Source organism: Rhamphochromis sp. 'chilingali', assembly GCF_963969265.1.
Source record: "Rhamphochromis sp. 'chilingali' genome assembly, chromosome: 22".
Lineage (NCBI taxonomy): Eukaryota > Metazoa > Chordata > Actinopteri > Cichliformes > Cichlidae > Rhamphochromis > Rhamphochromis sp. 'chilingali'.
The window spans coordinates 28720676-28776550 of NC_137950.1; the positions used below are offsets into that span (position 1 = coordinate 28720676).

General features: G+C 39.1%; 5 protein-coding genes across 15 annotated transcripts; all 5 read right to left on the bottom strand.

Moving 5' to 3' along the window:
• Positions 1-353: 353 nt before the first annotated feature.
• Positions 354-4959, bottom strand: LOC308390319 (uncharacterized protein). 4 transcript variants are annotated; one of them, XM_080872203.1, is made up of 3 exons: positions 4681-4959; positions 4156-4289; positions 354-2679 (listed from the first exon to the last, which is right to left on the bottom strand). In XM_080872203.1, exons 2-3 carry the CDS (start codon positions 4256-4258, stop codon positions 1331-1333), a joined length of 1452 nt encoding a protein of 483 aa, XP_080728329.1. In that variant the 5' UTR covers positions 4259-4289; positions 4681-4959; the 3' UTR covers positions 354-1330. The 4 variants fall into 4 exon arrangements, with proteins under 4 accessions (XP_080728329.1, XP_080728327.1, XP_080728328.1 ...); XM_080872201.1 differs by having other exon boundaries at positions 4533-4959; XM_080872202.1 differs by having other exon boundaries at positions 4156-4440; positions 4533-4959.
• A 751-nt stretch (positions 4960-5710) lies between these two features.
• LOC308390317 (uncharacterized protein) lies at positions 5711-15698 on the bottom strand. 6 transcript variants are annotated; one of them, XM_080872197.1, is made up of 6 exons: positions 15478-15698; positions 12977-13082; positions 10961-12055; positions 9028-10509; positions 7750-7834; positions 7337-7476 (listed from the first exon to the last, which is right to left on the bottom strand). In XM_080872197.1, the coding sequence occupies exons 3-5, from the start codon at positions 11946-11948 to the stop codon at positions 7776-7778; spliced, it is 2529 nt and encodes an 842-aa protein (XP_080728323.1). In that variant the 5' UTR covers positions 11949-12055; positions 12977-13082; positions 15478-15698; the 3' UTR covers positions 7337-7476; positions 7750-7775. The 6 variants fall into 6 exon arrangements, 3 of the variants coding, with proteins under 3 accessions (XP_080728322.1, XP_080728323.1, XP_080728324.1); XR_013970426.1 differs by lacking the exon at positions 7750-7834 and having other exon boundaries at positions 7339-7476; positions 9028-9182; positions 9991-10509; XR_013970427.1 differs by having other exon boundaries at positions 7413-7476; positions 7750-7968.
• A 6679-nt stretch (positions 15699-22377) lies between these two features.
• Positions 22378-29105, bottom strand: LOC308390318 (uncharacterized protein). Its single transcript, XM_080872199.1, has 3 exons — positions 28846-29105; positions 27321-27594; positions 22378-25908 (listed from the first exon to the last, which is right to left on the bottom strand). Exons 2-3 carry the CDS (start codon positions 27580-27582, stop codon positions 24302-24304), a joined length of 1869 nt encoding a protein of 622 aa, XP_080728325.1. The 5' UTR covers positions 27583-27594; positions 28846-29105; the 3' UTR covers positions 22378-24301.
• Positions 29106-30159: 1054 nt separating this feature from the next.
• On the bottom strand, positions 30160-41665 carry LOC308391074 (uncharacterized protein). Of its 2 annotated transcripts, none has more exons than XM_080873515.1 (5): positions 41430-41665; positions 40267-40409; positions 37905-39326; positions 35573-36265; positions 30160-30349 (listed from the first exon to the last, which is right to left on the bottom strand). In XM_080873515.1, the coding sequence occupies exons 2-5, from the start codon at positions 40373-40375 to the stop codon at positions 30309-30311; spliced, it is 2265 nt and encodes a 754-aa protein (XP_080729641.1). In that variant the 5' UTR covers positions 40376-40409; positions 41430-41665; the 3' UTR covers positions 30160-30308. The 2 variants fall into 2 exon arrangements, with proteins under 2 accessions (XP_080729641.1, XP_080729640.1); XM_080873514.1 differs by lacking the exon at positions 30160-30349 and adding an exon at positions 32193-34542.
• A 4175-nt stretch (positions 41666-45840) lies between these two features.
• On the bottom strand, positions 45841-55053 carry LOC308390724 (uncharacterized protein). Of its 2 annotated transcripts, XM_080872988.1 has the most exons (5): positions 54710-54849; positions 53911-54091; positions 53090-53176; positions 50132-50271; positions 45841-49695 (listed from the first exon to the last, which is right to left on the bottom strand). In XM_080872988.1, exons 3-5 carry the CDS (start codon positions 53143-53145, stop codon positions 48245-48247), a joined length of 1647 nt encoding a protein of 548 aa, XP_080729114.1. In that variant the 5' UTR covers positions 53146-53176; positions 53911-54091; positions 54710-54849; the 3' UTR covers positions 45841-48244. The 2 variants fall into 2 exon arrangements, with proteins under 2 accessions (XP_080729114.1, XP_080729113.1); XM_080872987.1 differs by lacking the exon at positions 53911-54091 and having other exon boundaries at positions 45843-49695; positions 54710-55053.
• Positions 55054-55875: the final 822 nt, after the last annotated feature.

Here is a 55875-nt window from a genome sequence, read left to right on the forward strand (position 1 = left end):
AAGTTAAGTATTTCTTGTGAAGTTTTCAAGCCGTTAGAGAGAGTCAAGTTCTGTCATTTCATTCTTACCCATAGCTGTTTTTTTTTCTAAACAGACACTGATCCCACAAGAGGAGGAATTTAACTGCAAACGCTCTCAGACGTATCAGTCCTGCTTTTCCCGGATCAGTGTTCATAGTTTAGTCTGTGGTGTCAATCCTTAAGCCTCTTTTATCAATATAATCATTCCTGTGCACTTTTCAGGGTCCAGGTCATTACAACCTTTTTATCATCAATCAAATAAAAATGACACATCATCTGGATTAATAGAAAGAAAGAAAAACCCAAAGAAAACTATTAAAAATATTTTATTTATCATGCACAGACTGCTGGACAATAGAGGGCACTAAAACACTGTGCTCCCTGAGCCACACCAAAGTTTGAAGTGTCAATGTGGTAAACCAAATCTGGTTTAGTGTGGGGAAATTCCTGACAAGTTGCAGCAATCAAATTGAAATTCACAGGGAACAAATTTAAAAACTAACAGACAGAAAAAATGACACTGTTACAAAATACGAACACAACAGCCTCATAATGACAGATTTAACCTTCTAAGACCTGAACTCTTCCATGGCATGCTTTTTTGATTTCTCTTTGATATTTGGGCTGATTGGGACCCGATGAATGTAAAAACAGAGGATTACCAGATTATGTTTTTTACCTGATTTTTGTTTCTTAGAAAAATAAGAGCCACATATGAGGATATTCATTTTTAGAGCAAAATTGAGTATAAATACAAAATGTGATGTCCACATATGTGGACGCCAGGTCCTAGGAGGTGAAAGAAAAAAAGCTATATACGTTAATGTGAAAACATATTCCTGATGTTGGACTAAGATGATACAGATGATTACTATTTGCAATTATCAGAGGGACAAAAGCTATGGATTGTTTAATATACATTTTCCATCTTGTGATCAGATTACTGTACAGTACAATCTCTGTTGTCTCTTCACATTTTCTTGTCTCGATGCATGCTCAGTCATCCAGGTATGTAAATCTCAAAAGGTTGATTGTGATCATCTGGACAAAACTTTTCATCACTCATCCAAGTGACTTCTTCAGTATTTTGGGATTCACAGTGGTGCTAGTTTCGGTCATTGTGCAAATGCACTGTTTATAAGGTTGGGGAAACCTGCAGCCAGCTGAGACTGGAGAAGTCACTTGGATGAGTGACGAAATGTTGCTCCCACTGAAAACGCTACGTCCAGATGAATAGAATCAACTTTTGGGGATTTGCATTTCCCTCTTAGGATAAATCCTTTCCCACTAACCCCACAACATGAAAGTAATTATTCTCCTGTGTGTGCTCTCATGTGCCTCTTTAAATCCCCTAATTGTAAAAATCTTTTATTACAAATGTCACAGCCAAATGGTTTGTCTCCTGTGTGAATTATCATATGCCTGTTAAGATTTTTGTTATAATTAAACCGTTTACCACAAAGATCACAAGCATACGGGCTCAGCCCTGTGTGGATGCTCCTGTGTCTCTTCAGAACACCTTGTTGTGAAAACCTTTTACTACAAAATTCACAGCTGAATGGTTTCTCTCCTGTGTGGATTCTTTTGTGTGTCTTCAGATTGCCCACTCGATTAAATCTTTTACCACAAATGTCGCAACCAAATGGCTTCTCACCCGTGTGAACACTCAGATGTGTCTTGAAATGAATCCTCTGAGTAAATCTTTTACCACAAACATTACAATCGAAAGGCTTCTCTCCCGTATGGACACTTCTGTGTCTCTTCAGATCCCCCAGTTGTAAAAATCTTTTACTACACACACCACAACTAAAAGGTTTTTCGCCTGTGTGGATTCTCATGTGCCTATCCAGACTATACTGCTGTCTAAATCTAGTTTCACAAATGCTACAAGTAAACGGTTTTTCCCCTGTGTGGACTCTCATGTGAGTCTTAAGATTTGCATTTTGATTGAATCTTTGTCCACAAACACTGCAGCCAAATGGTTTCTCTCCACCGTGGACTTTTGTCTGCGATTCAACACTTTCCTTCACTCTATTAACCAAATGGCTGGAAGTTTTTTTTCCTGAATGATGTGTTGAATAATGTCTCTGAAGATACCCTTTGTACTGAAAGCGTTTACCACACTCAGAGCAGCTGAGCGGTTGTTTGGCAGAGATATGTCCCACATTATCACTCTTTACACCTGAGTCATGTTTCATGCTCTCCTTCCAATCACTACTTTCACTTTCAGGTCCAGACAAAGGCTCTTGCCAATCATCATCATCCTCATCAACAGTGACTTCATTCTCGAAATAGTCTGAAGCTTTTCCATCAGTATTTGGTTGTAAAAGACTGTTTAGATATGAAGTATTGGTAGGTTCTGGTCCTCCACAGAGCTCTCCACCAGGTTCTCCTTTTATCTGCTTGTGTGAGCAGCTGGCTGGAGTCGGTGTGTCTTTGTTATCTTCAGCTGGTTCTTGGTGAAGCTCTAAGACTTGAGGTTTCTCTTCCTCATCTTCAGTCTTCAAAGTAACAGCACCCAGACCATTAAGCTGCTCTCCTTCCTGACCAGTCCATAGTTCCTCCTGCTCCTCCTTTATGTGGATGTGGCCTATGTCCTGCTGGTCCAGACTGGGGATCGAGGGAACCTCTTCTTTAACTGGCAACATCTGCTGGACATCTGCAGAAAACACACATTACAGGTGCATCACAGGAAGCTGGGAGCTATGCATTTTTAGTTCGAGAATTCTAGTTCTAAGTCAGGGATGTCAAACTTACGGCCAATGGACCACATCCAGCCCACGATACAATTATATCTGGCCCGCAAGATAATTTCATATGTCAATTATTAATTTTCTTTATCGTGTGAAAAAAACATTTAAATGCAGAAGTTCTTTATTGACAGAAAGCTGAGTGTCACAGGTCTGGGCTACTTAGGATAAAAGTGGGCTGTATGTGGCCCCTGATATAAAATACGTTTGACATCCCTGTTCTACGGTATTACACATCAAGACATAACAAAAACAAAAAATCATCTGCTCTCTACAAGGTTCTAAAATCATTTAAGCACAGCCTTCTAACATATGACACAATGTCATTATTTACTGAACAAAAACTAAGCCAAACTGCAGAAGCAGTGTGTTTAAGCTGTGTGTGGAAAAACTAGCTACATCCTATATGATTCAACAGCTTGTAGAAACAATGTTAGCACAAAAACAGTAAAGTACAGTGGTCCCTCGTTTATCGCGGTAGTTACGTTCTAAAAAATAACCCGTGATATGTGAAATCTGCGAAGTAGCCAACTTTCTTTTTTACAATTAGTATAGATCTTTTAAGGCTGTAAAACCCCTCACTACACGCTTTATACACTTTTCTCAGGCAGGCATGAACATGTTCACACTTTTCTCTCTTGTTTAAACACTCTCAAAGTTCAAACCTTCGTAGAAAAATAAGTCCAGTATTATAGAATGAAACCAAAGGCACCCGCGGCTGCCTTTGACGGTGAAAAACATTTTGTCTACATTGTTGTGTTTTTGATCGAAGACTTTGACAAGCCGAATGCATTCTGTACGGTACAGGAGACACGGTACGAGATTGATTGACAATGGTCTAGAGCCAATCAGGACGCAGAACACAATGCGCTGTACACATTTAGTAATGATCAGTTACTACCGACTGCATTACTGCATTTTGTGCAATTTCCTTACACTATTTTTCTAGTATATCTAATTCACATTTTCTTTCTGAGCCTAGTGCTGTGAATTTCCCCAGAGTAGCATTAATAAAATCTTTATTTATCTATAACTATGCATTCTCTTCAGTGAGAAGTGGTCGAGAACATAAACCAAAGCACATCGTCTCACACACTGTGTTAGTGCACTAAGTAAAGAAATTACTCACACTGGACTCACACAGCTAATCCTGGCTCATAAATTTCAGTTTCATGGACCATAAAGACAAGCTCCAAGTGTTTCTGGAGCTTTACCTTCTTTACTAACTTCAGATTTTATCCTCTTGTCCATGAACCTCTGAAGTGGTTACCAAATACCTGAATACAGCATCATTACACACTAATTGTTGTGTTTTATAATTTAGTTTCTGCTGTTTGATCAAGAGAATGAGTTACATGTTAATGAAACAAATGAACGTCACCCACCTGCCTGTGCTTCTGCCAAACCTGATGTAGCTGATGCAGATACAAGGGGACACAACCTGAGACCTTTGGGGTCGTCCGGTTGGAGGATCTTTAATCGAGACATTGAAACTCCACTTGTGATTTTCAGGTGCAAGCTGCAATGACACAAATGAGCCACCCGAACATTTACTCATTCATTCTCAGGCAGTAGAGGGGCTCAATTACCAATCAGAAGTTCGATGGATATATCCATGACTCCTCCGGTCTGTGCACCAAACTATTAACTCTGTGTTATTCTTGGTGCATCTGTCAAAGTGCAAATGTTAGATTAAACTGAGATGATCTGGCAAGAGTTGCAAAACGTTATGAATTCACTGTATCACTGTTACTGCCAATACCTTAGAGCAGCTCTGGGTCCTTTGACAGGTTAACTTTTAAAAATTAAATTCTAGTCCAGGTAGCAGGTCTATATTTTTGTGTAAAAGCCCTCTTGTGCTGGCCGTATCCATGACCGTGTGGCTGCTGACTCTACTGGGAATAAAGTACCTATCCAGCAGAAAACAAGTGAGTCCTCTTCAGCTATGTCCCGGTGGAGGAGGTGACCCCAACGTGTATTTCTTTTCCTCCTTCATGTTTTTGCTCGTTTGGCGGCGATAGCTGACGCCCGGTTTTATTTATTGTGCTAAATTAGAAATGTTACCGTCTCAGTGTCTCAAAACCTCGTTATACCATAAAAACGATTCTAATTATTATTCGGCACCGCAGGCTTCCCTGGTGAGAGGATGAAAACTCGTCTGGAAGCTCCGCACAGTCTCAGGACGGACAGCTTCCTGCCCGTCAGTCCAACATTTTTTTTGTTCCCCTTTACAACACGGTATAATAGAAGGTTCCTAGAGCCGTTTTTTTCCTGACGCAAAAAGATTCCTGAGGAATGAACGAAGAAATAATTGTTAAAGTTTAAAAAGTAAAATTAACCTCCAGTTCCGATTCATGCAAAACAGTCTTTGTGGCGAAAGAAATCCTAAGAAGTCATTTTAGTTTGAGGACAACATACAGCCAGATCAGGTTCACTGTTTTTCATTTATTTTCTGTTTTGTGTCTTATCTACTTTAAATATAAGCTGAACAAAATATATTAAATAAATAGTTAACTGATGAATAGTTTTCCAATTTCAGGCTGTTTGACATCATTACAAAGAAATGTTACGTCAGTATCTTTGGCTGGCCATCGGGCAACTGTGTTTGTCTCTTGCTTTAACTCTTTATCATTATTTGAACCCTCATGCAAAAAGCCATTTCAGAATCACAAACATTTAATTTGTTGGGTTATGACCGATGGTCCCTTCAAGTGTATAATATTTAAATATTGCACCTGGAGCTAATATGAATAGTTTTATTTATTATTGTACAAATAAAACATAATTTGACATTTTTATTGCAGTTTAATCTTGAAGCCAGTAAAAATTTTTAAAAAAGCAATGTATGACTCCACCCATGAAACTCAGATTATATTGAGTGTACATCTCATCAAATGTGACCTTTACCGAATTCACTTTCATAATGAAAAGTTTTTATCTTTGCTAATCAAACGGCATTGTGGATGGATGACTGAATTTTCCTTAGGAAAATTCCTAAGCAAGTGAAGTAATCTTTGTCTGCACAGCAGTCATCAAAACAGGGTGAAATTCTCTAAATACTAAAGAGTAGTGCTTCCTTTATTACCTCCTTTATCTTTATAAACTGGACCATCCTTTATGCTTCATCATCTGAAACATATATCATGGGAGACAAGTGACAATCTTTTAAAAATATATATTTATGTTTTGTACTGTGGAAAAAATATGTTCTAATTATGAAATATGCTTCAGTTACATCCATGTCCTTCACAGTATGATATAATTAACCTTTGACCTTGAGGAAACATTAGTTCTCTAACTTTGGTCTCAGGTTGAGAAAGGTGAGCAAAGGTCCTAACGCACCTCGTGAAGAAACAGACACTGGCAACTAAAACATCAACTGTAGCAGTAAGTAAACCTGTAACACTGTCAGACCAGAACTGGTTTAATGGTCCAAGTTCATAACTGATCAGGACAAATACGAACAGTTGAGAACATTTTATTATTTTGTGAACATTCAAACTTCCTCCAAAAGTTGCAATTTAAAAGACAATCATGTAGCTAAAAATTAAACTGAGTCTTTTCTTCTTCATTTAATTTTCAATGACAGAAAGACGATCTGCTTCCAGAACCTCCAATAACGACAGGTGGTCAGTTTTCTGAAAACCACTGAAAGAAGATTATACTTAAGCATTTCCAAACTGGTTCCCTCGGCAGAATTAGTGTAATATTGCATATTTAAGACTAGTTCCAAATAATGTCATGAAATTATATGATGTGATTAACACTAGAACCATAGTGGGGAGGAGGCAGATTGAACTGGTACCTGCTTCACCATGCCTACACCATTTTTAAAATACCAAAGGATCAAAATAAACCCCATTTGGTGGCTCTAGTGGTAAGTGTGAGAGTGTTTTCGAACTCATGATGAAAGCAAATTTGGACACAATAACAACTTAAGATTAAAAAAAAGAAAAATAATTTAGATGCAAGTTATGTGCTAACATAAAAATTCATCATTACTGACATTAATGACTTTCTATAGCACACTGAATCTCCTCTTGTGCAAATCTTTTACTGCAAGCACTACCATTTGAGTGCTTTTGGTTCTTGGTGTGCTTTAAAATTTGTATTTTGGTTAAACTCTCATCCACATAAACCAAACAGCTTGAAGCCCTTTCACCTACATGACTTGTCATCTTGAGTTGAGCAAACTCGAAAGCAGGAAAAGGATTTTTTTGGGCAGTGTTACATCCCAGACTCAGGAGCCCTGATCTCCTGCTAACCATTTTCTTCGGTTTCAGGTTCAGAATCTGACAATGGTTCCTGCCAGTCACCAACATCATCATCATCTTCATATTTATCATCAATACTGACAGTTCCAGCATTATGTGGCTGTAAATGACTTTTGAGATCTGTGTTTTTGCCTGGTTCTGGTCCCCCACAGTCCTCCCCATCTGTTTTCTGTTCAGCTGGGACACTGGGTGGAGGCTTTGTGTCAATATTGTCTTGATGAAGCTGTGAGAACTTGGATTTCTCCTCCTCCTCATCTTCACTCGTAACAGGAACGGCAGTAAATGGGTACATGGTGATTTTAACCTCCTCCATCAAATATAACTTCTTGTCTTCGCAACCAGCCAGAAGTTCCTTCTGCTCCTCCTTTACATGGAGGGGCTCTGGATCCTGGTCCTCTTGGATACAGGGAGTCTCTTCTGTGTGCCCGACATCTGCAGGAAAAACAACCAAACAACAACCAAATATTGACTAATTCAAGAAGTTTGGAAATAACTGGTAAAATCATAATTCAATTCTGATTTTATCACCCTGTGAAAACAAGTTTCAATATGCATATTTTAATGTACACTTCTATTCAGTTTATATTATATTATTTATATAGTGTCAAACAGTCACCTTAAGGCACATCATACTGTAAGGTAAAGACTCGGCAATGACAGAGAAAATGCCAACAATCAGACAACCTCCTATGAGCAAGAACTTACCATCAGTGGGAAGGAAAAACTCCCTTTTAACAGGAAGAAACTTCTGGCAGAACCAGGCTCAGGGAGGGGCGGCCATCTGCCGCAACTGGTTGGGTCAAAATGTTTTTCAGAATGCTGCTTAGGCCCAGTCTTTCAGAAAATAATAGCTGACACACCCTTCAGCACATCCATCTACTGTTCTATTAAGCCTCATGAGAAATGATCTCTGTGGAAGGGAACCTGTCAAGAAGCTATTGTTAATGAAGGGAAACAGGGAGAGGCTGAGGTATCAACATTTACACAAGAACTGGACTGAAAATTAGTGGCAACAGGTCTGATGGACGGAATTCGAATTTGATCAAATCATCAGCAGAAAATACAGAGGCGGTCAGGAGAGAGGTACAATGGTGAGAGTCTAGAGCCATCTGTAAAACACGGTGAAGCTTCTGTCTATGGTTTGGAGCTGCATTACAGCCATTACCCAGACCTCAACACCACTGGAGCGCTGTGGGATCATCCCGGCAGAACAGAGCAAAAGCCAGAAACATGCAAAGAAGCTTTGACTGTTCTTTGCCTGAAGAACTATTCCTGAAGACTACTTAAAGAAATTACAGAAAGCTGCCTCAGAGAGTTCAAGCTGTGTTAAAGAATAAAGATGGTCACGCCAAGTACTGACTTTCAAGCCTGTAAGAATTGTTCAAACTCTGGTTTTGTCTCATATTTTCATGTATGTTCGCAGATATTTCAATAAGCCCCTGCACACATGTTCAATTTTTCTAGCAAAGTATAAAGAAATTGACTTCTGCACAGTACTGGACATGAAATACATTTCTTTTTTTCCCTAAGAAATCTAGCTTCCCACATCTAACACAATTTAATATGATGGTATTTGCATGTTTCATATTTTAGTATGTATATCAAGGAATAAATATTTACAATTACAATTTAAATGTGACCTCAAAATTCAGAATTTACTCAGTGGCCACCTATGCTCCACGACATGAGTAAAAGCGTTTTTTAAAGCACTTTGTCAACCAGTGGCATCATGTCCATGTAGCAGGTCTTGGCAGTGCAAATGTTATGCAGTTCTCTCAGAAGCCTGACTGCAATATGCAAAAGTTTAAAAATTCGTGAAATGTAAGAATTTTGGAACGGTTCCTCAATTCTCATCTCCAGTTAGAGCTAATATTGGAAAAAATCCATATGACACCCAAACATACTGGAGACAGTGCTATTACAAAGTGATTTAATATACTTGATGTACAGTAAAAATTGTTTACACAAATGTGTGTCACTTACCTACACTTCTTTTCATCTGCACCATTTCAGACGTGGCTGGTACCAGTTTTGGGGACTTTGAACCCACGGCGGTGGCTTCCACCAGGCGAACGCTCTTTTCTCCAGTGTGGACGCTCATGTGCCTCTTCAAAATCCCAGATTGTGTAAACCTTTTACTGCAAACATTACAACCGAATGGTTTCTCTCCTGTGTGGACTCTCATGTGTGCTGTAAGATTTCTCTTACACTTAAATGTTTTATTACACTTATCACAAACAAACGGCCTCTCTCCTGTGTGGATGCTTGCATGTCTCTTTAAAATAGCTTGCTCTAAAAATCGTTTACCACAAACGTCACAGCTATATGGTTTCTCTCCTGTGTGGATTCTGATGTGCGTCCTAAGATTTCTATTACAATTAAAGCTTTTGCCGCAAACATCACAAATGAACGGTTTTTCTCCGGTGTGGACTCTCATGTGTCTCTTAAAATGGTTCCTTTGCCTAAATTTTTTACCACAGACAATACAGCTGAAAGGTTTCAAACCAGTGTGGACGGCCTTGTGCCGGTTAAGATCGCCGAGCTGTGCAAACCGTTTACTACAATCACTGCAACCAAAGGGTTTCTCTCCTGTATGGATTCGCATGTGTCTATCGATGGTATACTGATGTCGAAAGCTTTTTCCGCAAACGTTACAACTAAATGGTTTTTCTCCGGTGTGGATTCTCATGTGTGCCTTCAGATTTCTTTTACTGGTACATTTTTGTCCACAGAGATCACAGTTCAGTGGGTTCGCTTCTCTTTGATTTCTGGCCTGTGATGCAGTTTTTTGCTTTCCTCTAAAACACGCACTATTAACCAAACAGTTCGAAGCCTTTTTTGCTGAACGGCGTGCCACATGCCTCTGAAGAGACTGCTTGTAAACAAACTGTTTATCACACTCAGAGCAGGTAAATTTCTTTTTGGCGGTTTTACGGTCCACATTACCTTTTACTACTGACTCAAGTGATTTCTTCTTCTTTAAACCCTTCTCATTGTTTTCAGTCCCACATCCACAATCTGACAAAGGCACCTGCCATTCGTCACCATCAATACTGACATCGGTCTCATAGGATTCTAAAACAATTCCATCAGTTTTTGGTTGTAAATTAATATTTAAATCCAGGTTCTTGTCTGCTTCTGGTAATCCACAGTTATCAGTTTCTGTTTTTATCTGTTTTGCTGAGCTACTGGTTGGAGGCTCTCCCTCTGTGTTGTTTTCAGATAATCTCTGATGAAGTTCTGAGGACTGTGACTTCTCTTCATCGTCTTCAGTTTTCACAGGAACAGCTGTGATTAGGACCTTGGTGATGTCAGCCTCTTCCTGCCCATCCAGCAGTTCCTCCTGTTCCTCTTTAATACAGAGGATGTCTGGATCCTGTTGGTCATGACTAGGGCTGCAGGAAACCTCTCCTTCAACCTGCAAGACCTGGACATCTGCAAGATGTCCAGGTCTTGCCGCTGTAGCTGAAACACACACACAGTTATGGAAACATATGACACAAATCCTATTAAAGTTTTTAATATTACACAAATGATTTTGGAATCTAATACAAATTTTAAAATGAAAAAAAAAAAACAACAACACAGAAAACCAAGTGTTTTCCACTGAAAACAATTGGCATTGTTACATATTAAATATCCATCCATCCATCCATTCGCTTCCGCATATCCTTTTCAGGGTCGCGGGGGGCGCTGGAGCCTATCCCAGCTGTCATAGGGCGAGAGGCGGGGTACACCCTGGACAGGTCGCCAGTCTGTCGCAGGGCTAACACACAGGGACAGACAACCATTCACACTCACATTCACTCGCACATTCACACCTAGTGACAATTTAGATTAATCAATTAACCTATCCCCACAAGCACATATTAAATATTTGTTGTATATTATAGACAGACTGATGTATGTCACTTACCTAGATCTTTTGTGTCTTGTGTCTGAACCAGCTGTGATGTGGGCCATGCAGATATGGCACCAGCCAATCGGAGATCTCTGGTTTGATCTGGCTGAAGACTCTTATTTCCTGTGTGGACGCTCATGTGTCTCTTTAAAATTCCTGGCTGTGAAAAGCTTTTTTTACAAACATCACAGCCGAACGGTCTCTCTCCTGTGTGGACTCTCATGTGTGTCTTCAGATTTCTCTTACAGTTAAATCTCTTACAACAAACATCACAACCAAATGGTTTCTCTCCTGTATGGACTCTCATATGTCTCTTGAAATGAATCCTCTGTCTAAATTTCTTATTGCAAATGCTACAGCTGAACGGTTTCTCTCCTGTGTGCACATTCTGGTGTCTCTTCAGAGACCCTGGATGGGAAAATCGTTTATTACAAACATCACAGCCAAACGGTTGCTCTCCTGTGTGGACTCTCATGTGTCGGTTTAGATTATACTGATTTCTAAAACTTCGTTCACAAATCTTACAACTAAATGGTTTCTCTCCTGTGTGAACTCTAATGTGCGTCTTAAGATTTGAGTCTCTCTTAAATTTCTGTCCACAGAAATCACAGCTGAATGGTTTCTCTTCTGTGTTTTCTGTCATCTGTGAATCTACAGTGTCACTGTCTTCAGGTCCAGAATTGGACAAAGCCTCCTGCCAACCATCATCAATGCAAACTTCAGTCTCATAAGAGTCTAAAGGCTTTCCATCAGTACTTGGATGTAGATGACTGTAAACATCTGGGTACCTGGTTGATTCTGGTCCTCCAACAGTTTCTGTTTTTATCTGTTTGGCTGAGCTGCTGTTTCGAGGCTCTGCCTCTATGCTGGCTTCAGCTGGTCCCTGATGAAGTTGTGAGAACAGAGGTTTCTCTTCATCACCCTCACTCATCACAGCAGTGATTGGGACCTTGGTAATTTCAGTGTCCCCTAACCCATTTAGCTGCTCTGCCTCCTGAGTCATCAAGAGCTCCTCCTGTTACTTCTTTATGTGAAGGAGGTCTGAGTCCTGCTGGTCCAGATTAGGGATGCTGGGAACTTCATTTTCAATCTGCAACATCTGCTGAACATCTGCAGGAAGCATTAAAACACATCTGTACATTATGCTCAACTGTCACTTTGCGTAGTTGCAAAGAGCCATACCAAATTTGTAATTTCTTTAGTATTTTTTTTTAATGTAATTTGAAATTGATTTGTGATTTTGGAGGACATTGGGGAATGACTTTGATATCCATAAAACAGACACCGACACTGTGCTGGTTAGAGCTCGGCCGATGGAGTATTTATAACACCAATACAAATATTTGGCAACTTAAAAAAAAAATCAGATGTTTTATTTTCTTCAGACACATGATATCAAAACAGCTTTTCCTAACACTTATTATGCGTAGTTATTCATCTACTCTGTTCAGATCAGCTGGTTGCTGTGTTTTTGGTGTTCCAAACATGTGCATTGCAAACAGGGAAGATGCTTTTACTTTACTTTATTTATATAGCACATTTAATAACAATAAAATGTTGGACAAAGTGCTGTACAAAGATTAAAAAATAATTTATTTATTTATTTAAAAAAAATGCAGACTGCCCTCTGGTGGACTGTCTGTGCAACAGCAACACTTATAAAGTGTTTGAACTGTGTTCCTCCTGTCTCTTCTTTACTTGTTCAACTTTCAAGGATCATTTGATTTATCAGCCATTGTCAGTCTGTTTGGCTGGCAAATAGCTAATATCAGCTGATATTATCAGGCCATTGATAAGTTTTAGTAGTAATCAGGCAGTCTCACTTTGTGATTTACATTTAAAATAAGAGTTTTAACAACTCAAAAAATTCTGATGAATAATGAAAAGCTTTTCAAAAAAAGAATAAACAAATCTACTGTATAAAATGATTAGTGACAAGTATACATTATTAATTATCACTTCACTCTTTAATAATGCTTAATTAACACTTAACTAAGTGTTAATCAGTCATGTTATTATGGTGTCACTCACCCAGATCTCTCCTGACTTTTGCCGACTCAGACCTGAAGCGTGTGTGGTCATCAGGATGAAGGCTCTTTATTCGAGGCATCCCCACTGCAGAGCCCCTCACAGCTGGCTGAAATTATGATTGCACAAATCTCAATAATAAGTTGGTTACTCAATGCAATTACTTATGCAATAATACTAAGTGCAATAATCCTTTCTGTCATCGTTGTATTTTTACTCAGTTGTATATAGTATTTGTATTTGTATTCTATTTTTATCTTATTGTATATTTATTTTATTCTACTGTATATAGTATTTTATTTTATTCTATTCTGTACAGTTGTGTACTGTATTTATTCTTATTGTATTCTAATTTTTGCCTCATAACTTTTGCACTGTCCACTTCCTGCTGTGACAAAACAAATTTCCCACGTGTGGGACTAATAAAGGTTATCTTATCTTATCTTATCTTAATATAACCACTAAGAAACCTATGTGTACATGTAGATAAATTGTCACTTGGACAAGAAACAGTGATCGTAAAAAAAATTACACGATTTTTTTTAAGTGCCAATCCTGTATATATGGAAATATTTTATGTGCAAAAACAAACAGCTGTTTGCTTTTAAGTGTTAAAAGTGTCAAGTAAGATTTATTAAATACATGCAATAAAACACAGACAAGCTCATTCATTTTTATTTTTCTGTGAAACCTCAAAAGAAATAGTTTCACTTTAAAGTTGCCTACAATGTGTTTACGTTCCCTTTTTTAATCTTTTGAAAAGAACCCAATGTGAAAAATGTTTTGAAATAGGACAGTTCACAAGTTTCTTAAGTTGAGTGGAAAATGGTAGAAACAGAACCATTCTCATGCTGAATGGCATGAAGTTAATGAAACTGAATAATTCGTGCAGAGATGTTTGTCACTAGTCTAATAATGGATACCTTTACAAGTCTTAAACATCATAAATCAGGTACTTTTTACACGTGAGATCAAATCTGTCTGTGTGCAGCTCATGAACTAAAATCAGTTCAGCTGAGACTGAAGAAGTCACTTGGATGAGTGACGAAACGTTTCTCAAACAAAACGCTACGTCCAGATGAACAGAATCAACTTTTGGAGATGCTCTCTGCAGAGTTTTCAAATACTAATGAGCAATAAGAATAAATAGAAAGATTTTCAGCAGGACTTTTGTGTAACTTGCTTATCATTTTCACATTTAGCACAAAACATTGATGCCAGATGACCCAGCGTGCAGCCTCAGATCCTCAGGGCCAGCCCTCCTATCGGGTCCAAAATCTAAAGGTGACCTCGACTTTGAAAGAACCTGCTGAGCAGATAAGGCTCACAGAATCAGTAATCTCCTTTAAATTACGTCTGTAATTCTCATTCTCACCCAAAGCACTTTGTAAAGTTAATTTCTAGTGTTTCTGCGTATGGTAAATGGCCTGCATTTGTATAGCGCTTTACTAGTCCCTAAGGACCCCAAAGCGCTTCACACTACATTCAGTCATTCACCCATTCATTCACACACTGGTGATGGCAGCTACATTGTAGCCACAGCTGCCCTGGGGTGCACTGACAGAGGCAGACACTGGCGCCACCGGGCCCTCTGACCACCACCAGTAGGCAAACGTGGGGTTAGCATCTTGCCCAAGGATATTTGGCAGCCAGGAGGCAGCCTGGGATCAAACCACCGACCTTCTGATTAGTGGCTGACCTGCTCTGCCACTTGAGCTACAGCCACCCCGTATATAAAGTGTGAGGTTACTGGCTTGTGATTTGCATTCATATGGTGCATATGAATGCAATGGCAGCATTTCTGTGATTAAACCTTTAATTTTCACTCTTCAATAAACAGCCGGTTATCTGTGCAAAAGGACAGAGTGAAATAAAACGCCCTGAACTGCCCTAATATCCTCTAAGACTTTGTTTCGGCTCAAACACAGGACCGAGTTTAAGCCTGGGTCCAGATCATGTGTTAGTCATAAAACACACCAACTGTGTTTGGAGTCCCTTAAGAACAAATAACGAGGATAAATTCCAAAAAAAAAAACTTTTTCTTGTGCCAAAAAGTGATCGAATGGCAAAAACTGATTTCCAAAGTTTCTGTATGCTTTCTTTAAGTGTAACATCTTCACGTATATTGGTAAATAGACTTCGGTGAATATGGTTTACAAAGCGGTTATATGTTAAAAAAAAAACAAACTGATTTTCAAGTATCTTTATAACTTTATAACTCGGGGTTATTGTACTTACATTATAACCAATCCGGTACTCTTTTGTCAACTTGAAATATGTTTACAGAACTATTGTTATATTTGTTGTCATTTCTGCTGTCCTCTTGGTCAGATGACGTTTTTTGACATTTTAATGTCAATGAGACTTTTTTTTAACTGGATAAATAAAGGATATACCAGAAATCATCTTTTTACAGACGATCATTTTTAGGCACAACACCGGTCCATACAGGTAAAATCGGGACGCCTGTTTGCTGTCAGATATTCGCAGGAAGGGTCATTTACCTGTACAGGAGGAGGAAACAGGCAGCATCAGCCCGCCCGTCTTCCGCGGGGTCCTCCCGGGCGAGTTTCATTTCTGATCTCCGTGTTTTCGCTCCTTTACTTTACGATCCTCCTTTCCTCTGATTGTAACTTCTCAAACCTCTAAAACACAAGATACGTGACACGGAAATGAGGAGAAATCCCTCTACAAGCGAAACACAACACACGGCTAGTCTGTCCGACCTTTGTTTTGTTCCCCTCCGAAACACAGTGCACCTAGTAGACGGTTCCTACCCCCGTCATCACCCGCAGTAATTTACTGAACAGTAATGCATTCAGCTGACAAAAATATTCCTGTTGTTATTAGTCAATCAGATATTTTCCCCAGAAATCCTAAAATGTATTTAAATATAGTAAATAGAAAATAAAAAAATCAATGCCTGCTCTTTTTTTCTTCGACTTTCTTTGATAATTTTCTTATAATTTTGAACAGTTTTTATGCATTATGCTTCAATGTGGTCAAATACTGAAAATAATATTCATATTTTTTTAAGAAAGAAAAGAAAAGAAAAGAAAAGAAAAGAAAAGAAAAGAAAAGAAAAGAAAAGAACAACACGTATGTCTCCCTATATAGGCCACTTCATTAGGTACACCTTGTTAGTACTGGGTTGGGCAAACTTGATGGAAACATTTTTATAATTTTGAGTGCAGTGCTCAATATCATGTTCACCAGTCAGAGTTTTTCAAACCTTGTGACATGGTGTATGTCATGTCGGGAGCAGCCATCAGAAGATAGGAACCCTGTGGTCATGAGGTGATGGACATGCTCAGTAACAACACTCAGGTAGGTGACATTTGACTCCCAGCTGTTACTAAGAAGCCAAACAATCACCTTCAAGATCCCTTAAACTGCTTTTCTTTATTCTGTTGCTCAGGTTCATCTGCAGCGGGTCATTTTGACCATGTCTACATGCCTAAATGCAGTGAGTTGCTGCTTTATGACTGGTTAATTAAATATTTGCTTTAATGAGCAGCAGAACAGGTGAACCTAACAAAGTGGCCGGTCAGTTTGCTAGTGAACGAAACACTTAGAGATCAGTGGTTCCCAAGCTTTTTTGCTAGCCCCCCATTTATGTTTACAATAAAATCTGCTTTCTTTCAGTTCAGTTCAGTTCAGTTCATTTTTATTTCAAACATTTCAAACATGTGCCTTCACAATCATTACAAAATATCATTCCATTATTTGTTTGAAAAGGAGTAGGCTGAAGTATTTACTTATTTGTCCCTACCCCCTCAAGTTTTACCTCTCATTCATTTAATTTTTTTTTGTCTTAAATTAAACAAACAACATATGAAACATATGAAGTAAAACAAAACATAACATACATAAATCAAAAACAAGAAATTAGCAAGCCCCACCACAGTATAGTTTCTTTCATATGAAAAATACAGAATGTGTATATTTGCAGATACACAAGTTATGGAAAAACAACAAACCAAAAAAAAAAAAAAAAAAAAGAACCACAACACCATTACCAGCAACATTACCGTCCTGGGTTAACCCCGTTTTCTTCATTCTTATACTTATTTAAAATTAGGTTTTTATATTTTACTTTAAACTGTTTTATGTTTTGACTGTCTTTTATTTCTTCTGTTAGACTGTTCCATAATTTAACTCCTGCAATTGAGATTGACATAGTTCTTAAAGTTGTTCTAGCACTTTGTATTTTTAAATTCCATTTCCCTCTTAAGTTATACCCACCTTCTCTTTCTATGAACAATTTACAGATTTCTTTGGGAAGCAATTTATTTCTTACTTTATACATTATTTGCGCTGTTTTAAGCTTCACCAAGTCTTGGAATTTAATAGCTTGCATTTTGACAAAGAGTGCATTTGTATGGTCCCTGTACCCTACATTATTTATTAATCTAATGGCCCTTTTCTGTATTATAGTTATTGTTTGTGTGTTACTTTTGTATGTGTTTCCCCAGACCTCTACACAGTAGCTCATATATGGCAGTAGTAAAGCACAGTATAAAATGTGCAGTGCTTTCTGATCCAACATATGCTTTGCTTTCCCCAGGACGGCAATGCCCCGTGCCAATTTCCCCCGAACATAAGTAATGTGTGGCTTCCAACAGAGCTTGTGGTCAATGATCACCCCAAGAAATTTTATTTCATTTACTCTTTCTAAATATACATTGTCAACACATATTTCTACTTCGATGTTTTTCTTTTGGTTTCCAAACAACATAAATTTGGTTTTATCTAGATTCAATGATAATTTATTTATATCAAACCACTTCTTTAATATCATTAATTCCTGTGTGATCATCCCCAAAACCTGTGGCAACTCCACACCTGAACACAGTATATTTGTGTCATCTGCAAATATTACAAACTTTAAAATCTCCGATACTCTGCAGATATCATTTAAGTACATAATAAACATTTTTGGACCCAGTACTGAACCTTGAGGTACTCCACAAGCTATATCCATCAAATTAGATTTATATTCATTTATTTGTACATATTGTTGCCTATTCCCTACATAGCTTTTTAACCATTCCAAAACCACTCCCCTAAACCCGTACTTTTCCAGTTTTTTTAATAGAATTTCATGATTAACAGTATCAAACGCCTTCTTTAGATCTAAGAAAACTCCGAGCGCATACCTCTTATTATCCATACATTCCGTTATCTTTTCCATTAAATCTATCAGTGCCAAAGCTGTTGATCTGTTGCTTCTGAACCCATACTGACTATCTGTCATTAATTCATATTTTTCCACAAAACTATCAAATCTTTTTATGAAGAGTTTTTCCAGTATCTTAGAGAACTGGGAGAGTATTGACACTGGTCTATAGTTTGTAAAATGATGTCTTTCACCGGTTTTGTAAATGGGAATAACTTTAGCAACTTTCATTTTTTGTGGAAAAACTCCTTTTTGAAACGACAAGTTGAATATATATTTTAATGGTTTTACGATACCATCAATAACTGTCTTTACCGTTACCATATCAATATCATTCCAGTCTGTACTGGTTTTGTTCTTAAGTCCTCTAACCATGTCATAAATCTCTTTCTCTTCCACTGCTCTTAAAAACATTGAGCTACTATTCCTTTCAATATTTTCACCAGTGTCCCTTTCTATTCCATCAACCTTTATTTCTTCTGCCAGTTTTGGCCCTATGTTTACGAAGAATTCATTAAAGCCATTTACTATCTCCTCCATGTTATTAATACTTCTTGTCCCTTCTATAAAGTACCCAGGGTAATCATTATTCCTTGATTCATTTTTGATTATTCTGTTTAATACATTCCATATATCTCTTGTGTTATCTTTATTGTGTTCTAACCTTTTAATGTAATACTCTCTTTTACAGGATCTCATTATATTAGTTAATTTATTTTTGTAAGTTTTATACTTCATTTCAGTTTCTATTGTTCTCTTTTTTATGAATTCTCGATATAGGCTATTCTTTTTTTTGCTGGCATTTTGTAGTCCTTTTGTCATCCATGGTCTTCCTGCATAGTTGTGTTTCCTATTGATTTCAATTACTGGGCAGTTTTTATCAAGTAATGTGTTAAATGTTCTTAAAAATCCTTCGTAAGCTTTATTAACTTCTGTTTGTTCATACACAATATTCCAATCTTGCTTTAAAAGTTCATTTCTAAGACAATTTAAGGTCTTCTCTGTTCTTATTCTTTTGTAAATAATCTTATGTCCATCGTTGTTCACTTTATAATGGCATTTATAAGATGCAAAGACTGGTAAATGGTCACTTATATCATTGATTAACAGCCCACTTTTTATCTTTCCTTCTATTATATTTGTAAATATATTATCTAATAGAGTTGCACAATGAGATGTTATTCTGGTCGGTCTTGTTATCAGTGGAAATAAACCGATGCTGTACATGGAGTCAATAAATTCTTCTGTACTCTTATTATGATTTGGATTCAATAAGTCAATATTAAAGTCCCCACAAATAAACATTCTTTTCTGATTTATATTTGTAAATAAGTCCTCCATATTATCCTTAAATATCTCAATCTTAGATCCTGGTGTTCTATATATACAACTGACAATTAGGTTTTTCCTTTTTTCTATAATTATTTCCACTGATAAACATTCCATCACTCCATCAATAACAGTTGTCATTCTTCCCATTCTTTTGTACTTTAGGTTTTTATCAATGTAAAGTGCCACCCCACCTCCTTTCTTGTTGATCCTGTCTACATGAAGGAATTCATATCCATTTATTTTAAAGTCTTCTTCTTTTCCAGGAGTTATCCAGGTCTCCGATATGGCTATCACATTGAATGGCTGTTCAAACTGTGTTATGTAGTCTTTGATGGATTGAAAGTTTGCATATAAGCTTTGACTATTAAAGTGAACCATTGTTATACCCTGTTCTACCTTGAATTCCTTTTTAAGTTGCTCATTTGTATAATAATTGCATTCATTTGTCTTATTGTTAAAGAAATTACAATCAGGATCTATGTTGCTGTCATACATCAATGTCTTATTTTCAATATCTATATGAGTTGTTAGTTGAAAATTGTCAGACATCTGCGTTGGTTGTGCACTTGGACGGTCACATCATATTTAGCACTGCTTTGCATTTATCAGTTATATTTTTCTAGTTCAGTCATCTCTTTGATGACTAGAACCTTAGCCTGCTCTGGTGTTCCATTTAACTTAATGAATATTTTACAGTCTGACGTCCAAGTTGACTGTATTTTCTTCTGTTTTCTTAATATTCTTGCTTGTCTTGCAATGTCTGCATTTTTCTTGATTAGGTGTTCATTTAAATAAACATTTGTACCTTTTAGCTTTCTTCCTTGCTTGAGCAGTTCTTTTTTCTGTTTTCTATTAACAAAACGAATGATAATGGCAGGTATTTGATTTTTTCTCGGAAGAGGATGGCATCCCTCAATATTTTTACTGTCCATTTCTATACCTTTGCTTTTAAAGAAGGCCATTACCTGCTCTTCCAAAGAGCGTAGCTCTTGCTCGGGTGGCTCCCCTCTCTCTGATGCTGCTACCCGTGCGTATGTCTGATGCTTGGTTTCCAGTCCTGTCACTATCACATCATTTACTCTTGAATATTGTTCCAGATCTGACACCCGTCCTTCCAGCATAGCAATCTTCTTGTCCTTTTCCTCGCTCTGCCTTCTTAGTTCTTTAATATCATCCATTAAATTGAGTATCAGTTTTTGTTGTTTGGAAATTGTTGTTATTTCTTCAGACATAAAGTTTAGGGATTTCTTTATGTCCTCCAGTTCCTCCTCATTAACGTTGCTCCTCTTAGGCGGCATCTTAACAGCGTTAAGGCCCACTGGTTGCGAAGCACCCTTGAGGATTGCCGAAACCCGGCCTGTCCTGGCAATTAACCTCACTGGTTAATTGCCTTCAACTCCTGGGTTTGCTTTTTTAGGTGGCATTTTGAAAATGATGAGATTGGTATTTCCTTGTGATGGCCCGTTGAAGTCACTGTTGATTTACTTGCTGGTGCCTTGCTAGAGGATCCTGGGCCTAGTGGCTGCTGGAGGATCCTGGGCCTGGTGGCTGCTGGAGGATCCTGGGCCTGGTGGCTGCTGGAAGAGCCTGGGCCTGGTGGCTGCTGGAAGAGCCTGGGCCTGGTGGCTGCTGGAGGATCCTGGGCCTGGTGGCTGCTGGAAGAGCCTGGGCCTGGTGGCTGCTGGAAGAGCCTGGGCCTGGTGGCTGCTGCAGGATCCTGGGCCTAGTGGCTGCTGCAGGATCCTGGGCCTGGTGGCTGCTGGAAGAGCCTGGGCCTGGTGGCTGCTGGAAGAGCCTGGGCCTGGTGGCTGCTGGAAGAGCCTGGGCTCTTCCATTTGCGCAATGTCTCTAAAATTAGAAATATCCTGTATTAGAGTGAATAACTAGCTCATGCATTTATAATTTCTAGGCTGGACTGCTGTAAATCATTATTATCAGGAAGTCCTAAAAACTCCCTTAAAAGCCTTCAGTAAATCCAAAATGCTGCAGCCAGAGTCCTGACAGGGACGAGAAAGAGAGAGCATATTTCTCCTATATTGCCTCCCCATTATTGGCTCCCTGTTAAATCCAGAATTGAATTCAAAATCCTGCTCCTCACATACAAGGTCTTAAATAATCAGGCCCCATCTTATCTTAATGACCTTGTAGTACCATATCACCCCACTAGAGCACTTCGCTCTCGCTCTGCAGGCCTACTTGTTGTTCCTAGAGTATTTAAAAGTAGAATGGGAGGCAGAGCCTTCAGTTTTCAGGCCCCTCTTCTGTGGAACCAGCTTCCAGTTTGGATTCAGGAGACGGACCCTATCTCTACTTTTAAGATTAGGATTCAAACTTTCCTTTTTGCCTTGCTTGACCCTGAATCCTACCTTAGTTATGCTGCAATATTTCTTCTACAGTCATCTTTCTCACTCACTATGTGTTAATAGACCTCTCTGCATTAAATCACACTTGTTATTAATCTCTGTCTCTCTTCCACAGTATGTCTTTATCCTGTTTTCCTTCTCTCATCCCAACTGGTAGCATCAGATGCCCCCTCCCTGAGCCTGGTTCTGCCGGAGGTTTCTTCCTGTTAAAAGGGAGTTTTTCCTTCCCACTGTCGACAAACTGCTTTCTCATAGGGGTCATATGAATGTTGGCTTTTCTCTGTATGTCTTATTGTAGGGTCTACGTTACAATATAAAGCGCCTTGAGGTGACTGTTCTTGTGATTTGGTGCTGTGTAAAACAAACAGAATTGAAGTCCCCAGACCTGAGTGCATCTTTGATGAAAATGGTATTGACACTGAAGTGGCTTTCAAAAGTCCAAATAATAATAAAAAAAAGCAGCACCATGAACGAGTACTATACACAGGTAATATAATATAATATTTTATTTATTTATTTATGTAGTTGGTTTCATCCAAGGAAAGGAAACGGACAAAGAACAGTGTCATAGATTCTGCTGCCTCTCTTTTACTGTAAAAATCCAACAGCACTGCCATCCTACATTTGTCTATCTACCTCTATGACCTGAAGTTCTCATACTGTCATCAGATTTCAGCAAGAAACAAACAAGTCAAACTTGAGCAAAAAAAGCAAAAGAAAAATGAGATTTAAAAAAAACTAAATAGATATGTAACAAAGTAAAACCTATTCTAATCATGCAGATTTTATGAACAGCAGAGTGGTAAATGTTTTTCTCTAAAAGGCATGAGGTGTTCCTTTTAGACACTCCAAAAATTTTAAATTAAAATCCAGACTGCTTTTGAAATTGCTGGTTTGCAGCTTTTTCAAATGATCTTCTATGTTTCTCTGAAAATCTGGAACGTCTGTCTACAAGAGGCTTTTCTAGAAGTCACTGCTGCAGTGGTTCACTTACATTTTCTAACCTGGTCTCTGATTGACTTCTCTGTGTTTTCAGTGTGGAGAAATAATAAATGTTGAGGTGGAAAGCTGAAACCAAATAAAAGACTTTGAGTCTCCAAAGTATTTTTTATATTATTTAATGAACCTTTGAAACGGGATCAGATAGAAACCGAACAAGGTCTGTGAAGGCCTGATAACAAAGGCCAAAGTAAGAGAAACCCTCAGCGTTTAAAGCACAATGTCTGCAATTCATCATCAAACAAAACTTTAGCGATTTACTCAAGCAAACCACAGAAGAATCTCCTCCTTCTCCCTAGAAGCGCACACAGGGAGAGCATGTTTCACAGCTCCTGTGTGCATACACAAGTCAGATGACTGCTACACATAGAACAAAGAAGACTATCACATATCAGCAATTTATATGTGTAAACATTATACATCAGTGATCATCTTGTGTTCTTCTGCTACAGGAGTGTTTGTGTCTTATATTAATTAGATGTGTTTATATAGCTGTGACTTGATTAATATCAGAGTACATTTTATGAATGCAAATGTTTGCCTTCAACTGCATGCAATTAACTTTCTGTATTTCATATTTTATATCACTTTTCTACATTTCTTAGACAGTCAGCAGTCACTTTGCATCACATTTTGTTTAAAGTCGTATGCTTAAAATCACAACTGAAAAAAAAGCTCTTCATTGTGCTCTGCTCTGCTCCTCAACCCCCATACAGAGCTTTTATTTTCATGAACGGTGTTTCCAAACATGTCCTGTTGCTTTTAAAGTGACAGCTGCATAAATCAAAGTCATATTTGCTATTTTTTCTAAGCAAACCAGGCAGAAAGTTTCCAACAAAGCGAACATTTATCTGGACATCTGGACATGGTGAAATCAGGCGAGGCCAATTTGACATTGTTATGTTAGTCACTGATTCGACATTAAATTTAATGTTAATAGAGCTTCTTTGCCATTATTAATGCTGAGAACTAACAGCCTTACGGTGAGCTCACACTGTGCTTTGCTACAGGTCCAAGCACATTTCAGTTGTTCTGAACATCTCAGCTCGAGCACATTGAAGTTAGCTGATCACCCAGTGTGAGTACACTCTTAGTGTATTCATGTTAACCTATAGCTAGAGGTTTCTAGTATGATTTAATAAAGGCTCTGGTCATTAAGTCTCTAAAGTTAACACTGAAAATAAATACTATATGTATTTCCAGATCAGTTCCCACTATAGCTTTGCTTTGAACAATGTTGCATATTTAACATATGTAACTGTCATACAGTAAACACAGATTTGGTCATAGTAAAAATTTCCAATTAAAAAACCCCCCAACAAATTTTCATTAATCTTTCATCACAACCAGAGGGTGGTATTTAACATGATCACAACAAAACGATTTCCCTCAGGTATGTCTTGAAATGTTTTTTACATTTTAATCTTTCACCATATTAAGAACAACTGAATGTTCTTATGTGTGGATACTCTGGTGTCTTGTTAGATCCTCTACTCGTAAATATCTTTTCTTACAAACGTCACAACCAAATGGTTTCTTTCCTGCGTGAATTAGCATGTGTCTCTTCAGTATTCCTAGCTGTGCAAACTGATTGCCACAAACTTCACAAACAAATGGTTTGTCTCCTGTGTGGACTTTCATGTGTGTCTCATAATTCCTCTTATTGTTAAATCTTCTATTGCAAATGTCACAACCAAATGGTCTCTCTGCCATGTGAACTTTCATGTGCCTCCTTAAAATTCCCATCTGTGAAAATCTTTTACTACAAACATCGCAACCAAACGGTTTCTCTCCTGTATGGACTCTGGTGTGCATCTCAAGATTTCGCCTAGTGTTAAATCTTTTACCACAAACATCACAACCAAAAGGTCTCTCCCCTGAATGGACATTCATGTGTCTCTCGAAATACTTTTTCTGGGTAAAATTTATATCACAAATACTACAGTTAAATGGTTTGTCCACTGAATGCACAGTCTCATGTCTTTTGAGATCACCTAGTTGTGAAAATCTTTTATGACACACTCCACAACCAAACGGTTTCTCCCCCGTGTGGAGTGCTTTGTGCATCTTCAGATTTCCCTCTTGGTGAAATCTTTTGCCACAAAAATCACAACCAAATGGTTTCTCTCCTGTGTGGAGTCTTTTGTGCATCTTCAGATTTCCCTCTTGGTTAAACCGTTTCCCACAAGACTCACAACTAAATGGTTTCTCTCCCGTGTGAATTCTCATGTGCGTCTTGAAATTTAAACTCTGTGTGAATCTTTTGTCACAAACACTGCACGTGAAAAGCTTCTCTCCAGTGTGGATTCTCATGTGTGTCTTAAGATAATACTGATCTCTAAATTTTTTTTCACAAACATCACAGCTAAACGGTTTCTCTCCTGTGTGGCCTCTCATGTGTCTATTAAAGTTGTAGAGATCTCTAAATTTTTTTTTACAAACATTGCAGCCAAACGGTTTCTCTCCTGTGGGGACTGTCATGTGTGACTCTGCATTTTGCTTCACCCATTTCTTACTAACCAAACAGCTGGTAGACCCTTCTGCTGACTCCCTTCTCATATCACTTTTTACTCCTGACTCATCAGTACCGCTCTCCTTCCAGCCACTGTCACTGTCTTCTGTTTCAAGTTCAGAATCCGACCAATGTTCCTGCCAGTCATCATCGTCGTCTTCATCATCGTCATCATCAATACTGACTTCAGTTTCATAAGAGTCTGAAGCCTTTCCATCAGCCCTCGAGTGTATATGAGTGTTCAGATCTGCGTTCCAGGCTGTTTCTGCTGCTTCACAGTCTTCTGCATCAGTTTCTGTTTTTATCTGCTTAGCTGAGCTGCTGGTTGGAGGCTCTGCCTGGAAGAACTTGGGTTTTTCTTCATCATCTTCACTCTTTATGGAAACAGCAGTTAATGGGAACCTGGTGATGTTATCCTCTTCTGGCCTATTAAGCTGTTCTCCCTCACAACCAGGTAGGATTTCCTCCTGTTCCTCCTTAATGTGGAGGAGGTCATCATGGCATGAGCTCCAAGGAACCTCTTCTTTAATCACCAAGATCTGCTGGACATCTGCAGGGAGCAATAAAGACACAAGCACAGCTGTGACTGTGTACTGACACATTTTCTTGGACCGCTTATTAATATTTAGAGCAATATAAATATTTTTTGCAACTTTTCTTGGAAACTGAGTAAAATTAATAATTGTGTAATTATGTTCATCTCACCTTTATTGCGTCATCAAAACACTGACAAGGGCTTTAAAAAAATGAAAGACTATGTAGATCAAGTTATACATTTCCATAAAATGTGTAAGATATTTAGATTATAACATTTGATCTGAAGATATCCGCAGACTTCAAATATTAGCCTTTCAATTGAGTAACAAAAAATAAATACAATTGAAAAAAAGGACTATTAAGCTCAGAACAGATATCTTTTCATATTCATGTATGGGTGGGATTTGACCAGGAGACAGATCAAATGAAATGATTGAAAACATATAAAGAGCTAATACAAGTCTTATCAGAACTACTGTTCAAAGAGTTAATCATGAAGATATTTACATCAATACGAGAAAGCTTTTGGTTGTAGGGTGTGTCATAAAAGATTTTCACAACTAGGTGATCTCAAAAGACATGAGACTGTGCATGCATGGAGGGTTTCACCCCAAGTACAATACCTAGAGACAGTACGCTAAGCGGAAGAAAGGAGGCCGGGGACTGGTCAGTGTCAGTACCACAGTCCAGGATGAGACAAGTCCAGGATGAGACAAGTACATAAGGTGGCGAGAAGATGGCCACAACACCTCAAACAGCAAAAACCCAAGAAAGAGGAGGAAGAGGAGGCACCATCACGGAAGGACAGGTCCCTACACGGTATGTACCACCAGCAGATAGAGGAAGTGGCTAACATCCAGAAATTCTACCAGTGGCTGGGCAAAGTTGGACTGAAAGACAGCACAGAGACACTAATGATGGCAGCACAGGAACAGCGTTTAGCGGTTGTTTTTAAGAAGCAGTATAAATGTAAACCACTGTCCTTTTCAACATCACCTAGTAGCTTTGAACTGAGTGTGTTTGAGCTAGGGCGCTCTCACACAGTGCTCTGTGCTGTGGTTTACAGACCCCTCAAATACAATAAGGACTTCTTAAATGACTTTTCTGATCTGTTGGCTGAAATTATGCCAAAATATGATCATGTCCTTATTGTTGGGGACTTCAATATTCGCATGTGCTGCCCTGACAAGCAAATGGCAAAGGAATTTTTAAATCTTACTGACTCTTTTTTAAATCCCAGGAACAACATCCGAGATCTCCAGCAGCAAAGATTATGCGCAGGACCCTCAAGCTCCCAGGCCTCTGGTAGAGAACCCGAGCTTGAAGGATAAAGACCTCCAACAGACGTGGGAGCGGAATTTTATTTTAATTTTTTTTACTGCAAAAATAATGTTTGCAAGATCAAATGAGCCAAATTCCTGATACCTGCAAGCTGTGAAGCAGCAGCAGCAGAAGAAGAAGACAAGCCTGGAGGCTCTCCCTCGTTTTTCTCTTCAGCTGGGCTCTGATTACTCTGTGAGAACTGGGGTCCGTCTTCATCATCTTCACTCTTCACAGCAACATCAGTGACTGAGAACCTGATGTAGTCAGCTTCGTCCGAGTCATTGAGCAGATCCTCCTGTTCCTCCTTAATATTGCCGAGGTCCAGACTCATGCTCCAGGGAACTTCTTCCTCAGACTGCAACATCTGCAGGAAACACTGAAACACACATGCACACTGTGTATTCAAACAGGTCCTCAGTGCATAAATTGCAGCTATAACGATTTGAAACTGTAATTACACAATTAATTACACAAATATCTGTATCTCAAAATTATTTTAAAAAAGGGTTGTTTTTTTTTGCCACTGCACACATTTTTGCCATCTGAGAATGACTGTAAGTATTTACCGTCGCCTGCTGGAAGCCAAACCTGTCCAGCTCTGATTCTTGCTGACTGCGATGACTCTCACAAAGATTGTTGAAAGGTTTCAATTAACTGTCATGAAATTCATGAAAGCAGGCAGATTGCCAGCATGTTGGAATCAGTCAGAGTCAACTCACCCACTCTGTCAATAAGGAAACACTCAAACCTGAGTTTCTAAGGTCTGTGTCAGGTATGTCGACTTTCAGAGGTCAGCGATTTCTCAGCAGTGAGCACACAGAGCGGCATTCATGTTTCGTTCTTTCTTTAGTTTCTCCATAACAGAAAGATGCCTTACTTTATACATTAATAAGCACTGTTACATAACATATATCTGTGAATGCAGCTATTCACCAGTCTGTCTTAGTACGTGAAAGTTACAGTATGTTAGAGTTGGTTAAACTAATATGCAGAGTACTCAGTACAATCAAACACAACAATACGATTGGTTTAACATGCCAGAATTAAACCCTTCATCCACTCAGCACTATTTGATTAGCTGTGACACTTAACCTCAGTATTAAATATAAGATGTCGCCAAAATGCAACAGCACAGAACGGACTCACAGAAAATCTCAGTGAAGGCGGAAAACTGGATCATCTCTTCAGCAGGACATTACAGGGTAATAAATTTCACTTTATGTATGTTTCTATTTATTATTTATAAAACTGGTAACGAGGTGATAATGCATGCATTAAACAACATATTGCAGACATGTTGGGCTGCTTCTTTCTGCAGCTTCACCTCAGCAGAGCCACTTCCGCCCTCACACTAATATCTGACTTCTCTTTCACACCCGGACTGCATAACGTTTTTCACTGAGGTCGAAGGGAACGATTAATAAAATTGGTAGGACATTATTATTACTATTATTATTTGGCTTAATCGACCACGCCCACAGACTTCTCCTCAGGATTTCCCGAGTGCCACGTCTCCTCCTTACGTTATGTCTCTGAGCACATGTGCTGCCTGCTGCAGGTTTTCGCTCGTGCACATGAGCAGCTACCAAAGAACAAACTGCATCCACACACAGACAGAATAAATTACCTGTGCAGCAGACCCGGACAGCTTCAGCGTCACTCTGACCTCGGTCCGTCTTCACTGACGCCCACCTGGGCGAGCCGCTTCCGGCGGATGCCTCTCCAGGTTTGTGTTTGTGACGCTCCAAAACTTTGCTCCGTGTTAATCAATCACGAGGATTTTCCTGCATCTATCTGCAGCATCGATCCCGCAGCAAGAAGGCCAACTACATGACAGCAAGTCCCGCTTTTATTTTCTTCCCTCCTGCAACACAGTCCAGACAACAGACTGTTCCTACGCCCGTGCTATGTCATCATAGAAGATGACCAGCATTATGACGGTGGAAGTATAAAAATAGTCAGTATTAGAATCATATTAATCTGCCAAGTCACGATGACTCATTAAAGCCCACACTCCTACTGTATTTGGTGATGCACTGGATTATTTTAGATACTGCTGGATAGTTTCACATATAAAAAAATATGGTACTATTTAAATTTGTTCATTCATATCTTTTAAATCTAAACTAGCAACTAAACGTTTGTACTAAATGTTAGGTGCAGTATTTTAACATGGAAATACATAACATCAAGCACATAAAAACCCGACTGAGACAAAAATAGAGAGGTGAGTCTGAGATGGTTTGAGCATGCACAGAGGAGGGATAGTAAAGAAAGGATGTTAAAGATGGAGCTGCCAGGCAGGAGGAAAAGAGGAAGACCTCAAATAAGATTCATGGATGTGGTGAAGGAGGACATGCAGAGAGTTGGTGCGACAGGTAGATGATCGACCATGGAAACCCTAAAGATCCTAAAGGAAACGGCCAAAAAAGAAAACATAAAAAGTGAACTTAAATATAATACTTAATTAAATTTACTTGGTTACTTTCCAATACTGTATTCCTTTTTCTTTTGTATTTTATTTTGTTGATAACCAACAATGTTACTCAAAGGGACAAGCAAAGCATCATTGTGCACATAGTAAAAAAGAAACAGAAAAAATGCTGAATAAAGCTTTGGACAATACGATATAACAGACTATGTTTGTGTCACCTCCTGAAAAGAAACCCACAAAAGAAAGAAAAAACATACACAAACAAGTTTATCTCACTCCAGTCTCAACTTTAGTCAAACCAACTGCAAAAAATATGTAACCACGCATTCACCGTATCATCATCATAGACAATTTCAGGAGTTTCTGGTTATTGCATAGTAACGATTACTAAGCAGTATGTTTTTCTTTGCAAACAGGACATGGGATGCATGAATTCAAATTGTATTAATCAAATGAATTCTTTTGATTTCAGTGTACTGGTTCGAACCACAGGGTTGAGTAGGTGACCTGTGTACTTTATCATCTTGATAGCAAGTAACAGTTGTTAATGGGATGGCTCAGAGGTGGACTGGCAGTGTTGCCTCACAGCAACAAGATTCCTGTTGAGATCCTAGCAGAAGTTTACACGTTCTTCCTGTCCCTGGAGTCTCCTTCAGCTACTCCAGCTTTCTCCCAAACACATGCACATCAGGAACATCTGTGATTGTAAATTAGCCAAAAAAATATTTAAATAAAGCCTCAAAAGTGTACAGTAAATCATGATATATACTACGTTCAACTGATGCAGGCTACAAAACTGTACTGTGTAGACAATCCTAACCAAAGCAGTGATTTGCTTTTGCAAATGTGTTACCCATTTATACTGTTAAATATTGGTTTCAAATTTTCTTTCACTATGGTACCTGTTATTGACAAGAGGACAACTTAAGTGTGCAGGTTTCACTATACAGTGCTGTGTCAAAGTATTTGCCATCTTCCTGATTGTTTAAAGAATAAAATAAAATAGATTATAATAGAATAGAATAGTTTTTTTTTCACTGCTGATCCCCAGACCCTAACTACTACTCATTACTGCCCTCAGTTAATGATTCAAGAAAAAGAAAGAGACTGGGCAAAATGGCATTCATGGGGCAGCTCCAAGGAGAAAACCACCGCTGACCAAAAGGAACCCGAAATTCTAGATAAAGTCTGGACTTAAATCACATACGCTCTGGTGTGATCTTAAACAGGTCATGATGGAAAACCCTGCACCGTTGCTGCCAGTGGTGGCACAATCAGTTATCAGGTTAAGGAGCCAATTACCTTTTCACATAGGGTCAGGTTTGGATAGCTTTTTTCCTTAATAAATAAAATCATAATTTAAAAAAAAATGCATTTTGTATTTACAATTGTTATCTAGGTCTAGTATTAAAAGTTGCTTAATAATCTGAAACATCTAAGTGTAACAAATATGGAAAAAAGTAAGAAATCAGGAAGGCGGCAGCACTGCACATTATGCAATTTCACGAATCTGGTTGCTAGGGCAACTTGGCTAATAGACAACTTCAATTTGTTACATTATGAAAACAATTATGAACTCGTGTATAAATGGTTTCTAATATTAATTTGAAGATAAACATGTTTTAATAAAGGAGATGGTGATATAAATGAATTCATTGTTTTTTCTTTAGCAGGAAAGCAAACATCTGTTTTTATTTTTGACGAGTTTTCCTTTAATACATGTCTGCATAAAGGTTTGATGTTCTGTAACCTAGCACCACCTTTAATAGAGCAGATAGGATGCATCAGGTTGTGACGATAATTAAGTTTCCTAGCAACTGTTGCTAAGGAACCTGGTGGCTCCATGGCTCAGTCTACTTAAAATAACACTTGTGCCAAGATTCATGTTTTCTTTCACTAATTGAGCAATTCTGGCTCTACTTTGCATCCATCACATAGAATAAGACATCGCCTCAATCGGGCGATGGGGGTATGTGGTGTGGCGTGTTCTGCGGTGCCGTGCGGACGCACCTGCACGGCACCCGCAATCACACCCACCGTGTTAAAACACGGGGACTCAGGGCTTGGTGGTTGTTGTGGTGGTGTGACAAATGTTAAATAAAGATGGCTCAAAACACAGATCTGTGGTCCCCCCGTGCCTTAATTCCACCACAATCACCTTGGGTCAACACACCTGAATCAAATGATTAGTTCATTACCAGGCCTGAGCAGAACTTCAAGACATGTTGAAGAGGTCATTTAGCTGTTTAAATCAGCTGTGTTGGATAAAGGACACATCTAAAACCTGCACGACATTGGTCCCTGAGGCCTGGAGTTCCCCACCCCTGCTGTAGGACCATGGTGGGGAGCATTCGGACAGAGGTCCTGCAGGCCCAGGTAGAACAAAAAGTTTCCATCTTTTTCCTAGATTTGAACCCAGAAACTTTTTCCTGTGAGGCAACAGGTCTATCCACTGTTCCACTTTAATATTATTTTAAAATTCACAAAGATGATGTTGCCATTAGCAGGAAATGCCACTGTTGTGTAAAATGGTGCATGGGTGAATGTTTCTAGTAACAAAACAGAGTTTATAGACCAAGATATTTTCTTTATTCCATCAGAGGCTGTTAAACTTATTAAAACTGTGCTGGTCAGACAGTCTTGGTTGTTAGATTATGTTCCAGAACAGTTTACTGAGTGACCATGCAGCATCACCAAGAAGCAAACCTTTGGATGACATAACAAATTAAGCATCTGTAGACTAATTTGTTCCAATCCATACAATCACTGGAGCCATGCGGTCAGAATGCATATGAGTGACAGCTTCCTACAGTTTTCTACCAGAGAATTATGTGAATGGGTCGATTTTTAACCCTGACCTGGCCTGGTTTTGTTGCCTAAAACTAACCAAATGATTTTGTTATCAAAACATATCCAAACCTAGATTTGAAATAGACTTTTAAAAGAAAGTGATACATTAATTAAGTTAAAAAATGCTGTTTTTTTGGTTTCACAAAGAGCCCAGTCTCCTGGAACAAAATGCTGTGAGTGATCCACAATGAATTCCTCCCTGCTTTGACTCTGTTACTTTTCATGCCACTCCACCTGATGCGTAGACTTTCTAGCAGATTAACACCATGAAAGCAACATCTCCATACTCTTACTGCAGACTTTATTTAACTGACGAGTTCCTAGTTTAACTAAAGCCAAAATTGCACAGCTTAGATCATCTACATATTTTCTTTTGAAACCGGAACTATGAAATTTCATAAATCTTTCCCCACAATTACATGACGGCATCTCATGTGTCTCTTCAGACTTCCCTCTTCATTAAATCTGATAACACAAATGTCACAACCAAATGGTCTCTTTCCTGTGTGAATTCTTAAGTGGTTCTTAAGATTGCTGTTAGACTTTAATCTTTTGCCAAAAACATCACAAATGGCCTTTCTTATGAATGAACACGCTTGTGCAACTTAAGAATCCCCTTACAGTTAAATCTTTTACCACAGATGTCACAACTGAACGGTGTCACTGCTGTGTGGATTCTGATGTGCCTCTTCAAAATACCTGACTGAGAAAAACTTTTACTACAAAGAGCACAACCAAATGGTTTCTCTCCTGTGTGAACGCTCATGTGTATCTTAAGGCTTCTGTCACACTTAAGTCTTTTACCACAAATTTCACAAACAAATGGTTTTTCTCCCGTGTGAAAGGTCTTGTGTAGTTTAAGATTTCTGTTACAATTAAACCTTTTACCACAAGTATCACAACAAAATGGTCTCTCTCCTGTGTGGACGCTCATGTGCATCTTGAAATGTATCCTCTGTGTGAATTGTTTGTCACAATCAGCAGATTTTAATTGTTTCTCCACAGTGTGAACAATCATGTGTCTCCTTAGATCCCCTGTTTTTGAAAATCTTTTAGGACAAACTTCACAGTAAAATGGCTTTTCTCCTGTGTGGATGCTCATATGTGACTTCAGAATCCTGAGCTGTGAAAATCCTTTGCTACAAACATCACAAACAAACGGTCTTGTGCCAGTGTGGACACTCATGTGCGTCTTTAAATGTATCCTCTGTGAGAATTTTTTATCACACAAACTACAACCAAATGGTTTTTCTCCTGTGTGGACTCTCATGTGTGTCTTAAGACTACAATTATACCCAAATGTTTTTTCACAGATGTTACAACTAAATGGTTTCTCTCCTGTGTGGACGCTAATGTGGACCTTAAGATTTGCATTTTTGTTGAATGTTTGTCCACAAATATCACAACAAAACAGTTTCTCTTCTGCATTTTGCTTCACTTTAAGGCATTTCTTATCGACCAAACAGCTGGAATTCCCTTTTCTCGATTGACATTGTCTGTGCTGCTGAAGAGACTGATTGCAGAAAAACTGCTCATCACACTCAGAGCAGCTAAAGGATTTTTCAGCGGCCTTACATCCCACATCACTATTTACCTCTGATTGACATGGTCCATTCTCCTTCCAACCCTTTTCACCATCTTCAGTTTTAGATTCAAAATTTAAAAGAGGCACATGACATTTAACATCAACTTCTGTCTGGTGAAAGTCTAAAGCTTTTCCAGTAGCATTTGCTTGTAAATTAACATTTGGTTCTAAGTAGGAGGCTGGTTCTGGTCCTCCCCCATCCTCTTCATCACTTTCTGCTTTAATCTCCTTAGCTGAGAAGCTGGTTGGAGACTCTGTTTGTCCTGTGCTTTGATGAAGCTGCGCAAACTCATCATCTTCACCAGTGAATGGAAACTTGATGATATCAGCCTCATCCAGACTGTTACGCTTCTGTCCCACCTCTTCCTCTTTTATGTGGAGTGGGTCTGGGTCCTGCTGGTCGAAACTTGGAGTCCAAGGAAGCCCTTCTTTAACTGGCAACATCTGCTGGACATCTGCAGGGAACAGTGAACCATCTTGAACCATCCTCAGTTCAAGATCTATTATTAAATGTACTCTAACTTGCTGGTTAAAGTCAGGTCAGTTATTAGTTAGCCAGTTAAGAGTACATTTGACAATAGAAGTTGAACCACTGGGTCACATAACAAAAGCAATAGCTTTATATTTGAGGAAAATAAGGATAACTGGAAGAAAATGGATGCAGGGATGGAATATGAATATATATTTATCAATGTGTGTGCGATACATGACACCATGCGTTTGAACATTTTAAAATACCCCTAATAAATATTTTTCTGATCTTATGAGCCCTAGGCTCTTTTAAATCAATTTCATTAATTCCATCTTAATAGTTTTATATTGGTCATCATCTGGGTTAACCATAATTGGTATGTCTATTTTTTCTTTTCTAATATAATATTGTATAATATCTATCCATTCATTTTCCACTGCTGGTTTGGAACACAGGGGCAGCAGTCTGAGCAGAGAAGCTCAGACTTCCCATCTTTCCATAATTGTTTAGAAGAAATTATCTGTATTCTGGCAATACAACAAAGCAGATAAATAAAGGGTATAAATATTACTAAGTGTAAAGTGCTATTCACTTGTTTACACACACCTGTATAATTTAAGAACTTTTTAAAGATTCTAATATTTCAAATAATAATAGACAAGATAAGAGAGCGAGACACCCAATGACTCTTTGGGAGGAGAAGGTTTAACTTCCATACAAAAAAGGGTTTTTTTAAGCCTAATTTTCAGCACAGTTTGCAAATGTTTTTAACAGATCTTATTAACACTTTTAAACTGGTAGTTTGGTAAGATGTTCTCCGACTTATAGTAGGAGGTAATTTTATCATAACAACAGGAAGCAGGAATCCAAAAATTAATCTTGCAAAAGTTAGTAATCCTTTGTAATCTTTGCCAGTAATGTAACAGCAAGAATAGACAAAGCAGTTTTTACACAGTTTTGTGGAAATACTTTACATTTCTTTAATCTCCAGCAAACACAAATATCTCACTTACCTACATCCTTCTTGACTTGTGTCTGCACTAATTCTGATATAGCTGATGGTGAAATAGGGGCCACCTTATCAAGATCTTTGGGTTCCTCGGGTGGAAGGCTCTTTGTGTGAACACTTTTGTGTCTTTTCAGATCCCACAGATGTGAAAAACCTTTACTGCAAACATCACAAGCAAAGGGTTTCTCTCCTGTGTGGACTCTTATGTGTCTGTCGAGACTGTACTGATGTCTAAATATGTTTCCACAAATATTACAACTAAAGGGTTTCTCTCCTGTGTGAATTCTCATGTGAGTCTTAAGATGGGATTTTTGATGAAATCGCTGTTCGCAAATATCACATCCAAATATTTTCTTGCTTGTGTCAACTACATTTTCCTCCAGTCTGGAAACTTTCTTATTAACCAAACAGCTGGCAGAGTTTTCTGCTGAATGACTTTTCTTGTGCCTCTGAAGAGATCGCTTGTAGAGGTATTGTTTATCACACTCAGAGCAGCTAAAGAATGGAACATCTGCCTCGCAGTGGTCCTTGGTCAGTCTTTGATGAAGCTGTGAGAGGCTGGCCTCCTTCAAACCATTAAGCTGCTCTCCTTCTTGACTGGTGATGAGTTTAGCTTGTTTCTCCTTCACGTGAAGGAGGTCTGGGTCCTTCTGCTCCAGACTGGGGTTTGAGGAAACACCTTCATCAACCTGGATAGCTGCAGGACACATTCAAACAAATGCACATTATGGAGACCTGGTGTAAGTATACATATCCTCAGCAGCTTTAATATATGAAATAAAATGAACAACAAATTGTTGCTGATCTGTTTTGTGGATTTTAACAACAAAACTGGACGAAGTCTTTTACCCTGGTTCCACCAGTTGTCTTTTAATTAGCTAGTAATCATTGTTGGATTACAAATTATAACAAACTTTGGATCACATAGCATCAAATGCATTTGTAAATAAATATTTTATTACAATTTTCTTTTCTTTTTTCTTCTTCCAGCTGCTCCCTTTAGGGGTGCATAGAAGATCACCTCACCCTATCCCAGCATCCTTCTCTGTCACATCACCCCCTCTGCACATCCTCCTTCACCTCCCCTGTGGTCTTCCTCTTTTGCACCTGCCTGGCAGCTCCATCTTCAGCATCCTTTGTCCAGCTTATCCACTATCCCTCCACTGTCTACCACCTTTTTGTCAGTCCCACCATCTCCAAATGATACTTCCATCACAAATCACCCCTGACACTTGCCTTCAACCACTCCACCCTGCCTGCACTCTCGTCTTCACCTTTGGGTGGCTGACCCCAGGTATTTAAACTCATCTATCTTTAATACCTGTGCTCATTGCAGGTTCACTTTTCCATGTCTCCTTCTTATTCACACATTCCTTTCATTATATTGCTCTTCAGAGCATAAGACCACCACTCCATGCTCTCTTCCGCCTGGTAGCTACTCTCACAATGATCACAATGCCATCTGCAAACATACAAATTGGAAATGAAAATACCACTATCTTTTTTAAAATTGTTTTAAGGACATCACCTGCACCTGGTAGTATCAGAAGGCTGCGTTCAGAACAAGATACAAAATAAAATGAAAAAGAAGGATAAAAAATCTGAACCCATGCAGGTTAGGTTAACTGGGGATTATAACCTGGCCACAGATGGGAAGCACTTTATGAATGTATTAAATGTAGCTGTGCTTTGGGTGGTGCTTTGCATTATTAGATGGATATAAAAATGGATATTTCTGCGCTTTTACAGGTGTGGCTACATGCATACTATGCGTTTGTGTTTGTAATCATACAAATATACATACATACATAGGCTACGAAGGCATCTCAGACTACAGGTAAAAATGTAAATCTGCTGTTCTGTTTTATTGTGCATTTTAAAATATGAAATCAGTTTGGCAGACATAGCAAATTTTACTGTGTAAATTTTACTGTAGAGTAAGTGCTGCCGTTGTTGTCATTAGGGTTTGCTCATATTTAAAATTTGGCAAAAGGTTTCTTAACACTGAAACGTCATTTCCTCCTATGAAAACATGTTTCTGGGTCCACACAGACTCACAGGCACATCGTTAATATTATTTTCACTGCTGGCCTTTTTCTAAACTGTGTCTCACTGGTGCTTCCATTGACATCCACATTAATCTGACTTATGAATCCATTCCCTTTGGATTTGTGATTCAATTAGGTCTAAGTCCCAAACCTTAAATGGCACTGACACTGGAAAAATTACCGAGCCTTCCTGAAGAAAGTGCTGTCATACATTAAAGAAACAGCACTGGGAGAAATTGTTATTTAAATGGTATTTAACCAAGAGTATGAGGAAAGTTAATCCCTTACCTTGTCTGTTTCTGATGGCTAGCTGCTCCATTTCTGATGTGGCTGGTTTAGATTTGAGCAACCTCAAATAGACTCCTCTTGATTTACCGGGTACAAATTTCCTAACTTCTGTGTGGATGTTCATGTGTCTCTTTAAAATTCCTGGCTGTGAAAATCTTTTATTACAAACATTACAACCAAATGGCTTTTCTCTCGTGTGGACTCTGATGTGTGTCTTCAGATTTCTCTTACAGTTAAAGCTCTTGCCACAAACATCACAACCGAAAGGTCTCTCTCCTGTGTGGATTCTCATGTGTGTCTTGAAATGCATCCTCTGTGCAAATCTTTTGCCACAAACACTACAGCTGAAAGGTTTCTCTCCCGTGTGGATGCGTTTGTGTCTCTTTAGATCACCTAGATGTGAAAATCTTTTATGACAAACATCACAGTCGAATGGTTTCTCTCCTGTGTGGACTCTCTTGTGCGATTTCAGAATCCTCAGTCGTGAAAAGCTTTTACTACAGACGTCACAAAAAAATAGCTTCTCTCCCGTGTGGCTTCTCATGTGCGTCTTTAAATGTACACTCTGTGTAAACTTTTTATCACAAAGGCGACAGCCAAATGGTTTCTCTCCGGTGTGAATTCTCACATGTGTCTTAAGGTTACACTGATGTCTAAACTTTCTTTCACAGATATTGCAACTAAATGGTTTCTCTCCAGTGTGGACTTTCATGTGCACCTTAAGATTCACATTCAGCTGAAACCTTTGTCCACAAACATCACAGCCAAATGGTTTCTCTTCTGTTTGAACTGTCCCCTGTGAATCTGCATTTTGGTTCACTCCAGAGCTTTTGTCACCGACATCGCAGTTTGAAGCTCTTTTCCCTGACTTCAGTCTGATGTGTCTCTGAAGTGACCAGTCATGGAGAAACTGCTTACCACACTCAAAACAGATAAAGGGCTTTTTGGCATCACTATTTGTACCTGACTCTTCACTATCTTCACTTTCAGGTTCAGGTTCTGTCAGGGGTTCCTGCCAATCATCAGCTTCATACAAGTCTGAACGTTTTACATTAATATTGGGTTGTAAATTATTATTTGGATTCAGGTTTGTGGCTGGTTCTGGCTCTTTGTAGTCCTTTCCATCACCTTCTGCTTTAATCTGTTTGACTGAGCTGCTGGTTGAAGGCTCGGCTTCCCTGTTGTCTTCAGCTGGTGTTTGATGAAAGTGTAGGAGGTGAGGTTTCTCTTCATCATCTTCATTCTTTACACAAACAGCAGTGATGGGGAAACTGGTGATATCAGCTTTCTGTAGACCACGAAACTGCTCTCCCTCCTGGCTGGTCAAGAGTTCCTCTTCTTCCTCCTTTATGTGGAGGAGGACCAAATCCTGCTGATCATGACTTGAGCTCTCTTCTTTAAGTAACAACATCTGCTGGACATCTGCAGGCAACATTGAAACACACATTTATATTATGGATAGATGTGACTACATTCACACTTTTATCCAGCAGCTTAAATATGATTGAAAGTTGTCACCCGTTTAGAAAGAATTTATAATAATTTAATAATCAAAAATCACTAAAATGTTTCCATCTCCATTCAGATTTCATTACCCAAAAAGTAATCCTATAACACACTAATACCACAGAACGCATTGCCAGTCCATGAATCCAGCTATGACCTCACATTAAAACAGGTGTATCATCCTGCCTGACAATATTTCTGAACAATATTTTAATATATTTAAAAAAGGCTGAAGGGAAGAAGACAACAGAAGGACAGGTACTGAAATACTCCACCCCCTCATATAAAAACATTTGCATTATTTATTTATTAGATATTTCTTCATGGAGCTCTTTAATTTATTCACTTTGTATGACAAGAATTCTTTTAAATCTTTGACTAATATTTTTCATTTTTTTTCCAGTGAGAAAAAATTGTAACTTGTTGCAGCTGTAGGGATGTCCTGAATCCTGTTTTATAATTTCTTCATCAACAAAGGACAAGCTGTGATCGGGAGAGAGCTACATGCTGTGATGAATTCATCACCTCGCTGTACTGGAGGTGTCTTTCACCTTCCCCCAAGTATCCTTCAAGACTTAATTAGCTCAGCATTTGAGCCATGACTGCAGTCACACATGGTCCAGTACACAAAGAGAAATATTTTTTCTTTCATGTTTTGGCAACTAAACTTTATTGATATGTACAAAACTGAGGAGAAAAGAAAAAAAGAGAAGACATTAACACATTTTTAACAGGTTCCCAAATTCCATTGTGCCCAGTGCTGGAAAAAACCTAAATGATATCCAGAAAGGACATAAATTTGAATTACATATCAGAGTAGTGTGTTAAAAGAAAAGAAAAAAAATATCTGTCTTACCGAGACCTGTCCTAACTTGTGTTGGTGCCGTGTCTGATGTGGTTGGTGCAGATATCGGGGACAGCAGCCCTTGGAGGTCACCCAGTTGATGGCTCTTTCTTTGAGGCATCTCTATTCCACTGACAGTTTTCAGGTACAAATGTCTGAAAGTGTAATTAAACAGACATCAGTATTTTAATATCAACTGTATATCTGTGCAGATATAACTGACTGATCACTTGCATAAAAAACACTGTGTCAGCTCTCTGTGTGTAAAACATCCTGTGGCGGGGTGTGGTTTGTGGCTCAGGTGCAGCATACGGCTGGAGCAGTTGGTTCATGGTGCCGTGTCAGGGGAGGCTGATACACACCTGAGCTCCAACAGCTGATTATGTCTCCCCTGTAAAAGATGTGCTGGGACCTGAGGTGGTATCGTGTGTGTGTGTGTGTGTGTGTGTGTGTGTGTGTGTGTGTGTGTGTGTGTGTGTGTGTGTGTGTGTGTGTGTGTGAGTGGCAGCTGGAAAGTTAGAAAGCTATATGCATGACGGAAGCATGTTTTTTTCTTGCTGTTAATAATTATGATCAGTTAAAATATTTAGATTTTTTTTTTCAGAGCACCTTATATAATACACCCTCCCTGCCACCCCTGTCATCAACAGCTGAATATATTCAATATTTCTTTGACAAACAGTGTATAATAAATTTATAATATTGTACATGTACTTTGCCACATTATCCAACACGAATCTAGTATAACAGTAAAGTTAGTCAATTACTTTGTACTTATATGCAGATACTTTTGTTGCATTCATATTTAGGCTTGTGCACTGTATTTGCATAAATGAGTTTTAATGTTGGCTGTGAAATTCCCAGAAATTTTGTCTCGCCAACAATATTGAGAGACTTTGCAGATGAGTTCTCGACCGTCCTGACTGTTTTGATTTATTAATTAGAAATATGAATAGATATTGAAAACACTTGTGCAACAGGACTGGTAATTGTTCGTTTGGCTGTCATGTTTGGCTGATTTGAGCTACGGAGATTTTGGGTGGGGTTTATTTGCAGTAATAGCCGTGGGCAGAGCAGTGACACCTCGGCGGGTCTTTTTCCTTCATTTTCAGCGCAAATATTTGTATATTTTCTCTCTCGTCGCTAATTATGCTCATAGCAGACTGTAGAAATACCTGCTGAGCAGCAAACAGGTAACTTCCGCGTCACTGTGGGAACAGCTGTGGTGCAGCTGTGGGAGAGCCGCACTGGTTCCTGCGTTTGACGCTTCTTCCTATTTTCGCTCCTTTAATGTCCACAGTTGTCGTTTTTCTGTGGGTTAAATATGAAGTATTGCATGCAGTTGGTAAAACGTGGAAAAATAAAAACACTTCGAAAGGACCGACACTTTTCTGTGGCTCCGTCCGTCCTTTGTTTTGTTCCCCCTCGCAATACAGTACAACAAACCGAAAGTTCCTACACACGCCTTTTTTAGATTCCTGCTGCAGTGATCGTGTACTTTATAACTCCAGCATTCCTGAAGCGACATTAATTATTGATAACTTTAAGTCTTACACGTTGTTCATATTTCATATTTTCACAGTTTGGTGTGGATCAGTTTTGACCCAGTTCAAGAATTCCATCCTAATAAATATGTAAACTAAAATCTTTCTTATTTAGGATGTATAAAGAGCCTATCTGACATTAATAAATGAAATTCAGTGATTCTTTTTAGGTTTAAAAGCATTTGTTTCTGGAGAAAAACATCTGTTATCACATAATTTCATGTCCTGCTTTGTTCTTTTGCCATCAGAATTATTGTCTAAAGGCAAAGAAAGATGCCCAACGGATTTACTTTACCAAATGGACTATCCCGGCCTTGCCGTATTGGTCTATTTGATTCACCTTTGCTTTTATTGTTTATTGTATTTTATTTTCACTTGCTACACACGGGACAGACATGACTGGGGGAAAGAAAAGGGAGAAAGAAAAACAGCGGGGAAGAGGAACGGTGATAAAGGGCAAAAAACAAAAATAAACAGACAAAAAATACATATATCAATCACCTGGATCACCTGTTGAGAAAGAAAAAAGAGAAAACAAGCAAAAAAAAAAAAATAGAGAGAGCAATATAATAAACAACATGACGATGATCTATGGGAATATAACAGTAAATACTAAATATTAAACATTATTGTGCTGCACGTAGGATCAACAGCGCACAGTGTGCTTTGAGGTAGGAGCCAAAAAGGGTGTAGTTTGTGTGTGTGAGCTCCCGTGTGTACACCTGTTTTTGCACTGGCAGGGAAGATAGGCCTCCATACCATGGAGGGCCTGAGATGTCCCTTCTTTTATTTCACTACAAAGTTTAGAAATTACATTTAAAAAGAACAAAGAAAACAAAATAAATATATACAAAATACAATGCTACTCCCTTAAACGCAAACACTGCACAGGAGGGAGCTGCAGAGGTTTGCGCTCTCTGAGTGGTTTTTGTATTAGATATTGTGTCACCATTAATCACAGTGTCAACATTTCTAACATTAACTTTTTCGACTACAAAAGCAAACACATTTTTTAAGACAACCTTTAGAGATAAAAATAAATAAATAAAAATGGTTCATCAGTTAATGGTCAAAATCTCTCTTTTGGAGAGGGTCCTGTCGGTCCAGACTCCAGGGCTACTCGTCTTTCTTCTTTCATTTGCAATATCTGCTGGACATCTGCAAGTTACACAGATCTTCATCAGATTCAATATTGTCTAAAAGCTTGCACTATAAGTTGTTTACCTTTATCGAGAAAACAATAAAAAGAAATGAACTTTTCACAGATTGGCTGTGTGCCCATGTGCCACATACATTATAACTAATGTATGAATTTCAGATACTCCTGATCTCAACGTGTTATATGTATAAAGCACACCTGTCCACAGAGTCAGTTTCTTACATTCCAATCTCTCCACCAACCTGATGTCAGGGTTGCAAATCTGGAGCCAGAATAATAAACTCCATCTGATCCATCACTTGTAGATTCCGTCTTTTAGCTCCAATCAAAAATCAAACTTTTCAAAAAGATCTTTTGAGTAGTTTGTTGAGTTTAGTGAGCAGAGCCACAAAGTTAAGCAACCCCGGGCTGTAGAGCCTTGAATACAAGCAGCAGACAGACACTTGCCTACTCTACCCTAATCTTAACCCTCGAGTTGCTCTTTTCTGGGGATTTTTCCCAGACCTTATCATCCATCTTCATTACTGTCAATTTGACAGGTTTACAGCTGAGTTTAGCGCATAGTGTCAGGAATAATGGTTGCTATGCCAGCCTTACAAGAAGAAGTAATTAATCCCTGTCAAGAAGATGGAGCTCCCTCAGCTCAGCTCCAACCAGAAGTAAAAGGCCTAAAATTCAGCCTTTATGGGTGTAATAGAGCACAGAGTGATTTTTATGTGTGTGCTTTTGCTGATAGTTTTTCCTGCTTTAATCAAATCAGAAATCTAATCAAGAATCAATAAACTTAAATAAGAATAGAATCATTGCAATTAAATAATTGCAATGTTTAAATCTTTCAATCCAGACTGTGTGTGTGTGTGTGTGTGTGTGTGTGTGTGTGTGTGTGTGTGTGTGTGTGTGTGTGTGTGTGCGTGCGCGCGCGCGTGCGTGCGTGTGTGTGTGTGTGTGTGTGTGTGTGTGTGTGTGTGTGTGCATCTGTGCAGCTGTGACCTTGAGTTTGTGTATATGTGTGAGGGAAGTGGAGCAGGCAGAAAGAAAGAGAAATAGAAAGGTTTTTGATTTTATTACACATGAACAACCAGAAGGAGTATTCAGAAATGAAAAGTGCTTCCGTAGACTGAAGCAGCCAGCGATCAGCGTATGTAGAAATCTGTAACTGCATGAATTACTGTGGTTTGACATATTTCCCAAACAGAGATGACAGGGTTTTATAAGAAAGATCAATAGTATTTGAGCCTTCACGATTCTGTCACAAATTACCATCTTGTTATCTTTATAGAACAAAATGTAGTTTACAATGAGTAAAATATTTAAGTATAGACTTACAGATGTGCATGTGAACGTTTATGATATTTGAATGTGGGTGTATTTCAATTCACTTCTCATAAAGGATTATACCTTTCTCTACTTTCGGATTATAAGAAAATAAAATGCCCTGCAATGTGTTTTACTTCTTCTTCTTCTGGTGATCAGCGAGTGAGGTCGTCCACGAAGCCAATACGTTGCTGTGGGTAACGCAGGGTTTCCATCTTGGTCAACGATGCACTTCCAGGCCTTGTGATCTGTGGCCTTGACCTTTGCTTGGATGAGGGTTAGACGTCGTTGTTTAAGATCATCTTCAGTTTGCTTGATCCAAATCTTCTTGGGCGCATCGTGCTTGATTCTCCAGTGGGCGGAGCGCTGCTGCAGCAGAGGGCGGAGTGGCATGCGATGGTTGCTCATGCGGCAGATGTGGCCAAACCATTGCAGTCATCGTTTCTGGATCAGCTCTTCCATCGAGGGCTGATGGTGACATTGACTACGTATTGTGCCGTTGCTGAGATGGTCACAGAGGGACACAGTGTATTTAACTAATTCCCTGAACTTAACTGGGTCATTCAGATTTAATTTGAGCTAATGATCAAATATGTTAGAAGCAATTTTGTATATAATTTATTATTCTATATCCAGGCCAAAGCTGTAGCTTTTATTCTTTCCTTTAGATGACAAAGTTTACTACAAGATGAAATAACTGATGGTCTCCAACAGGCTACACCAGCTCCAGACACAAGAACAAGGAAGGTTTGTCAGTTTTAGTTTCCTTATTTCTAGAATAACTAATCTCAGAGTGTTTGTGTGACAGCACCGATGTGTTTGATAGGCTACCTCTCTTTAATAAAAACTGAACTTGTTGTACTTCCTTGGCAGTATTTGTGCTCTGTTGCTTTTTTTCTCCTCCCGAAGCGAGGTTCGAACATTGGCCCAAATAAATACCTGAAGGATGGAAATAAAGTATCCTACATTGCTACTATTGATCTGATATCAGTACCAATGGTTTTGATACTACTGATATTTGGATCAATCTGCTTCTAGTATCCATTAGAACACCTATGCCCTACAAAATGGGTAAGGCTATTTCACTCATGTAAGCATCGTTTCTCAAAGTTTTAATATTAAATGTTACTGTTTCTTACCTTACTTTAAAAAAAAAAAATTACTAAAAGAGTGAAGTGATTCCATCCAAAAAGATGGAAATGTAATGGGAACTTTGCATTTAATCTTATTTAACCGGTTCATACAATGATGAAACGAAACTTGCAGTCAGCTGTGTTCAAGGTCATGATACACGTTTTGAGGCTTTCTTATCAAGTAAACATGGAAAGACTGCAAGTACAAAGGAGCTGTCATGAAACGCGTTCGTGCTGTGTTTATCCTTTTCCAAAGATTTCATCAATAAATCTCAGAAAGACAGTTTGGTTTCAACTCTCAGTTTATTTTTCCACAACACTGAGCAATAAGTTATTTCTGTTTGTGTCTTTAGCAGTGTTGTTGCTAGTTCACTGACTAATCCTGAGGTCACATCACCCGCCCTTTTTGGTTTTCAGTCTGATTCAGTTAAAATGAAGCTGAACTCGATTCCTGACAAAAACACAGATATATACGACGCGTTGTGAATGTGCAGACAGATTAGAACATCCAAAAATCCAGGTGTTAATAAATTATAAAAAAAATTAAAATTCATTATGATATGAAGAGAGACATTTAAAGAGGTCACCTTCCCGAACGCAGGATACAAAAGAGGACAGTGCAGACTGCAAGAGTATAAAAATGTGGAACCATATTTACAATTTACTTCATTATACTTTATGTTTTCCTTCACATAAATAAAGACCATCGACAACCAGGTTTTATTTTTAATGACTAAAATGAGAGCATGATGGGGTCTAGCCAGCCTTAGCTATGCCTTTGTCCACAAAGATCACTTAAACAGCATTAATACCACACATTACATACCAGTACCACATGGTCCACCAAAAGTGAACTAACGTCTCCACAACACTAAAGGTCACAGTACAAAACACTCAGGTCATTATTCAAAATGCATCCACAATAACAACATGATGCTGATGTATGACCACTCAGAGCCTTTAAACAAGCTCACAACAGACTGACACCAGAGTTTGTACAAACTTTGGTTTTATTTTAAATGACTCTCTGGTAAAAAATGACAGCCAGGAGAGCCCAACAGCCAACCTCAGGCATGTCTTTAGTCACACCTTGTTAGGGGCAAACAGTTACTGATTACTGCTGCTGCAGAGGGGTGTGACATTCAGAACTGGGAAAAATTGGTGAATAAAATCGCACCACAGTGAACAAATACCCTTACACTACTGGTAGCATGAGGCAAAACCTAGATCCTACAAAAGTTGCACAGGTACTCCAACTCCTCCAAGATGGCACATTAATACGTGTCTACCAGTACAGAGAGCTGGACAGGGACAGAAATAAGATCTGCACCTTTGTGCAAGGAGAAACAGGATGAGCACTGCCAGAGATACAAAATGACCTCCAGCAGGTCACAGCAGGTGTGAATGTCTGATCAAACAAAGACCCAGCTGACACCCTGTGATTTTCACAGATGAGAGCAGGTTCATCATGAGGACATGTGACTGATGTGAAAGGGTCTGGAGAAGCTGTGGAGAACGCTATGCTGCCTGTAACATCGTCCAGCATGACTGGTTCAGCGGTGGTCTGGGGAGGCGTATCCCTGGAGGGACGCACAGACCTCTGGCATGTATAAAAGCACGTGCGGAACGTACAAACGACTGAGCATCATTTTGAGTTGCTGCAGCAAAATTATGTCACTTTGATTTTCAGGCACTCTTTCATTCCTCACACACTACATAGTTCATATGAGTATAAATATTGATCCTTGTTCCTTAAGTTTTTTTGAGCAGTGTATTAGTAATGTAACATTAAGTCATTCATTCATTCATTCATTCATTCATTTATTCATTTTCAGGCACAACAAATACCTATATTGAACATAAAATACACAAAACAAAAAACAAAAATTGCCTGAAAAAGGAGTGGGACGAAGAAAACTTATTAAATCCCACCCCTATACTCACTCATCAACAAAAAAAACAATAAACTTCCCGCAGCTACGCCCATCATTGCATACAGACCCATCAACAGCTCCGGGCACATACAAGCATCTAAGCGGCAGCTCGCAACCAACAATTAGAGCCTTCATAACTGAATACAGAATATATAAATTATAAATTGCATTACCACAGGTAACAGGCAGTAATAACTACAAGTAACAAACACACATACATATACATACATATATATCTACACACACAAGTACATATATGTACATACATACGCACACTTTATTTATTTTTTTTTATTTTGGAATCCATACCAGCAATGGTAAGAGGACAGACATTACAGAGCACACTAAAACCCATCATTGAGTATACTGTGACCAGACCAACTGTTTGTAGAGAAATTTAAATCTATGAATATTTTTGCATTGTTTCAATTGTAAACTCAGACTGTTCCAGATTTTCACACCACATACAGACACACAAAAGCCTTTACGGGTTGTTCGAGTTCTGGGTAATTTGAATTCTCCAAAGCCTCTCACATTATAAACCTTTTCTCGAATTTCAAATCTAGTTTGTAAATTTGCCGGTAAAAGTTTAGTAAAAGCTTTATACAAAATTATGGATGTATTGTAATTAACCAGATCCTGGAATTTAAGTAACTTTGCCTGAAGAAAGAATTTGTGAGTATGATCTAGATAACCAGCCTTGTGAATAATACGCAGTGCTCGTTTCTGTACTGTGACTAATGGATTAGTTGTATTTTTATATGTATTTCCCCACACTTCCACACAATATGTAAGATATGGAAGAACCAGGGTACAGTACAGAGTACGAAGTGCATCTTTATCAAGGAATTGTTTCACTTTGTTCAAAACTGCGAGGCTTCTAGAAATTTTGTCATGAGATCACAGTTAATCTTTCACTGCATGCAAATGGTTTATTGCCTTGTTCCTCATATGTCTCTTTAGGCTTCCCTCGCGGGTAAATTTTTGTCCACAAATGTCACAGCCAAATGGTTTCTCTCCCGTATGAACCCTCTTGTGCCTTTCAAGATTACCCTCTCGGTTAAATTTCTGTCCACACAAATCACAAGCAAATGGTTTCTCTTCAGTGTGGACGCTCCTGTGCCTGTTCCGAGCCCCTACCTGTGAAAACCTCTTACCACAAACACCGCAGGCGAATGGTCTCTCCCCCGTGTGGACCTTCTTGTGTATCTTAAGATTTCTGTTGCAGTTAAACCTCCTACCACAAATGTCACAACCGAACGGTCTTTCGTCTGAGTGGCCTCTCATGTGTATCTTAAGATTTCTTTCACAGTTATATCTTCGACCACAAACGTCACAACCAAACAGTTTCTGATCTGTGTGGATTCTCCTGTGAGTCTTCATGTGGATCCTCCATTTAAATCCTTTCCCACACACATCACAACTAAAAGGTCTTTCTTCAGTGTGAACCATGATGTGTTTCTTAAAATGTGACTTCTGCTTAAATTTTCTACCACAAACACCACATCCAAATGGTTTTTCTCCTGTGTGAACTCTTTTGTGTATTTTCAGATTTCCCTCGCCATTAAATCTTTTACCACAAATGCCACAGCCAAACGGTTTCTCTCCTGTGTGGATTCTCATGTGCCTTTTAAGATTATACTGATCTCTAAACCTTTGTTCACAAAGACTGCAGCCAAATGGTTTCTCTCCTGTGTGGACTTTGATCTGTAAATCTGCAGTTTGCTTCACTGGAAAACATTTCTTATTGGTGAAGCTGCCCAAAGAGGCTTTTCCTGAATGGCGTGTCACGTGTCTCTGAAGAGACCACTTGTACTGAAACCGTTTACCACACTCAGAGCAGATGAAGGCTTTGGCCCTGCCCTTCTTACAGTCACTGTCACTTTCTTCAGTTTCAGATCCAGAATCCGACAAAGGCTCCTGCCAATCATCTGTGTCATCATCCTCATCATCAGCACCAATACTGACTTCAGTTTCACCAGAGGTAAAAGTCTTTGCATCGGTGTTTTGCTGTAACAGGTTATTTGACTCCGGGTTCCCAGCTGGCTCTGCTCCTGCACTGTCCTCTCTGTCAGTTTCTGTTTTGATTTTTGTTGAGCAGCTGATTTGACGCCTCTCTGCCTCTGCGTTGTCTTCGGTTTGGCTATGAAGAAGCTGTGTGCACGGAGGTTTCTCTTCTTCATCTTCACTCTTCACAACAACATGAGAGAATGGAAGTGTGGCGTTATCAGCCTCCTGTAGACCGTTAAGCTGCTCTCCATCCTGACTGGTCAAGAGTTCCTCCTGTTCCTCCTTAATGTGGAGCAGGACTGAGTCCTTCTGGTCCTGCTCGACCTGCTCGTCCTCTGAAGGGAAAACTAAAACAACAAAAACATGCATACATTTAATATTTAAAACATTAGCAGAGATTCTCTGGAGTTTAATAATATTTTAAGGAGCAAACATTTCATGGACAAGCATTTGTCTGCCTTTACGCTATTTAGACAATAATGACTATGAACTCTGACACGTCTTTCTCTATTAATGTCTGAGGTGTATCTAAGGTGTCTCTGTGGCTGGAGGACTGCATTTACTCGCCACAGTCTAGAATGTAAAAAGACTGCTTCTTTGTCAGTATACCAGACCACATCTACTATCACGACTGGAAAAACTGGGGTAAAGATAATGCAGTTACAGATTAATTTAATTACAATTTCATGCAGTTTTGTAACATTTTACTGTTTTACCAAAAATGTACATTTTTTCTATGCTTATAGTCTAAAATGAAGGCAAACAAATGTGTGCGTCTTTTACCCAGACTTTTCCTGGTGTGTATCTGCGCTGATTCTTCTGATTTGACCAGTGTGGGAGACACAAAAATGTCATCTCTGGGCTCATCAGGGCGAAGATTTTCTATTTCAGACACTCCGCTTTGTACTTTTGAATACAGCTGCCTGAAACATGAATATCAATCATTAATATTAGTATTTCTTACAATTGGCAAACCTTAGGCATGAATGTAACTAACTCATCACTGGTGCAAAATATATATGCAGTATACAAGTGTGTACCACAACTCTGTACAATGGGGTCACATGTCCAATTGACTGGATTTATTTGTGAGAGACTAAATATGTCTGAGCTTAAGATCCACAGTTAGGTCCATAAGTACTTCTGCACACCAAGAGAGCGGATTTTAAGTCAAACAGTGAAAAAGAGTTTCTCTTTCACTTGACCTAAGACTGACTAGATTCGAGCCTCTGCATCAAAGTCAAAGTCAAAGCCAAATGTATTTATATACAGTAGCACATTTAAAACAACAACTGTTGACTAAGGTGCCGTACATTTAAGATAATCAAAAGAAATAAAAACAAGAAAAAGGAGGATAAAATGAGAACGTTTGAGTAAATAAGACAAATAAAAGTAGTACAAACTCATTCTGATGTAAAAGCCAAGGAATAAAAGTGGGTTTTCAGACGGGTTTTGAAAGTGTCTGAGGTTGGGGAGGTCCTGATGTGAAGGGGGCAGTCACAGCAAAGGCCCGGTCTCCTCTGTGCTTTAAACTGGACCTCGGGACAGCTAGGAACATTTGATCCGCAGAGATCAGAAAGGTATGAGGGTGCTAACCTGTGCAACGCCTTAAAAAACAAATAATAAAATCTTAAAATCCAATCGAAATCTAACTGGCAACCAGTGTAAGGATGCTAGTATGGGAGATATGTGGCCTCGCTTGTGTGTGCCAGTTATTAACTGTGCTGCAGTGTTTTGGACCAGCTGCAGACGGCTAACTGATTAAAGACTACTACAAAAGTCGAGGCGAGATGAAATGAAGGCATCGACATCTCTCTCAAAGTCTCTGAAACAGAGGAATGGCGTCACTTTTGCAAGTAGCTGGAGATGAAAGAAACTCGTCTTGATTACAGCATTAATCTGTTTATCAAACGTTAGATTACAGACAAAAATCACTCCTCTTTTTTAAATAAATTTCTAAAGGGCCAGTGTAGTAGTGGTCACAGGGACCAAACACAATCACCTCTGTTTTCTGTTCATTCAAGTTAAGAAAGTTTAAAGCCTTAACGTCCTCCAAACAATCTAGTGAAACCTTCAGAGGACTCACAAATTCATGTTTCAGTGGCTGGTAAACCTGTGAGTCGTCTGCATAACAATGGAAAGAGATGTCATGTTTTTTTTTTTTTAAATGAACCCATAGGGAGCATGTAAATTGAAAGAAGGACTGGGCCAAGAATGGACCCCTGGGGGACCCACAAGAAAGTGAGGTTTTTGAGGACGATGTATCTCCAATCTACCCTGAGACCATTAACTGTGCGTCTTCCCCGGTCATTCTCCCAACTTTCCCATTTTCTCTCTCCACTGTCCGACTGCAATCAAGGCTGAAAAGCCCCCAATATATATATTTTAAAAAGTGCCACTGTCTAAAACCTAACTGTATATTACACTTAGAGCACATTATAAATAAAACGTGATGGTTTTACACTCAAACTCTGAACCTGCTGAAGGGAAAGTTACACGTTCAGACCAGGTTGCCGTGGTGATCCAGCCACATAAAGAGACAGCAACCTTTGTGGATCCTCTGACTTTAAGCTTGACATACTTTGCTAACCCATTTATCTCTCTTCCTCTGGTAGAGACAGGGTTGCCTCTCAGAATATGTGACAAAGAGCAGACTTCGGAGTTCATTATATTTGATTTCTTCTTCTTAATTTGTCTGCTCCCTTTAGGGTTCACCACAGTGCATCATCTGCCTCCATCCCATCCTGTGCCAGCATCCTTTTTCTGTTTCACTAACCCACTACATGTTGCTCCTTCACTGCATCCACAAATCTTCTCTGAGGTCTTCCTCTTTTCCTTCTTGTCTGGCAGCTCCATCTTTTACATCCTTTGTGCAAAATATCCACTCTCCCTCCTCTTCACCTCTCCAAACCATCTCAGCCTCGCCTCTCTAACTCTGCACTGTCACTCTGATGGACTCAACATCAGCTCGGCCTCGCAGGCCCACAAAACCTTTATACAGGAAGTTGATTTTGGTTCTGTGAATAAAAAGTCCTAATCTCTGATCCTTTGAGTCTTACCCAGTAGATATTGCAGAGTTCAGCTGATGTGGGTGAGAGGACTCGTCCAGTATTAACTACCTCAAAATCGTCCAGGTGTCTTCCCTGCTAACCCTGAAATGAAGCGACCTGAGTAGCCCTGCAGGTCAAATCCTATCAGCCCCACCTGTTAATGGTAACTCCCCTATTGATCGTTTCACTTCTAACTCCTGTGATGATTTTAGTGGCCTGGACAGAAGGCTCCAATAAAATGATGCACACTTCAATCTCTTTCTACCCGGCTTGAAGGACACACCGTCTCCAAACCATCAGATCTCACTGCCATCTGTCACAAATCACCCCGACACTCGTCTCCACCCAATCCACCCTGCCTGCCCTGTCTTCTTCACCTCTCTTGCACCGTCTGTTCCTTTGAATGGTTGACCTCAGTCATTTGTTTAATTCATCCTGTTCCCAGCTTTCTTGTTTACATTGTTTAAAAACTTGTAAAGACAACTAAATGAACATGATTGCTATTAATCTTAGTTTGAGAAACTCAGCCCTGCATCATTTGTAGGTACACAAAAAACCAAAACATGTTAATGACCCAGAGATTTGTGCGTGAGACATTCATATGCACAGTTTATGAATGAAGCACATCGCCCACGGTTGTGCTTTCACACACGTGTGACATGACAGGAGCTATTTCAGAGCGATGACTCACCTTTCTGTCCCTCTAGAATCCTCACATTGAGAGACTGATGGAGGTTTTCCATTCATGGAACTTGATGTTGTGACTCTGCTCTCGTAACTGCAAAAACAAAAGCAAATTAAGAGTTTCAAGAGCTACACGACTCATCTGCATAACACGGAAATACCAGCTGTGACCTAACCCAGCCATAATAGGGTGAAAATCGGGATACGTGCTAGAGAGACTGCCAGGTTGCAAGGCTACATTCACACCTGAGCATAATTTAAAATCAGAGGTTAACCTAACATGCATGTCTGTGGACTGTGGGGAGAAGCAAAGGAAGAGACTAGAGAGAAAGGCTCCGGCTGGCCGGTGAATTCAAACCCAGCATCGTGCCAACGCTGAGCCCCTCACCCACAGCACATAGTCTGATCACTGCAGGCCACAATGACCCTCAGGCCATCGGCAAATGAAAAGAGTGCTCCTGATAACAAGCACGACCCTGCAAACAGCAGTTTGTTTATCTGACCCTTTTCTATTTCAAGAAGTTCGGTCAGAGTTGGAGGTCATTCTCCGTGTAGCAGCAGCAGACAGCTGGTACTATTAAAAAAATGAAACACCTTGCTTCTATATTAATAAATAAGGAAACACTGAGTCTGTGTTGTAGAATAAAGGTGCTCACACCAAATATTCACTTGTAAACTGTTTCTGCCTCATATCCTGCATTTCTATATATGCTTGCACATGTTTCAATAAATCACTGCACATATGTCTCATTTTCTAACAAAATGTAACTGTTAGTACTTTTCTTTTGTTTGTTTTACATATAATTTAATATCTTTTTATCTATTTACTTTTAATTATAATTCTGAACAGTAGGATCCACAGTGTAGAGCAGCTCAGCAGTATTGTGGCGAACACATGCAAATCTCCAGGTTCGAGACTGGGAGGAGAGAGCAATCCTTGGCGAGGGTTGAGTCGTGGAGGCCATCTGCTGTAAATCAAACATGCGGATCCATCTGCTCGAGCAGCCGTCTGAGAAAAAGGGAGCAGGCAAGCAAAGCATACTCGTAGATGTGGTTGTTGTTCAGGTAATAAAGTAGAAATGACACATTGATTTGTGTGAAATTTTCATACATACTACCGAGATTTAGGCCCAGCGTTACATGTGAACATACGGGCAGATGCTTCGCTCTCCTGCAGTCTGTGCTGCAGGATGCAGGTCAGCTTGACTGATGGGCTGAGTGAGCGACTGTGACTGTGTCTGTGTGTGTGTGTGTGTGTGTGTGTGTGTGTGTGTGTGTGTGTGTGTGTGTGTGTGTGTGTGTGTGTGCGTGCGCCTCTGCAGGCTCCTTTCTATCCATCTCTAACCAGCAAGCAAACCAGTCACATTCATGTGTGTTTGGGACATAAATATCAGTCCAATCATGTAGCAGCACAGGTGTTAAAGGACTAGCTGACACTGACACTTTTGCTTCATCATTTCCGTGCAGTATTTAAGCATTTAAATAATTTGAATAAACTGATGATTAAATCAATCCCAACCAATGCGCGCAGATATTAATTTTACATTATTCGGTTAATTTGATCCTGTTGTTGATCTTATTTTGATGCCTACACCCTATTTTTAATCACACAGGTAGTTTAAATTACCAGTCCAGCAGAAAGGCGGCCAGTTCAGCGTCAGTCTGGAAGCATCTGTCCCTCTTCAGTGCAGCCCACCTGGAGTAAGCAAGCCCGAGATCTACCCTGGTGCTTCCCTGAGGCGTCCTTTCCAGGATTAGTTTTGCGTCTTTGTATTTTCGCTGCTCTGACGGTGAGGTCTGCAGCTCCATCGCTTTTCTTCCTCTTAAAAATGATTCTTCATCCTCAGTTTGTTTTCCAGGCTTCGGCTTTCCAAACAAAGCGATTATCCAGCTCCAGCGGCGGTTCTACAGGGACAACACAACCCCTCCATCAGGAGGGTCCACACGAACACAGAGCCGACCTTTCTTTGATGATCAACCCGATCTGTATTTTGTTCCCCCTAGCAACACCGGAGAACCAGCAGAAGGTTCCTACCTAGTGTCTGCTGGCGAAACGGTTTCCTCAGTGGGATGCATGAGGATGCACATCAAAAAGACGATGGTGAGAGGAATGTTTTCATGGGTCAAGTACAGTTCAGGGGGCCCGGTGGCGCCAGTGTCCGGCAGCCTCGCCTCGTCAGTGCGCCCCAGGGTGGCTGTGGCTACAATGTAGCTGCCATCACCAGTGTGTGACTGAATGTAGTGTTAAGAGCTTTGGGGTCCTTAGCGACTAAGTAAAGCGCTATACAAAAGCAGGCCATTTACCATTTACTGTACAACACATTTGTAGAATAATATTTTATGTATTTGTATGTAGTGGATACAGAATACATTATGTCGTTTCAATATATCGAGTAGTATGACATGGAACTACTTAAGCACACACACAGCACATGTGTTCTAATTGTGGTTTAACATTGTGCGTGATTAAAGGTTATTCGCACTTACAGTTTTTTAAAAGTTTTTTTAATGTAAAAAACAACAACAAGACATTACACAGGGACAAAGCATTTTAACGTCCATATTAAGAACAATAAAAACGCAAATACAGTTATTAACATACAATAAACACATATGGTTATATAACACATGTGGTTATTTGTCTTTTATATACAGTATAACGCACTGTGTGAAATGTGCACAGCGCACAAAAAAATACAAGAACACATTTAAGATGCATAATGTAAAAAAAACAATTATTGTTTTACTTTTGCTGCATCCTTAGCTGTTTAATAAAACGGTTTATCTTAAATC

Bases quoted from the DNA above. Each gene is read 5' to 3' on its own strand.
- LOC308390319 (XM_080872203.1), bottom strand. From the start codon at position 4,258: ATGTCTCGATTAAAGATCCTCCAACCGGACGACCCCAAAGGTCTCAGG. The intron at 2,680-4,155 runs GTGGGTGACGTT...TGTTTTCTGCAG, and splicing joins TTTGGCAGAAGCACAGGCAG to ATGTCCAGCAGATGTTGCCA.
- LOC308390317 (XM_080872196.1), bottom strand. From the start codon at position 11,948: ATGACTCAGGAGGCAGAGCAGCTAAATGGGTTAGGGGACACTGAAATT. The intron at 10,510-10,960 runs GTAAGTGACATA...TGTGTGTTTCAG, and splicing joins ACAAGACACAAAAGATCTAG to CTACAGCGGCAAGACCTGGA. The intron at 7,477-9,027 runs GTAAGTGACACA...TTTTTCCTGCAG, and splicing joins GCAGATGAAAAGAAGTGTAG to ATGTCGGGCACACAGAAGAG.
- LOC308390318 (XM_080872199.1), bottom strand. From the start codon at position 27,582: ATGTTGCAGTCTGAGGAAGAAGTTCCCTGGAGCATGAGTCTGGACCTC. The intron at 25,909-27,320 runs GTATCAGGAATT...TGCTCCCTGCAG, and splicing joins TGCTGCTTCACAGCTTGCAG to ATGTCCAGCAGATCTTGGTG.
- LOC308391074 (XM_080873514.1), bottom strand. From the start codon at position 40,375: ATGCCTCAAAGAAAGAGCCATCAACTGGGTGACCTCCAAGGGCTGCTG. The intron at 39,327-40,266 runs GTAAGACAGATA...TGTTGCCTGCAG, and splicing joins ACAAGTTAGGACAGGTCTCG to ATGTCCAGCAGATGTTGTTA. The intron at 36,266-37,904 runs GTAAGGGATTAA...TGTGTCCTGCAG, and splicing joins AGCCATCAGAAACAGACAAG to CTATCCAGGTTGATGAAGGT.
- LOC308390724 (XM_080872987.1), bottom strand. From the start codon at position 54,891: ATGGAGCTGCAGACCTCACCGTCAGAGCAGCGAAAATACAAAGACGCA. The intron at 53,177-54,709 runs GTAATTTAAACT...TTGTTTTTGCAG, and splicing joins GCCGCCTTTCTGCTGGACTG to TTACGAGAGCAGAGTCACAA. The intron at 49,696-50,131 runs GTAAAAGACGCA...TTGTTGTTTTAG, and splicing joins ACACACCAGGAAAAGTCTGG to TTTTCCCTTCAGAGGACGAG.